This window comes from Miniopterus natalensis, chromosome 1 (assembly GCF_054644295.1).
Source record: "Miniopterus natalensis isolate mMinNat1 chromosome 1, mMinNat1.hap1, whole genome shotgun sequence".
Lineage (NCBI taxonomy): Eukaryota > Metazoa > Chordata > Mammalia > Chiroptera > Miniopteridae > Miniopterus > Miniopterus natalensis.
Window position 1 is genome coordinate 59,158,410 of NC_142081.1, and position 72,089 is coordinate 59,230,498.

Sequence of the window (72,089 nt, forward strand, 5' to 3'; positions counted from 1 at the left end):
TCTTGACTGTACTTATGATAGTGGTTAAAACTGGAAGACATTTAAAACCCTGATGTCACACCCATACTTGCTATTTTTATAGTCTTCTTATTGGGAACAAAAGGTAAAGAATTCACAAATACCATCATCTAAGCACCAGTTTTAAATTAAACATCACCCTTCAGCTTGCAAAATAATCTCTTTACAGGTAAGCAATTGGTAAGAAACATGTCAGTTGCTTCTTTCTTCCTGGAGAAGTTGGCAGGATGATTATCCTAGGAGCTTCTCTGTGTTGAATTTGAAAGGTGGGAAAAAAAGGAAAAGCAGCCTTTTCCAATCCAAATCAAGTGTAGAGGAGGGAGATCCACATTTCAAGGTTAGGGAAAGTGGTTGGATAGAAGAAGCAGGACTCCCCAATCCAGGAGACAACACAGAAATACCTAGAAATACAAAATAAATTAAAAACAGGAAGAATAAAACAGGTACTTCTGCATCAGCTAACTTTTAAAAATACTATTTAACACATAGAGAGAAAACAGTATTTTGGATTACACACCATCTAAAAGAAAATGTCCAACTATAAACCAAATTCAGTATCATCATCAGAAAAGCAGAAGCAGTAGTCAGAAAAAAATATGTAAGTATGATACAAAAAGCTAGATTTATAAAAAAAATATATAATGAGATATACAAATTAATTTCTTCTTATGCAAATAGAATATACTCCAAGTTTTTACAGCCATAAAATGATTTTATATAAAACATTTGTGTTTAAAAGCAGTACTGTACTCCAAATTTGATGTCTAAATACTCAAAACCATATGAATCATCTTACTTTGAATTATCTTCAATTACATAAGACCAACATTGAACAATAAAAAATTTGTAAAATATAAGTAAAATAATATGTACTGTACCATGATCGCCAAATGCAAGCATGTAAAAACATTAGCAGTTCATTCCTGCTAAACATAACACTCTTTAAGTTGCAAATTATCTGCAAAATTCAATCAGACAAAAAGGGACAAATATTGTATAATTCCATTTACATGAGGTGCCTAGAATAAGCAAATACACAGAGACAGAAAGTGAAATAGAGGTTACTAGGGGCTGGGGGAAGGGGAATGGGGAGTTACTGATTAATGGTACTGATGTTTGGGATAATGAATAAGTTCTAGAAATAGAATGGTGGTAATAGCTGCACAATAATGTGAATGTATTTAAATGCCACTGAATTGTACAGTTTAAAATAATTAAAAGGATAAATTTTATGTTATATTTTATAAAAAATAAATTAAAAAGTCAGCCCTGGTCTGTGTAGCTTGGTTGGATGACTGGAGTGTCATTCATATACTGAAAAGCTGGGGGTTCAATTCCGAGTCAGGGCACATACCTAGGCTGCGGGTTTGATTCCCTGGTTGGAGCATGTACAGAAGGAAACCAATCGATGTTCTCTTTCACATCAATGTTTGTTTCTCTCCCCCCACTTCCCCTTCCTCCAAGTCAGTAAGTATATACTCGAGTAAGGATTAAAATAAATAAACAAACAAATAAATAAATAAGTAAATCAGATGCATATCAATAGCTTAAATTACTTTGGATTATAAAAATGGCCAATAGCAGTTAGCTAACTAGTCTTCCTAGCCCTCCATTTAAAAATTTATTTAATTTTTATTGATTGATTTTAGAGAGAGAGGAAGGGGGAGGGAGAAGGAGGGAGGGGGGGAGAGAGAGAGAGAGAGAGAGAGAGAGGGAGAGAAACATTAATTTATGTTCCACCTATTTATGCATTCATTGGCTGACTACTGCAAGTGTCCCAACCAGGGGTCGAACCTGAAACCTTGGTGCATTGGGATGATGCTCCAACCAAATGAGCTACCCCAACTGGGCTGGCCCTCTATTTTTAGTATATCATATACAGGGTGTCCCCCCAAAAATGTATACACACTTTGAATAATTATAAAGGCAGTGTTTATTAAAATACATTTAATTTTCAAAATGTAATAAAATCTACAGACATTGTATATATATATATTTTTGGACACCCTGTATATATAATACCTCAACTCTAAAGTGAATCTGAGCGCTGGCCGGTTTGGATCAGCGGTTATAGAGCACTAGCCCTTGGATCAAAGGGTCTTGGGCTCGATTCCCAGTCAAGTGCACCATTTTTATAAAATACATAAACAAACAAACAAGCAAACAATAAAGTGAATCTGAACAGCCTCTTTTGGTTGAAGATGAGACAGTTCTGATTCAAAACCTATGAAAGATAAATGTAAATTAATTGAGAATCAAATCAGCAGGAAGAGAACTACAGAATTTGCATTAGTTGCCAAAGCAGCAGAAGTTAAGAGGAAAAAATATAGCTGATCCACAGATAAGCCTTTAGAATCCTACAGGCAACAGGGCTATTTCATTATATAAGCTTACTCAGGCTGATTCAAAGCTTGCACTGGTCACTAGAGTTAGGGAGTTTAATTCTAATGGCAAGACAACTGGCAGTAATGTTGAGTGGAAAAAAAGTTACAAGCTAGTTCTTTCTAGAATACATAAACCAAATAAGCACAAAACAAGCCTTTAAAAAGAATACCTTTTCTTAATAAGAAACCTGTCTAGATTCTTAAAAAAATTTCTACTTTACAGCCTTTGTACTGGCTGTTGCCTTGGTGAGAAGACTCTTCCCCAGGTATCTGTATAGTTAATCACCTCACCTTTACTCCAATGCTATTTTCTCAAGAAGGCCTATTTTGAGCTCCTACTTAAGATTACATTGTTCCCCCATCCTACCCACAGACACACTCCCACCATTTTCCTTTACCCTGGCTCTACTTTTCCTTTTATCCATAGCACAGAACACTATCTACTCTACTATAAAAAGTACTGTGTTTCTCATTTACTGTCATGTCTAAAATGTAAGCTTCACCAGGAAGGAACCTGTTTTGTTCACTGGAGAATCCCAACATAGGGTGTGACCCATGGTAAGCACTTAATAAAAATTTGTTGAATGAATGAGAACAGCAGGGCTCTTAAATACACTGAGCTAATATGAGTTAATATTTAAATAGACATAGGTTGCCCTGGCCGAGTAATTCAGTTGGTTAGAATGTTGTCCCTATATGCCAAGGCTGCAGGTTCAATCCACGGTGAAGACACATATAAGAATCAGCCAACGAATGCATAAATAAGTGGAACAAAAAAATCGGTTTCTCTCTCTCCCTTCCTCTCTCTCTCAAATCAATAAATAAGATTAAATAAATAGACATAGGTTCTAGAGTTAGGTGAGGAAACAACTATACACTCTGACCTACAGAACACAAATACATTCCTGTAAAGCTGGTAACTTACTAGGCATTTCTGGGTCTCTGAAGTCACTTGTTTAGTGCTGTTGATAATACAAAGTAACTTTGTATTAGAAAATTCGACTTACTGGGAGGATGGAAAGGGAAAACAGGAATTTTCAATGCAGTTCTTGGCCTAGCCAGATTTGAGTCAAATGACTGTGTGGTAGTTAGCTTCCAAAATGGTCCCCCGTTATTGCTGCCTCCAGGTATCCACACTTTTTTTTAAAAAATATATTTTTATTGATTTCAGAGAGAGGAAGGGAGAGGGAGAGAGAGACAGAAACATCAATGATGAGAGTGTGGTCGTTAATCCACTGTCTCCTGCACGCCCCCAACTGGGGATCAAGCCTGCAACCTGGGCATGTGCCCTGACAGGGAATAGAACTGCGATCTCCTGGATCACAGGTTGATGCTCAACTACTGAGCCACTCTGGCAGGGCTATCTAGTTATTTTCAAACTACTTAAACAGTATTTGGAAGCATTAGCCACTATTACTCACTTGCTAAATCCTGAGTTCAGAATTTTTTCTTTCCGAGATGAGTATAAAAGCACCTGAAAGTCAAAGAAAATGTTCTTCCTGTGATAAGGAAAAATAAAAAGAACATTATATTAAGGATACAGCCCTCACTTGTGCTATATGCATTCTTGTGCAAAATTACTCAAATGAATCAAGCTTTTCTAAAACAAAAACATCACTAACAAAAACTATTCAGATGGAACAATCAAAAAAAAGTTACTGTCTACCTGCACTGGCATTAATTTGATAAAGATGTCAAAATTCTTGGAGCGGTGGTTCTCAAACTTTTACGGAACACTGTCCCCTTTGATGATGATGCTATGGACCCTCTTCTCCCCACAAAAGACCTTTGCTTTAGTACAGATGACTACTACTCCCCTCTGTAAGGCAGGGAGAAAGAATGTTCTTCTTGTCCTCTGCCCAGTTATCTTCTTTCTTCTCCTAGATGATATGGAAAAAAAAACTACTCTTGACAAAAGCAGCAGAAAGATCTTTTATTTAAAAGTCCTTTACCTGTCATTTTCAGCTCTGCTAAAGCCAGGGCCAGCAAAAAGCATACCAGAAACATTTATTTGCATTATGACATGTCATCTGAACTGGACCCAACTAACATGCCAGTTTTAAACAGGCTTCAGCAATTCAGAAACCTAATAACAGGAACCTTTCCCTGAATTTAACTGAAAGACCAACTGAAGGGTTATAAAAATCCAAATTACAAAAAAGAGATACCCCATAATGTTAAACAAGAATCGAATACAAACGCCTGAGTGTTATACTTTGCAACCCCGCCACATTACACGAATTACGTTCTAATAATTCCCAAAACTCTAATTCTCTCTACAAAAAAACAAGTAAAAGTTGAATACTGACTTTACTTCTGTAAACCAACACCGGAGAATTCTACCGAGATGTAGAGTCAGCCGAGATTAATGCGCCATTAGGCAATTATCAGGTCATACAAGGACAAAGCTGTTTACTCAGGCCTTTAAAGTTTGAGAGGTGGGAGTGAGAACGAATGGACGTGAAGGTGGCAAAGGGACGTGCACCATACACACACTCAAGTTAAAATCCTAGGGGCAGCCTGTATAAAATCTCAAGGTCAGCGGACCACGGACACAAAATACTCAGAGCCGCAATAGGTCTGGAGGCATGCCGGAGCCTCAGGCAAACCAGTGACCACGAAACGTGACGCGGGGAGTATAAGTAAAAAAAGATATATTCTTCGAGAGATAAATCGAGGGCCGACGGCTGCCAGACATACACCCGCGTGGGCGCAACCATGCCTGGCAGCCAAAGGCATGGTACTGAGGGGCACAGTGGCCGGTAGAGGACCCAGGGGTGATGCGACACACCCGGAAGGCGGGTGCAGCCGCCTTGGGCAACTGGGGAGGAAACCCACGCCCGGCCGATGCCCGCAGGCTCCGTGCGCTCACGTACCCTCGCGGAGTTAGGCCGCGCCATTTCTTGCTTGTGCTCCCATTGCTGGCCTTGGCTTACCTCGCATGAGCCAGCAGAAGCACTAGACCGGCCGAGAGCCGGCCCACCCCGGCCCAAAGGCCGGCTCGCCGCGGAACGCCCTCAGCCCGCCATCTTTGCTCCTTCAGAAGTCAGCCAACCCTGCGGTGGCCGTTTCCACAAGCCTTGGCCTGCTGGGTACTGATTGGATAACAACTTGCGCAGGCGCGCTCTCCTTCGGTTGTAGGTTGGCTGTAATGTACGTCAATCAATAGATCTAGCTGCGTTCTTTCCATCCCTTTTTTTGTCTGATTGGTTCCCAGCGTTGAGGCAATAAAGAAAAATGCTTTTGTAATTCATGTTAGGTAGGGATGTAAAATTATTTCCACGTAGTAGCAGCGTCACTTTGTGATAAAGTAGTTTGGCTAGGCCGCATGACTTTTTTTATTTTTTTTAATATATCTTTATTGATTTCAGAGACAGGAAGGGAGAGGGGGAGAGCGAGATAGAAACGTCAATGATGAGTCATTGATCTGCTGCCTCCTGCACGCCCCCGTCTAGGGATGGAGCCTGCAACACGGAGAATCCAACCCTGATCTCCTGGATCCTGGGTCGATGCTCAGCTGCTGAGCCACCCCTGGCCAGGTTACAATGTTAATTTTTAAAAGTCAATATAATCTTGTGTTATGTTACATTTATGTTCAAATATATAATGCATGGATAGAACAGAAGGGAGCGAGGGAAATAAAATTGGTTCAAGAGATTCTCCTCAAACTGTATTTAATGTAATGATCTTATAATTTTTTTGCAGTCTTATTTTAGTTGCAGACTGGTATAACTATGGACATGGTCAGTAACATTGGGTTCCTCCAAAATTGCCTATATGGTCACTCCATCTATTTTTCATTTTTTCCCAATCCTAAAAGTAGACTCAAAACGAAGCAAAGCTGAAACATCGTGAACGTCATTTTGAATGGATTTTGAGGCAGAGGGATGACAAAAGAAGAGGGTATCATGTTAGAGTCTATATGATCGATTCCAGCTGTTACTGCTTTGAGTCCTGTGGCGTGCCACTAAACCTTAAAATGAGATACTCATACCTTACATAGACTAAGCAGTCACTTAAGCTTGGAGATGTGAAAAGTCATGTAATAGTTGGGTAAAATATGTCCCTGAGGTTGCACATGCACGAGGGGGCAGACAACTTAATAATAAACAATGATAGATATCCCATTTTTAGGCCTTTTTTACAGTTAAGGAGGCAGGGAGTCAAGAACAGAACCTGAATCTAACCTGGAGTGAGTGGCAAAAGGCTGACAAAGGTGTGCCCAGAGGCATATAGTGCCAGCCCCTAGATGAATGCAGCAGCTGAGTAGACCTGCATTTGACAGCACAGACAAACCTAACGGAGACACTGTGATTTCAAACTTGAAAAAGGTGACTCAGTTACATAAAATTCCTGTAAAACACATGGACAAAATCAACCAAGTTATATTGTTTTTAACTACAAGAATTTATTACTGATGGATCGGAGAATACAGTTTTAATGGAACAATAAGGCACAACTGTGGATTAAACAGTTAGCTATACAGCCAAAAGGAGGAAAAAGCCATAATCTTAGGAACTTTAAATATGCAAGTCAAGGAGCCTTTGAAGTACCTCTCTAACAGATCAGTGTCAGACAATTCTTCCCTGTTATACGATTCCTATAAACTACATCCCTTGATCACAAAGTCAGACTGATACTTCAAGAATTTCTCAGTCATTTATCCTTGAGTCATCCAGCCTGGACACTCCTGTTCCCCACTCTTCCCAATCCCTTTGCAGTGTTGTTGTTTTTTTAGCAATTCCCTTCCTAAAGTGTTATGTATACATCTTGGATAGCCTTCCAAAGCAAGGAAACAAGCAAGCATGCAATGAGTCAAGCAAAATCAGCCAAGGGCAGTTATAAGGATGAGCAGACATGGATGTTAAGACAGATGTTAGGATGACAATAGCTTGATTCAATAAGGTCTATACTAAGCTGACTTAGGCAGAAAAGTTGCTCTGGCTCGTGCAAAGGCCTGTAATGGCACCTTAGGTTGTACCACCAGTGCCAGATCCCTTGTTTCTAAGGGATTAGCAGTGGTCTGAGAGAGGAGCTAGGAAATAAATGTAAGCAGGCTGCTTATGATACAATACATTCAAAGCTTTAGACCTGTATTAGGAGCTGACTATGGCTTCCAGCATTAACATTTGCCAAGTGTAAAATTCATAGAGAATTTTGTGCAAAACTTCAAGACACTGAGGATAATCTTTAAATCTCTTGCACTGGGATAAGTAGGCACTTCTGTAACACTAATCTTTCTATTTGGAAATGTGAAGTGAAAAACATTCCAGGACACATAACACTGGGGCATAAACCATGCTGCAGAAGTGGGAATACATGAGGCTTTTAGGGTGCCAGCCTCCTTGCTCAAAGAGCCATGGGAAAGTCCCCAAGCATATTGTCAGAGCAGCCATTCTGGTGGTGACAGTGTCCCAAAAGTAAGCAAACCTGCTGGCATATGGCTATTTTCTGAAAAGTCAACACTGTACTAACAAGAGTAGCTATGTATGTTTGTATGTTGAGAATCAGAGGCCAGAGGTAGAGTGACTTGGGCAAGTCACCTGAAAGACTTTGCTCTACACCTCTCACCAAGGCCATCGCCTTTCAAGGACAACTCCAACCCACAGCCCTTTGATGGCAAAGCAGAGTGCAGGGAACCAAGAGGCAATCATGTTCTTCTGAGAGAAGTGTTGGTTATTGAAAAGCTCCTGGAGAGGCAACATCTCAGAGACCTATTTAAGAGTAAAGGTGTTCAAAACTGCCAGACCACCGCACTATCCTGCCAAGTCAGAAATACACTGAACAGGCATAGCTTGGGGTGCCAAGTAGAACAGAGGGGATTGAAGCTTAATAGAAAGCGGGAGACTGAAAGACTAAGTGAATGATACTTTACGTAAAAAAGTAGTAGAAAGCAAACGACATATACAAAAGGATGGGAGCACGCCAAAGCCTTGCTGGAGGGAAGGCAGCATGGCTATAGTCTACATCCAATGAAAGAGCTATGCTGGCTGCTTCTTGACATGATTCCCTCTTTGTCAGACAAGATGCACATGTGGCATTCAGCAGCATACGGGGGGGGGGGGGGCGGAGAATATTGGGAAAGGGAGATAACCGGCGAATGATACGGAACAAACATAGACCGGGTGTACCATTCTGTAATGCCCTGTTTATACACCAAAGGCAGGTTTATGCTGGCAGAACATATTGGGGGTTGTCATGCAACAGCAGTAGTACTTTGGGAGAAGGTGAATGATGGGGTGGAGGTGGGGCTGGTGGACAGGAGGACTCCCAAGTTCCAGTTCTTAAATACTAGAAAGCAAGGAACAGTTTAGTCTCAGTCCTTCAGTGAAGAAATCGGATGCTCATTTTCTGTTCTACGTCCACCTTCTCCAAAACCTGGGGGGAAAAACGCAATTACAATTATGAAGATCACAATAGGAAATACTGTCCCAGGCTCTTATCTCAATGTTTTTCTCCCTCCCTCCTGTGCAGAATTTAACTTTTCAAACCATGAGATGACTGACTGACCTTAACAAATTCTGTGAAAGATATGGCGCTGTCCCCATCTTGATCGGCCTCCTGGATGGTCCTGTCTGCAATGCTGCCCAGCTGTTCATCTGAGATATTCACTCCAACCATCATGCGTAGCACCTGCAGGACCAAGAGCCAGGATTACAGGAGACTTTGGGTCGGGGGACTCTTTATTAAGATGAAAGATAAAGCTACCTGACCCTCTTTTCCTCTGATATCCTTAAATATAACAGCCAGAAAGCTGAAACCCTTATCTTCTCATGTAGACCATTCTAGACAATGACATGAACAGAGCTCTCTGGCAAGGTCACTGAATAGCAAAACAAACCTCACCGAGGGAGGTTTGCATTTTGCTTTTGCCCATTCTTCCTTCCTGGAACACAGATATGATGCCTGGTGGTGTAGCAGCCATCCTGGGACTGTGAGGTGAAAGTCATATGTGCTATGAATGCCAGAGCAAGAATACAGAAGAAGCCTGGTTCCTGGGCATCATTTAGGTAATGTACCAACTTGGACAACCTATGCCCAGACTTCTTGTTGCATGAGGCAAACTAATTTCTTTTTTACAGTGGAGAAAACTTTATTCAATACAAAACAGCTCAACTGTGATACAGCACAGCTGTTAAAACAGCAGGGCTGTGAGGCAGCCCTGGGGCCAGGCCCATCTCCAGCTAGACAGCTCTGCTCTGCTCCTCCATGGTCTGTTTTGCGCTCTGCTGCTCTGCTCTGCTCCAGGGCGACATCTTCAGTGTTTCAGCTCAGTCAGGGAACAAACTAGTGTCTTATTGGATTTAGTAAGTTTGGTAGGGCTTCCTGGAATCCCACCCAAATGCAGTCCTCTTTGAGGTGGTGCGCTAACCTGCTGTCCCTAACATATGGCCAAGAAACAGAAAAGATCCTTGAAGGGTTAAATACTAAATCCCCCTTTTTAGAAAAATAGCATTCTATGTGCTGGGAGAACTTCAGTAAAGAGAATTTAAGTGTTTCACCAAATTTGTCTCAAATGTAACAAATCCATCCCCTCCCAATTCTGCTAACATTTTTAGGGTGTGAACACACTTTGAAAATTGCTACCTTAAGCAAAATAAACAACTCTAATCATGACTCTTAGTATGAAATGGGGGAAAGGGTGCTTTGTGATGCCTCACATCACTGTACTTAGCCACTCTGTCTTCCAAAGGTAAGAGCAGAGCTTTCCACAAGAAAGAAAGGCCTTCTAGCCCAGCTATTCACGGGCCTTCCTTTCCTGTGCTCCTTTATATCCTTCTCGTCTCATGAAAGGGTTTTTAAAAAGTAAATTAGTTTCTCTGAAAAGAAAAGAAGAGCTGAAATATTGATTTACGTCAACACTGGTCATTTTTTTTTTTGCAAATCAATTGTTGAAAATTGTATATTTTGGGCACAAATATACACCAATTGAAGGATTAATAAAAAGAGGCAATGCTAGCAAAAATAAAAAAATAGCCATTTGCCATCTTTCCTGATTGTGTGTGGCCAACTAGACAAATCAATCTATCCTCAAACCTCTCTAAGAGATCAGATCTCAGTCCAATTATTCTCTGTAGTGTTTTATTGTTAGAATTATAAAACTGAACTGTGCATGTGCGCTGTATGTGTACAGGGGTGGGGATAGGAGTGGTGGTGTCTTAAAAATCACTCATCCAGTCCATTAGGAAGGACATGAGGGCCAGGAAGTGGCTTAATACAGGTCCCAGCAACCAGGGTTCTGAGCTGTCCGCACAGGCCTCCATGCCCAGCCAGTGTGCTTTCCACCTCTCCATAGTACCACTTGTGGTTCCAGTCAGTTTATTAGCAAATGGGACTTTTATTATTACTATTTTTAATGTCTGCTGAGGTTTTTTTGTATATACCCTTTACCAATTAAGGAAAGTTTGTTTTTTTAAAAAATATATCTTTATTGACTTTAGAGAGAGGAAAGGAGAGGGAGAGAGATAGAGACATCAATGATAAAAGAGTCACTGATCTGGGAATTGAGCCCACAACCCGGGCACGTGCCCTGACCCGGGAATTGAACCCTGATCGCCTGGATCCTAGGTCGATGCTCAACAGCTGAGCCACGCCCGGCAGGGCTGACCTGAGTAACCTTGAACTTAGAGATTTCTCAAGACACTGAATGAGTTCAGATTTACTTCAGAGTGAATGAAAACCACCTTACTTTTTAGGCGTATCTTGAAATAGAGAAATTTTCCCACGGAAAGTCCTGAATGTATTAGCCTCCTAGAGTCCTCCAGGTTTATAAATTTTTTTTTTTTTAAAAGAGAGAGGCCTGACCGGGCGTGGCTCAGCGGTTGAGCATCAGCCTAAGATCTAGGAGATCATGGTTTGATTCCCAGTCAGGGCACCTGCCCAGATTGGGGGCATGCAGGAGGCAGCTAGGTGATCAATGACAACTCTCTTCATTGATGTTTCTCCCTCTCTCCCTCCCCCTTCCTCTCTCTGAAATCAATAAAGGTATATTTTAAAAAAGAGAGAGAGAAGACTTTTCTCCCCTTCTAAACTTGTATTTCAGGAAATGGGAGAGGAAGAATAGAAGGGCAATGGCTAATAGGATGAAATGCCAGTCACTGCTAGTAGAGGACAGGAGCAATGAAAGACAATGCGCAATCAGCTTGGTGTAACTAGCCCAGCAGCAGGTCCTTGACTCTTATGTCAAGCCCAAGGACAGATGAAACAGCAGTAAATACCTAAGAGTCATCAGAATTACCTGGTTGCCAATAAACTGAATGGACAATAAAAGAACATTTTAATCTAAACCATCTCACATATTTTAGTTCTGCCAGTCAGCACCTAAAAGACATTTAGATTTAGTTACTTTTTTTTGTTTTTTTGTTAATCCTCACCTGAGGATATTTTTTTCCATTGATTTTTAGAGTGGGGGGGAGGGGGAGAGAAAGAGAGGAAGAGAGAGAACATTGATGTGAGAGACACACATCAATTGGCTGCCTCCTGCACACACCTGCTGGGGCCAGGGATCAAGCCCACCGCTCAGGTATGCTCCCCTGACCATGAATCGAACTCTCAACCCCTTTAGTGTGCAGGCCGACGCTCCAACCACTGAGCCACACTGGCCAGGGCACACTGAGTTACCTTTTAAATAGTTGACACATCTGTCTTTGAGAAATCAGTGAGCTATTTCAAGTTTTCCCAGCTCATTTGCTCTGACTTATATCTAGGATAGAACTCTACACATAGTTCAGATGTTAAGTAAATGCTTCCTGAAGGAAAGTACAATTTCTGCCCACATGAATAAGCAGGCAGGGCCCAAACACAAGTTATCCGTGTTCATGGGTGCTCTCCCACATACCTGTAACAGCTCATCACGGGAGATCTTGTCATCCTTATCCAGATCATATAGTCGAAAAGCAACTGGCAGGGAAAAATAGGTAGTTAGTGGAAATTCAGTAGTGTTTTGCCCCTTCTCAAGGAACTAAACATGTAAGGCAGAAAACTGAAAGCAAACTAATAGTTTTTCTAAGAGTCAATTACCATTACTTGTTGAGCTTTTACAGACTTTGTTAACACTTAATAAATTGAGGTACATCTCATAATTGATGGCATCTTAGCTTTGATGAAATATGGGACCCTCCTGGAACAAATCAGAAAACTTAATAGAAAGTCAAATGTCCTTTTTGAAAAAAATTTTTTTGCTTATCTTCACCTAAGGATATTTTTTCCATTGCTTTTTAGAGAGAGTGGAAGGGATAGAGGGAGGTGGGGGGGGGGGGGGGAGAGAGAGAGAAACATCAATGTGAGACACATCAATTGGTTGCCTCCTGCACTTGCCCTGACCTGGGCCAGGGACCAAACCCACAACCGAGGTACATGCCCTTGACTGGAAATTGAACCAGAAACCCTTCAGTGTATGGACAGACACTCTAACCAGTGAACCACACTGGCTCAGACAAGAAATGTCCTTTTTCTTATCTTAGAATTAAAAAAACAACAACCCGTAAGTGGTTCTGTAAGTTAGGTCATCTCACACAACCCATCAAGTCTACTGTGCACCGCTAAGGGGGAGCCAACAATAGGAGCCATATAGGCATCAAATGGCTGACTACACCAAGTATTGCTCTGGGAAAATGGCGAGACTGGCAAATCTGAGCCAAATTTCAAATAATTCTCTATTACTTGGGAGTCCTGTAGGTAAAGAGCTTTAGTTTCAAATAAAAATGGCAAGAATGTGATGGTCTTCTGACTTAATATCGTGTTTCTCTATCTTTAACAATAGATAAGTCTTCTAGAAAGTAGGCTATATAAGAGAATTCAGAAGAGCAAAAATCATTCAGCCATGTTGCTGAAGGGCTACCAAGCGAATAGTGTGATAACAATGGATGATTTTATAGGCACTATGAGAAACTGTCACACTGAGTAAGTGACTGCCTTGGTTTTGAGGCTTTGAATCAATTCAAGTGCACCACTAAGAATTCTGGTTTTCAGTAGGGTGCTGTGAATATTAAAAGCCCAAAATCCAGTGCTCTAGAGTTATTAAGACACACAGATTTAGATCTTGTCCTTAGGAACTCATTATCTAGTGGAGTAGAACAACACACATTACTCACTTTAATACATTCTAAGTGCTATCATACATATGAACTTCAGGGTGACAAAGTGCGTAGCAGATATGCCTTCCTGATTCAAGTAAATCTGAACAAGTCTGACAAGGAGTGGCATTCGGGCAGGGCTAACACCAGGTACAAAGGCACGAGAACACGGATGAAAAGCTAAAAGTTTAAACATCACCCTTCCCCCCTTTAAAAAGGAGTGTGTTCTTTAAAAGTGAAAGTAAAACATTTTTTAAATCTGATTTACTCTTTGTAAGGTACATATTAGAATTCTGGAGGGATAAGAAACTGGGAGAGATTTTCTCTAATGTTTGTCTGTTCTCCTTAATTTGGTCAGTTGAGTAGTTAGCTTTACAAAATTTGAGAATTTACATACTTAGGTGGTTTACAGTCTAAGGGAAAGGAGACAAGAATAGTAAGTGTTCCTGAAGGAATGTGTTTAATATATTCCCTAAACACACACATACCCCACCCCCACACACACACCTGCAATATGCTGTCATCTTTCAAAAATACCATAAAATGTGTCATCTACTAAGCTATCTTTAGGATGATTTCGGGATGGAAACCTGTTTGCTATACAACCCGTTAATATCTATTTCTGAATTTCTTCATTGAGTAATTAGAATAAACACATCCCTTTCTGCTAAAGTATTTACAGAAGCCTAAACTAATTTAAAAAAAAATTAAATTTATCAGGGTGACATTGGTTGATAACATCATATTAAGTTTCAGGTGGACAAGTATATAATACATCATGTGTATACTGCACTGTGCGCTCACCACCCAAAGACCGGTCTCCTTCAGTTACCATTTGTTTGGCCCCCTTTATCCACTTCATCCTTCCCCCCACTGCCCTCTTTGCTGGTAACCACCATATTGTTGTCTGTGTCTATGAGTTGTTAGCTCTCTTGTTGCTTTGTTTTATATTCCTCATATGAGTGAAATCACATGGTTCTTGTCCTGTTCCATCTGACTTAATTTGCTTAGCATGATACTCTCAAGATCCATTCACGTTGTTGCAAATGGCAGTATTTCAACCTTTCTTACGGCCGAGTAGTATTCTGTTGCCACATATATATGTACCACATCTTTATCCGATCATCCATCAAAGAACACTTAGGTTGTTTCCATGTCTTGGTGACCACGAATAATGCTGCACCGAACATAGGGGTACATTTACCTTTACAAGTAAATGGTTTCAAATATTTCGGGTTGATGCCCAAAGGAGGGATTGCTGAATCATGTGGTCTATTTTTAATTTCTTTGAGAGAACTTCATACTGTTTTCCGTAGTAGTTGTACAAGTTTACTTTCAAACCAGCTGTATATGAGGGCTCCTTTTTCTCCACATCCTCTCCAACACTTATTTCTTCTTATTGATAATAGTCATTCTAACAGGTGTGAGATGGTATCTCATAATGGTTTGATTTGCATTTCCCGTATAGTTAGTGAAGATGAGCACCTTTTCATATATCTGTTGGCCATTTGTATTGAATTGTTTATTCTTGAAACCCAGCTGCCATGAACTGAATATTTGTGCCCCCCCCCCCCAAATTTATGTTGAAACCCTAACCCCCAATGCAATACTGTTAGGTGGTAGAGCCTTTGGGGGAAATTACGGTTAGATTATGTCATGAGGCTGAAGCCCTCATGATGGGAAGAGACAGATCTCTTTCTCTTCTCTCCCTCTCCGTCTCCACTTCCCTCCCTATGTGAGGATACAGTAAGAAGATGATTGTCTGTGAACCAGTAGAGGGCCTTCATCAAGAAATTGACCATGTGGCACTCTGATCTCAGACTTCCCAGACTCAGAACTGTGAGAAATGTCTGTTGTTTAACTCACCCAGTCAGTGATATCCTGTTATAGCAGCCTGAGCAGACTAAGACACTAAAAGAGGGGCCAGATCACCCAATAGGGATTTTAGAAAAAACTGCAGCTATAGTTATTTTTTAATTGAGTTGGATTCCTGTCAGTCAGCTCTGGCCCTGAACCAGCAGAAACAATTTTCCCAAGAAAATGAATGGTTAAATGCACAAATGACTGAGCCATTTTGTTAGGTTCTCTCTCTTTCCTCTCCTCCTCACCCTTTCCTGATTCTTGGTCCTATGACTTGGACTCTCTTATCTCCAAAGCTGCCTTCTGGACTCTCCAGTTCCATGGCTTCAAATGCCACCTAATTCTGACTACTCCAAAACGTGAAGCTCTAGCTCAGACCTATTGCCTGAGCTCCTCAGAGCAACAGGGTACAGTGGCTAAGACTCTGGCTCTGACGAATCCTGGCTCTAACGTTCCCTAGCTATGTGCCTCAGTTCCCTGAGGGGTGCAAAACAAGAATAACAGAATCCACCTCATAGGGTTCTGAGGACTGAATGAGTTAGCACATGAAAGGCACTTTATGTTATTTATTTATTTATTTATTTATTTATTTATTTATTTATTATTTATTTAATATCTTTATTGATTTCAGAGAGAGGAAAGGAGAGAAAGAGAAAGAGAGAGAGAAACATCAATGATGAGAGAGTCATTGATCTGCTGCAGCCCGCAACCCGGGCATGTGCCCTGACAGAGAATGGAACCCTGATCGCCTGGATCCTAGGCCGGTGCTCAACCGCTGAGCCACGCCCGGCCGGGCATGAAAAGCACTTTAAACAGTGCCTGGCACACAATGAGAGCTCAATCAATGTCATCTATGTGCCATCACCTCTCTACCCTCCTCTCACACCACTCACTTTTTTTAAAAAAAAAAAAATATATCTTGCCCGGCCGGGCGTGGCTCAGCAGTTGAGCGTCGACCTAGGATCCAGGCGATCAGGGTTCGATTCCTGGTCAGGGCACATGCCTGGGTTGCGGGCTCGATCAATGACTCTCTCATCATTGATGTTTCTCTCTCTCCCTCTCCTTTCCTCTCTCTGAAATCAATAAAGATATATTGATGAGAGAGTCATTGATTGGCTGCTTCCCACATGCTCCTAATCGGGGAATCAAGCCTGCAACCTGGGCATGTGCCCTGACCGGGAATCGAACCCTGATCGCCTGGATCCTAGGTAGACACTCAACTGCTGAGCCACGCCCGGCTGGGCATCACTTCTTTCTTGATAATGCTTCTTCCTTCTCTGAACACACCAAGTACTCATTACTACCCAAGGCCCTTTACAGCAGTTGTTCCCTTTGCCTAGAGCTCTCTTCTGATCTTTACATGGTTGGCTCATTCTTAGCTCAAATTTCAATTTCTCAAAGAATTCACTGCCCACTCATTCTAAAGTTATGACAGCCCCCTATCACTTTCTAATTTCACCTTACTCATTTCCTTCATGGAACTTGAGGTGCTTTTAATCTTGTTTATTCCATAGTCTGTGTCCCATATTTGATCATAAGCTCTATGAAAGCAGACCTTATCTGATTCACGCATCATTATATCCTGGGCGTAAAATAGTGCTTTGCACGTAGCAATTGCTCATACATTTGCTTAATGAAAGACCAAATGAATGATCTCAGTCAAACCTTTACCTTTTAATCAGTTTGTTCTTTTAAAAAAATTATAGTAAAGTATACATAAAATACACCATTTTGACCCTTTTTAAGAGTAGTTTTTTTCACATTTTGGTATAACCTTCACCACATCCATCTCTAGAACTTTTTCATCTCTTCCAAAGGAAACTCTGACCCATTAAACAATAACTTCCATCTCCCCCTGCCCACAGCCCCTGGCAATTTTCTATGAATTTGACTACTCTAGGAACCTCATATAAGAGTAGTCAAACAATATTTATCCTTTAGTGTCTGGCTTATTTTAAATATTTATTAATTAATTTGAGAGAGAGGAAGGGACAGAGAGAGATTTGTTGTTCCACTTATTTATGCATTCATTGGTTGATTCTTGTATATGCCCTGACCAGGGAACCCACAACCTTGGTATATCTGGACAGTGCTCTAACCAACTGAGCTACCTGGCCAAGACCATGCCCTTTTCCCCTTGAATAGGGAAATACTTTTTCTGAGACAGTCCTATCCATACATACGCATCTCTATTTTAAAAATTCTTTCATCTGTTGAACTGAAATATATTCATGTCCTCATTGCATAAATTCTTTTCCACATGATAGACTTCCATATATTTGAAAATAAATCTCTAACCCAGTCTTTCCTCCTTATGACTTTATGCCCAGTTCTTTCAAAATCTTTCTTATGGGGGAAAGGGAAGTTTAGTGGGTACAGAGTTTCAGCTTTGCAAAATGAAAAGCTCCGGAGATATGTTTCACAACAATGTGAGTATACTTAACAGTACTAAACTGTACACTTAAAAATGTTAAAAATGGTAAACTTTATGTGTTTTTTACCATGATAAAAGAACTCTTCCTTATGATAATGATTCACATGGTCTTCAGTGCCTTCAAACTTCTAGTTGCTTTCTATAAATATGCTCTAGTATATCTCTGGAATCCAAAGTGAAATACGGTTCCTAAGATGTGTTCTCTTTAGCACAGAGTGGGATTACTACCAGTCTCTTGATACATTTCTCAAAGCCTAATATTACATTACTTTGGGGGGGGGGGGGTAGGAGCACTACAGGCCAGACAGTCATAGTGCACAGCAGCTTCATTTTAGATTTACCCTTAGATCTTCTTTTTTTCATTTTTAAATTTTTATTTTTCAATTACAGTTGACAAACATTTTTAAATTAGTTTCAGGTGTATACTTCAGTGATTAGACATTACATAACTAAGTGATCATCCTGAAAAATCTCGCACCCATCGGACACCATACAGTTATTAGAGTATTATTGACTATATTCCCTATGCTGTGCTTTACATCCCCATGACTATTCTGTAACAACCAAGTTGTACTTCTTAATCCTTTCACCTTTTTCACCCAACCCCCCCCCCCACTCTGGCAACCATCAAAATGATCTCTGTATCTATGAGTCTTTTTCTGTTCTGCTTGTTTTTAGTTTCAACTGTTAATAAATATGTATTTATTGCCAATTTATTGTTAAAATTTCCTCCTCCTCCTCCTCTTCTTCTTCTTCAACAAGACCCTTTAACATTTCATGTAATACTACTGAATGATGGTGAAGAACTTCTTTAGCTTTTTCTTGTCTAGGAAGCTCTTTATCCATCCTTTGAGTCCAAATGATAGCTTTCCTAGGTAGAGTAACCTTGGTTGTAGGTCCTTCCTTTCATCACTTTGAATATTTCTTGCAAATCCCTTCTGGTCTGCATAGTTTCTGTTGAGAAATCAGCTGACAGTCTTATGGGAACTCCCTTGTAGGTAACTAACTGCTTTTCTCTTGCTGCTTTTAAGATTCTGCCTGTCTTTAATTACCTTTTGGATTTTAATCATGTGCCTTGCTGTGGGCCTCTTTGAGTTCTTCTTGTTTGGGACTCTCTGCACTTCCTGGACTTGTATATCTATTTCCTTCACCAGGTTAGGAGTTTCTGTTATTATTTTTTCAAATAGGTATTCAATTTCTTGCTCTCTCTTCTCCTTCCAGCACCACCATAATGTGAATGCTGGTACACTTGATGTTGTCCCAGAGACTCCTTAAACTATCCTCAATTTTTTGGATTATCTTTTCTTTTTGCTGTTTGGTTGGGTGTTTTCTGCTTCCTTTCAAATAGCTGATTTGATCCTTTGCTTTACTGTTGATCTGCTGCAAATTATTCTTCAGTTCAGTTAGTGTATCCTTCATTTCTGAGTGGTCCTTTTTTATGCTGTTGAGGTTCTCACTAAGTTCACTGAGCATCTTTATAACCAGCGTTTTGAACTCTGCGTCTAGAAGGTTGCTTGTTTCCATTTTGTTATTTTTCTGATGTTTTGTTCTGTTCTTTCATTTGGGACATGTTTCTTTGTCTACTCATTTTGGCAGCCTCCCTGTTTTGTTTCTATGTATTAGGTAGAGCTGCTCTGTCTCCCAGGCTTGGTAAAGTGGCCTAATGTAATAGTTGTTCTGTGGTCCAGTTGTACAGCTTCCCTGTTCACCCAAGCTGGGCACTCCAGGTGCGGCCCCTGTGTGAGCTGTGTACACTCTCCTCTTGTAGTTGAGCCTTGATTGCTGTTGGCACATCAATGGGAGGGATTTATATCCAGGCCAATCAGCTGCAAGGACTGGCTGTGACTACCGTGGAGAATCAGCTGTGCAGGGGCCCACCCCACAGAGCAGGGTTTACTTCAGTGGGGCTCTGGTGCCCTCTGAGTCTGCCCCTCGAGTGTGTTGTTTGTGGAGGTGGTTGGGTGGTGATGCTTCAGTGTGGTCTGGAGCTGTCCACTGGGTGCACGGGCCTTGAGACTTCCAGAGAGGTGCAGGCTAAGGTCAACCGCCGCCTGTGTTCTGTCCAGGGCAGCCCAGTGTGAGCTACAAAGCAATCTTCAGATGGCTACTACTTGTGCTGGGGCTTGGTAGTGCCAAGGTGTGACCAAACTGTGAAGTGAGGCTGGCTGCTGCTAGTGCCAGGCCTGGGGCCGCTTAGTAATAGGTATAGGGCATGCTGAGGCCAGATGCTGCTTGTTTGAGAGATTCTGGGAAAATCTGAAGCATGAGCTGCAACAGGCCATTCATATGGAAAAGCCACTGAAGACAGCCTGGGTGGGCACGAAAGTTGGGTGGAGTAGGGCCTTAAGGAATAATCAGGGAAGAGCAACAGTGAGACAGTTTGAGGGAGACTCAAGATATGATGCCCCCTTGCAGGCTCTGTGGGGAGGGCTCATCAAAAGAACAATGGTCTCTGCCAGCACTTCTGTCTGAGAGAAAGTTGTCCCTCCCCCAAACCCCCAGCTCTGGCCCTGATTCATGACAACTGAGTTCCTCCTCATGCCCTTGGTACCTTTCAAGCTGCTGCACCAGCAATGGAGCTCAGAGTGAGTCTGAGTAAATCTGTGTGAAGGCCCTTTAGGAGGAACTGCCTGGGACTCCAGCCACCCTCTGTCTCACTAAGCCACAATCCCTGCTGGTTTTTACAGCCAGAAGTTATGGGGACTTTTCTTCCTGGCACTGGAACCCTGAGCTGGGGGCCTGTTGTGAGGCTGGGACCCCCTCACTCCTCAGGGGAACCTCTGAAGCTGAGATATCCCTCCTAATTTTTACCCACCACATGTGGGTGTGGGACCAGCCTATTCCACATCTCCACCCTTCCTATCAGTCTTGATGTGGCTTCTTTAATTCTGCAGTTGTAGGACTTCCATTCAGCCAGATTTCACGTGGTTGTGAATGATGGTTGTTCTTTGGTTTAGTTATAATTTTGATGTGGTTGTGGAAGGAGATGAGTACTGCGTTTACTCTACCATCTTGACAGAAATCCTTAAATCTTGTTTTTTTCTTTTCTTTTTTATTGAATTTATCAGAGTGACACTCGTTAACAAAATTATACAGGTTTCATGTACACAATTCCATAACACATCATCTGTACAGTGTATTGTGTGTTCACCTCCAAGTCAAGTCCCTGTACATGACCATTTATCTCTCCTCTACCCTCCTCTACCTTACCACCCGCTCTACCCCTTACATCTTTATACGTGTTGTTAGACTCAAGTGCAGCACTCCAGTTTATCCCTTATAATATTTATTTTGTTACACTTAGTCCATATTTTTTCAGCCTATGAAGATCTCTTTTGTTTTTGACTCTGTGACTTCCTTTATACACAATGCCTCCAAATTTACCGTCAACCAGAAACTCAGTAATATCTGCTTATTACAATTTCAGTGAAACGTCATTGATGAAAAGAACAACAAAAAGCTGAAAAAGCCCTGCAGCATATCACTGGGAATCTTTCTCTGGTGTGATACAAAATCATAACTTTTGGGTGTTCTAACCTATTGCTCCCTTACAATTTTATCCCCTATGTAGTGCTATGTAAACATTACCACATTCAAGATACAGAGCTGTTTCAAAGCCACAGGGCTCCAATGTTACATCCTGTTATTTAATGTATAATAAAGAAGTATATCTATTAATATATCACAAAGTTGTTTTAATATTTTGTTAATTATATTTCAATAAAATTGGATTCCTTTATAATCCTATGTATTTTATTTTATGATTCAAAATCATTCTGAGGTGGGATCAATAGGATTCACCAGACTGCCATGGGAATCCATCACTTGGAAAAAGTAGAGCTCATGCTGTAGAAGGAATTCAGGTAACAGGTTTGTGTTAGATCTGGTGACCTTTAAAGTTCCTACTCATCCTGGATTAGAAAACAAGCATAGTTTTATAGAACACAGAATGTCTCTTAACTATCTTCTCCTTAACTAACTCATTGGACTCACAGATGTTTTTCCTCCCCTCTACAAATTGTTCTGACTGATGTGGTAGCACACTGTATACTTGTAACTGACGGGCTACACGAGTGTCCACTCCACCTGTAGAGTTGTTTACCAATAGTCAGGTGTGTCAACAGTCCTAAAAGTGTTTGTACTTTTTTTTTAATCCTCATCTGTGGAGAATATTTTTTCCATTAATTTTCTTAGAGAGAGTGGGAGGTGTGAGGTGGGGGAGAGAGGGAGAGAGAGAGAGAGAGAGAGGGAGGGAGAGAGAGAGAGAGAGAGAGAGAAAGAGAGAGAGAGAGAAACATCAATTGGTTGCCTCCCCCATGTTCCTGGACTGGGGGATGGAGAGCGAACCTGCAACCCAGGTATATGCCCTTGACCAGAAATCGAACCAGTGACCCTCTGTTGTGCAGGCTGACGCTCTAACCACTGAACAACGCCAGCCATGGCTACTATTTGTACTTTTAATTAAACTGCATAATTTAACAAAACATGTATGTGAAATGTTACTGTTTCTAAGAAAATTAGACTATTTCTAAAAGACTTAAAATTATTAAGTCATTGAAAAACAAAACTTGCTAAAGTAAGCATGGTAGAACAACTATAAAAGACTGAGGGGGAAAATGTAAACACCTAGAAAGATTCTGTTCTCAGAATGCTTCACAAGTATCTTTAAGCTCTCTTTCTACGTAAAATAAACTGCAACTAGAAACCTTAGACTATACATTATAGATGTGCTGTACACAAAAAGTCACACCACTCCCACCAGCAGACCTATCCTAAAACAAAACCTTGATCCTATATAAAAAAAATTGGGCTGTAAATGTATTTTTAACTACTTCAGGCAAAAATAAAATGTTAAACCAAGTATCCTTTTCTATGATGCTATGCTATAGTTGACTTTTTCAATTATTGATCAATTCCTTATCTGAGCATTGAATAAGAAAATTTCTACCACACTAATTTCAGAATCAGGAAAACGTACTAAATATGCCCTAAAACTCTTACAATGCAAGACATAAGGCTTTGTCTCAAACAGTATGTCGTCTTGAAAGAAGCAACTGAAATTCACTAATACAGTATCCAGTACGTCTGAGCACAAATCATTAGAGTCCTATTTTCTTCTATATCCAGTTTTGTTTATAGTTAAGTGTTCTGCTCTATCATTAAGGTACATGATCTTATAGTAAAGAAGAGCAGTATTTCATTATTTTGGTTCAAAAAATCTTCCCTATCCTATATAACAATACATATTTCAGTGCTTCTTTAACCCTTTTTGTGAGCAAAGGAGTAACCTCATACTCCTATAGACAGGAGATTGAGGGTATGGCCCAAGGGCCACAAATCAAAAGTTTATTTTTAAGTCTTATGCACCATTTAAAAATGTATGTAGATTTGGCATGATAATCTGTATTTGTTTCAATATTAAAAATTCTTTTCACAGACCTCTCTGTATACCACTGTGCATCCTTGAAGAGAAGCTTGGATTCAATCAATTCAATACAATTTCAATTCCAATTGTGACTGTCTTAAATGAAAAGAGAAATTAAATTTTAATTTCTTAGAGAAGTTTTGTAAGAGATTGGGCAATATCATATTTGAACCAACAAGGTCAGAGGGAAATCTAACAAACATCCAAAGAAAGAAGGCAAAAGGTATGGGGAGAAAGATTAAATTGTGCACCAACCCAGCTGTCTACTCCTACGTAAGTCACATCCAGTACCTATCAAATTCTAAGATGGGTGAGGGTTGTCGTCATTCCTTACAGGTGGGGCTGGGTCTTTTTCCCATCCAAGTACTAACCAGGCCTGACACTGCTTAGCTTCTCAGATCAGAAATTAGTTGTGTTCAGGGTGGTATGGCTGTAGATGGGGCTGGGTCTTTTTCACTGTTGTCACCCTAGCACTTAACTACAGTGCCTGGCACACAGTAGGCATTCTATGATTTATAAGAATAATATTAGTAACTAACCCATTGCCAGGCATTGTTTGAAGTACTTGACATATATTAACTCATTTAATCCTCACAAACATCCCTAGGTAAAACCCTTTAATATTCCATTTTACAAAAGAGGAAACCAAGGCCCAAAGAGTTTGAGTAATTTGCCCAAAGTTAGATGGTCAAAAAATGGCAGAGCTGGAATTCAAACCAACCAGTTTAGCTCCAGGGTCTGAGCTCTTAACCACTATGCTCTTATGTTTGTTGAATAAGTGAATGAATAAATAATTTGTAAGAAATAAAAAGCAAATGCTTTAAACCAAAAGACTTTAGCTCCTTACAGTGCAGTTTGTTGCTTCGGCTGTTGAGTGGTTCTGGTCCATTCACATCTTTACTCTTTTCATTATCTTCAATGGGTCGGAAATGAGCCAAAGTTCTCATGAATCCACGGAAGTTAACCTGGTCCTCTCTGGGAAATATAACAAACAGAACACCATGTCAATCAGGGTGATCATTTCTCATGAATTCAATATACTGGCAATAGCTTTAGCTAAAATGGCACGAAAATCCATTCAACAAGGTCTCTTTCCATATGCATAGTACTTGAGTGCTCATAAAATATCTTCATTTAAGTCTCAACCCCACCCTGTGAGGTAGGTATTATCATTCCCACTTTATAAGGGATTAACCAGGGACAAAATTCAGTTATCTACTGAATTTATTTCTCTTTTCCCAAACAGGATTTCGAGTAGCTCCAGGGCTATGCTGTGAGGCAAGCCAGGATTTAAACTCACAGCTTTGGAATTTGCAGCAAGCAGCAAGGTGGTCATTTCAATCCCAACAGCCTCCCACATCTCCCCTGCAGTAACATATACCTAGTGATATTTTAAGGTTAAGGCGTGCTATGGAAAAGGTGCTTTTAAAATAAAGTTTATTTAGTTTTAAAAGCAATAAATACATTTTTGGAAATTTGGGGGAAAAAGGTAGGAAAGAAACCACTCTTACTACTAATCGATTATAATCATCATTAATAAATTTTCTTTCAGTAATTTTTCTATGCTGTTTGGATAATTATGAACATACTGTACATATGATTTTGTATTTTGCTGTTTGCTTGTTTGTTTATTTATTTATTTATTTATTTATTTATTTATTTATGTAAATCTGCACCCGAGGATATTTTTTCCATTGATTTTTGAAAGTGGAAGGAAGTGAGTGAGAGGGAGAGGGAGAAGGAAGGGGAGGGAGGAGGAGGGAGGAAGGGAGGAAGCGAGGGAGACAGACACGAGGCCTCCCACAGGTGCTCCAACCAAGGCCAGGGATCAAACTTGCAATCCAGGCACGTGCCCTTGACTGGGAATCAAACCCACTAGCCTTCAGTGCTGGAGCCAATGCTCTAACCACTGAGCAATGCTGGTGAGGGCTATTTATTTTTTTAAATTTAAATTTTATTTTTCCATTACAGTTTACATTCAATATTATTTTGTATTCATTTCAGGTATACAGCACAGTGGTTAGACAATCATAAACTTTATGAAGTGTTCCCCTTGATATTTCCAGCACCCACCTGGAATCATACATACATGGCGGGGCAAGAGTAGGTTTACAGTTGTTTGTATAGAAAATAACACAATAATTAATAAATAATACAAGAATAAACTCCATTTCACATACAACTATAAACCTACTTTTACCCCACCCTATAGTTATTACAAAATTACTGATTGTATTCCCTATGCTGTACTTTACATCCCCATGCCTATTTTGTAACTACCATTTTGTACTTCTTAATCCCTTCACTTTTTTCACCCAGTCCCCAAATAAGACCCCTGTCAATCATCAGTCTGTTCTCTGGATGTATGAGTCTGTTTCTATAGTATCTTGCCTTTTAAAACTTTTAAGCATGTCTCCAATGAATATAAATACTTTGAAACATTTTAAACATGTGCATAATAATTGTGTCTGAATCATGATTCTATTATTCCCTCATATTTGGATAGATCCCCCTCCCCGCCCCATTTTTCATGATCACAATGTTTTGAAAGATCTTTTTGTGTATAAAGCTTTTTTGGTACTTTAGAGACAATCTTTTATTCGTGCTACAAGCTACTCAATAATCCTTTAAGAAATAATTCTAAAATTTGAATAAATGGAGAATGTTCTTTAATATTGAAAGAGAATGTCCCATGTGACATAGTTATTCATCTAGGGCAGCCCTGGAAAGAACAGCTGTCTGGTTCCTATGGCTCCCTAAGAATAAATCCTAGTCTTTGTGTCCCATTGATCAGGTGTAGTATAGTAGGTCTCTTAAGTGCCAGGTACACATTAGATCAGAGACCTTCTAAAGGTAGAGTTCAAAGCACATAAGCCCACTGTACTCAAAAGATTAATCTTTAATTCTTAGAGGTTGCTATACTACTAATGGAGTAGTATCTTGTAAAAAATGTAAGATCTGAGGAACCCAGTAATGTGAAATAAGATATGACTTACATGCCAGAACAAATAGGTTAATGAGTACATATTCTACTGCCATAATGACTCTGAGCAAAAAGTAACTAAATACCAACGTTCCACTTTCAAATATCCTTCTTCTTCTTCTTCTTTTTTTAGTATGTTTTTATTGATTTCAGAGAGAGGAAGAGAGAGAGAAACATCGATTGGATGCCTCCTACATGCCCCCTACTGGGGATCAAACCCAAAACCCTGGCATGTGCCCTGATTGGGAATCAAACCGGTGACCTCCTGGTACATGGACAACGCTCAACCAATTGAGCCACACCGGCCAGGCAAGTCTCATTCTTTGTGGGTTTTTTTAATTGTTTTTTTTTTAGAAAAGAAAGGAGAGGGGGAGAGAGAGAGAGAGAAATATCAATGTGAGAAACATTGATCAGTTGCCCTCTGCGCACACCCCGACTGGGGATCAAACCTGAAACCCAAGTATGTGCCCTGACCAGTAAGGGGTTCGATCCTTGGTCAAGGGCACATACTTTGGTTGCAGGTTCTGTCCCCGGTTGGGGCGCATGTGGGAGACAACCAATCGATGTCTCTCTCTCATTGTAGATGTTTCTCTTTCTTCCTAAAATCAATAAAACATATCCTTGAGTGAGTTAAAAAAAAAATTCCACTTGCATGAGACTAGAGAAAAAACCACCCCGTAAGTCAAATATCTATATCTGGTTAGAAAGAGCAAGAAACAGGGAATAAAGAGTGGGAACGTGGGGGAAAAAAGAAAGAACAAGAAGGAGAGGTGCAGCTTGCCAAGAGCTTAGTAGTGCAGCCCAGTGTGGGCCTAAGCTTCCTCATACATATCTATCTGCCTATTGTCCTTGGCAGCACATCCCTGGGTAGAATGGCAGGTTATACTGTAGTCACAGCAAAGGTGGCATGGCCTTAGAAAACAGCCTTCCAGCCCAGCTGGCATGGCTCAGCGGTACAGCATCAACCTATGATCCAGATCACTGTTTGATTCCAGGTAAGGGCACATGCCTGGATTGCGGGCTCAATCCCCAGTAGGGAGCATGCAGGAGGCAGCAAATCAACGACTCTCTCATCATTGATGTTTCTATCTCTCTCTCAAATCAATAAAGATATATTAAAAATAGACTAAACAAAACAACAACAAAAAACAGCTTTCCACAAGCTGCTTCTTCAAATAATCAAGGGTGACTAAGGAACTCTGAAAAAAAGTTGGCAAAATAACTCTACAGGGTTTACTTTTCATTGCAAAAGATCTGAATATAAACAGCTGTGAAAGCTCTCTCTGAAGGTTCAATGCTTTGCAAGAGATAAAAGAGGAAGTAGAAAAACTACACCTGAAACAAATAGGGCAGTTTCAGGGAGAGAAATGGATGAAAATGAATAAGGGTAGCAGATTACTCATGGTCAACATGAATCTGAAAGAGCAGGTCTCAGTCTTCACCTAAACTGGCTGCTAGTGTTCCCCCTCTGGCTGTCACTCAGATTTACTGAGTGCCCAACTTCTCAACTTGCAAATTCCTTTGCTCTCAATTCAGAGTTCTAAAATTTCCTCTCCAGGCATTTTATCTGATAGTGTCCTCACTGATATTTAGTCTCCTTATTAAGAACTGGCAACCATATAACTTCTTAAAAAGTCCTTTGGGTCATATACACAAGCCACAAGGAACCAGGAAGAGACTGTTAAAGAGATTAATTAAAACAAGATTATATGATTAACTTTATTCCAGAAAAGTTACCTAATCAAATCAATAAATATTGACTCAGTACATTGAAGGCAATGTATCAGGGAATGAAGCATATCAAAAGCCTAGTTTTAGACAAACCCAAATCTATTTGAGAAAATGTGTGTGTGGTGGGGACGACTGCATTCTTAATCAGTTTTATAAAAAAATTAAAAATTAAAAACACACACACACAGCCTGGCCGGGAGTGGCTTAGCAGTTGCGCATTGACCTGGGATCCAGGAGGTCACTGTTCGACTCCCGGTTGGGGCGCATGCCCGGGTTGCAGGCTTGATCCCCAGTTAGGGGCGCGCAAGAGGCAGCCGATCAATGACGACTCTCTCATCATTGATGTTTCTCTCTCTCTCTCCCTTCCTTTCTCTGAAATCAATAAAGATGTATTTAAAAAAAAAAAAAGAATGTTATGCTATAATAATAATAATTTTAAAATACTGATTACATGTTGAATGATACTTTGACTATATTGGGTTAAATAAAATATATATTGCTAAAGTTAATTTAACTTGTTAATTTTTACTTTTTAAATGTGGCTACTAGAAAATTTATAATTATGTCTGTGTCTTGATTATATTTTTATTAGCTTAGACTGAGAGACAGAAAGCACAAGCAAATGAGGTTGACATGTTAACAATATAACAATAGATGTGTCTGGGTAAAAGATATACAAGTGCCCTTTGTGCTATTTTCAATTTTTGCAACTTTTATGCATATATGAAATAATTTCCAAATAAAGTTTTTAAAGAGTTTAGTTTTACCTCAAAGATTAACAAGGATTAACTCTGGCCAGGTGGCTCAGCTTGTTGGAACAACATCTCATACAACAAAAAGGTTGCGGGTTTGATCCCCAGTTAGGGCACACATGGGAGGCAACTGATCAATGTTTCTCTCTCACATTGATGTTTCTCTCTCTTTCCCCCTTCCTCTTCTCTAAAATCAATAAAAACACACACAAACATTTCCTCAGGTGAGGATTAAAAAATAATTTAAAAAACTAAACAGATAAACAAGAATTAAAAACAGAAGTTTGAAGATGGGCTCATATACCTATTCGAAGTTTAAAAAGGGAGGAGGGTAGAAGAAAAGATATATTCTAGATATGACCAAGTTAGGGATGTCCAATATAATCAGAAGGATTGTGGTCTGAGATGGTCCAACCAATATTATTTCCAGATTAACCTCAGAAAGGAAGCCCGATAACTGCATGGACTCACCCTTCTGGAAAGAAGGCATTAATGATCCGGTCCCCCAGTGGGTTGATGGCAAGTTCTGGAATCCGCTGGAAATCTTCCCGGCTGCCAAGAGAATCACCTTGAATTAGAGACCATTGGCCTTTAGCATGAGCTCCTTCAGTCATGCAAGAGTACAACCTAGCAAGGATATTACCTCCTGGAATTTACTTCTGTGGCAAATTATTCCAAATAACTGCAAAGAATAGCACTTTAATAGCTGCCAAGTGTTTCTTGCACTGTTAGGAGTGGAAGAAGCCAGATTTAACTATGCCACATTCCAGTGAATTCAGCACACAGGTTACGTCAATAAACCACTGACAAGCAAATACTCAGTTGTCCCTGTAAATGATTCCTTGAACGTTACCATTTTGTACTTAGTTACTAAGTTTGGAGAATGAACAGCAAATGCAGAGTATCAAACACCAGAGAGCTTGAAAATGGGAGTAAAAAGTGAGAGGAGCCTCCATACCCTTGGTACTCTTAGGCAATGCTTAAGTCCAAGGAAAGAATAAAATGTGACAACTGATTTCCAGACTTCCTTGCTGAGTCTGTTTTTTCCCCTCCATTGTCTTCTACAGACTAGAGTTAGACAGCTATTTAACCTTCAAATACGGCAAGAGCAGTTATCTTCTCACACCTTGGAAGTTACGTTGGAGTATTATTAGTTCCCATTCACTGTATACACATTATGTGCTGCTCTGTTTATATATATTACCTTATTTCTTAATGGCAACATTTTACCTATACCCTTTTAGAGCTGAGGACATTGAGAGTCAGTGAGATGAAGTAACTTGCCCCATGCTACAAAGCTAGTAAGTAGCAGAACTGTGACTTAAATCAAAGTCTGTTAAGTCAAAGCACGTTTTTTTTGTAAAAACCATTTCTTTCCAATATTAAACTTTTTGAAAGAAAGGTGTTCTCCCAAAAATGTTCAATAAGTATTTTAAAAAGAAACTTCTTGATTGCTGTTCTGTGCCACTATAGAGCTGTCTACAACGTAACAAAATGTGCTTCACTCTTCAAAAATACCAATGTCATGAAGGACAGAGAAAGGCACAGGATTGTTTCAGATCAAAGGGGACTAACGAAACATACAACTAAACTCAATGCATGATCCTAGACTAGGAGAATTGCTATGAAGGACATTACTGAGCCAATAGGTAAAAATGAAATATGGACCATACAGAATATAAAATATTATATAATGGTACTGCATCAAAATGCTAAATTTCTTGATTTTGAGATGAGAAGGCCCTTGTTATAGGAAATAAGACACTGAAGTATGCGGCAAAATGTTACTAACTGGTATATCTGGGTATCAAGTATGTAAAGAAATATAAACTCAACAAATCTGATTCCTGCCTTCAAGATGTCTACTAACAGAAGAGATAAAACTTACTCAATGTTTCTGTTTACCTAGGAGCCTTCAACACACTGTTCCTCTTGTGGTTTAACATTTACAGTGCTTAATTCAACAAGCTCATCTCCACCACATCTGATGGTGACAAAGGTAGAAATAGGAGACTGAGCACAAAGCTCTGGAACAATAACTCTGGATTCCAATATTCCTCGACCACTTAGGATAGTAATTTTTATAGCAATGAATGAACCAGAAGAAGTCATTCATAAAGTAACTAGGTTGCTTAAGATGATAAAAGATAAATAAAATTACCGAACTCTTGATTATTTAATTCAACAAACATGTATTAAGCTCTTATAATACAAAGTCCACATTTTCACCAAAATGAGCTCCTCTTGTTTGACAGAGGTTAAGAAACAATAACGATTCCCTTTTAAATGAAGATTAAGGCTGATTTTGAATTGTATGACCACATACCTCAGTTTAATGTCTAACAAGCTTCAGTAATTTTAGCTGAGAAAAGGCACAGTTTAAACACAAGGTCTAGTATCAATTTGTGAGTGCACAACCTAGCCTGAAGTCCTTCAGTCTCAATAAGGGATCTAGTCTTGGACTTCCCATGTTAATAAGGGACCTATACCCTGTTCTTAGACACTTTTAACCTCCTCTTAGAATTCAGATTGCATATACAGTGCTGCTCTATACGACCAGTGGGAATACTGCTGAAAGTATCAAAATGAAAACAGAAGAATATAAAAATAGTTTTTAAACTATTAAATATACAGTTTATTATGATTACTGTTCTATAGTAGAATGAAGATCACCCGGGCAATTTCTCTAAACTTAGCTCCTTAAATTTGTCCACCAATACAAACTTAATTTAAAAAATACCCCAAGGAGTCTACACCACAAGTAAGATTTATTTGAAATGTAGGTTTGTGTGAACTCATAAAAAAGTATATCACTATTATATTCTACCTCATAGTATACCTAGGAAAATCTTCCTTGAAGATTTTTAAAGAAAAAACATTATTATTGGTAGTAGGCAATCTTTATAGTCAAGAAATTCCCAGTGAAGAGTGGTTTTCCAGGCATTCACAGACACTGGGATGCTTGGGAAAACCAGAGTTTGAGAGACCTTTAGTAACCAGAACTGCCAGGGCTCCTAACTGACCTTCGCTGTGCAAGTCCCTTCTCTTACTTAGAATTGGCCTCACAGTTAACTGCTTATATTTCAAGGAACCAGGGTCAAAGCTTAGATAACTTATACATAATGAAGACATTAAAATCTGTTAATAGGACATACCCATGGGAACATGTTCAATTAAGAAAAAGTTTCCCGTATTTAGTACAATAGAGATAAATCATTTATTATTTATATTTATAATACAATTATATATGTTTATTAACATTGAAATGACAATAATTTCCACTATTCCAGCATTTAATTAATATTTTAAATTAAATTGATAAAATAATTTTATTGTTGTTATGATAATAAAATTCTTTTTTTTATATGTTTTAATTAATTTTACAGAGGGAGGAAGGAAGAGTGGAAGAGAAAGAAACGTCAATGTGAGAGGGAAACATCCATGGGTTGCCTCTTGTATGCACCCCAACTGGGGATCAAACCCACAACCTGGGCATGTGCCCTGACTGGGAATCGAATCAGTGACTTTTCGGTGCTCAGGACGATGCTCAACCAACTGAGCCACAGCAGCTGGGGCAATAACAGAATTTTCTTGATATACAGTGTCAATAAGTGCTGAACTCAGTCTTTGCTAGTTGTTTTAAGTGTTCAAGGGCCAGGCTGGCTTACTGCAAGACTGCATCTGATTTTGGTTGAGGATGGTGGGCACACACGTTTACCTCCTCTCATTTTCTAAAACTCTCTAAACTGTCAGCAAAAATTTACACATGGGAATATATCTGTGACATAAACAACCAGGGTGGGAGGAGTATATTAGTAGACAAGGGATTCTGACAAAATCTGGAAGTTGGAAAATAGATGCAAATGTAGTGACAAGTAAGAGTAGAGTGCCCATGACAAGGCCGCAGCAGAGGAGAGAGCCATTTTGCCCCGCAGAGTCTCAGCATGGCACCACACGCAGAGCTGCCAGGTAAGGGAAGCAGCATTCAGGGTAATTAATTAAAGAAACTTTAAAGAATGGGCCAGCTGCCCACTGCTGCCAGGGCCCATCCCAAAAATATAAAACCATTTGTCCCTAGGATAAAAACAGAGCACCGCTATGGAAAGAAACTGAAAGATCTACCTGGGCAAAACTTCAAGTGTGGGAGGTTGGCAACCCAGGAACACACTCCTTTTATTTGGGGAAGGATGTTGCAGATATGTCCCCTTGCTCCCTGACCACATATCCTGAAGTGAGGCCTACTAACTTAATGGTCCTTAATGGTCCCAGAGTTTAGAAGGGAAAGACCTATGGGGAAACCATCCACAAACAAACCCATGCCAGTTTTCTACAATAGTCCATCCAGGACTTTTCATAAATATGAATGGACAACCAAGGCTCACCAGCTATTTTGGGAAAATTAATAGTACAAAAGAGTAGGATCAAGATGAATACTAATTCAGGGAACAAAAGGGTTATTAGAATGAAAGATTCTTATTAGAATGTTAAGATTCTAGTAAGTAATCCAATAGACATTTGATAAATTTTTGCAACGGTAAAACAGAAATAAGCTACTATAAAAGAGCAGAGGTAGAGAACAAGAAAGATTCTTAGAAATTAAAAATATGATTGTGGCCCAGCCAGCGCTGCTCAGTGGCTGAGAGTCAACCTATGTACCAGAGGTTACGGTTTGATTCCTGGTCAGGGCACATGCCCAGGTTGCTGGCACCATCCCCAGTAGGGGGAGAGCCCATCAACGACTCTCTCATCATTGATGTTTCTATCTCTCTCTCCCTGAAATCAATAAAAACATATTTTTAAAAAATAAAAATAAAAATAAATAAAAATATGATTGTGGCCCTAGCAGGTTTAGCTCAGTGGTTAGAGCACAGGCCTGCAGACTGAAGGGTCCCAGATTTGATTCCGGCCAAGGGACATACCTTGCTTGGTTGCAGGCTCTATCCCCCGCCCCAGTCAGGGCACATACAGGAGGCAACCAATCAATGTATCTCTCTCACGTAGATGTCTCTCTCTTTCTCTCTCTCTTTCTCTCTCTCTCTTTCTCTTCCATTCTCTCTGAGAAGCAATGGAAAAAATGTCCTCAGGTGAGGATTAAAAATTTTAAAAAATTAAAAAATAATGCCACATCACTAGAAAAAAAATAGTTGTGGACTATACAAGTTCATAAAAAGGACTAAAATATAAATTCGAGGATATCTTTCAGAAAGCAAAGGACAAATCCAAATAACCAGAAAACGTGAGAGAAAAGCTGCATCAGGGCAGTCCAACCAAGAAAGATTAATGAAAAGGAGAGGGATGGAAATACTCAGACAGAAGAAAACTTCCCAGAAAAGGCCATATTTTTAGATAGAGAAGGTTCTCCTAATACTAAGCAATGAGTATCAGAAAATAACCCACAAAAGGGTGTATCACTGTGAAATTTCAGAACATCAAGAGGAGATATTTGAAGCTTTGAGAGAGGGGAAAAAAAAGATTATCAAAAGAATGAGAATTAGATTGGCATCATGGTTCTCATCTGTGATACCACTGTGTACAGAGCTACTGCTTGTCCAGAATATTGAAATCATCTGTCCTCTGGATAAAGTCAAACAAGAAAATGAACCTCAAAAAAGCTTAGTGGTTAAGCAGATAAATGGCTACCATTCTGGACAAAATCTCCTAAAAGTTACAGGTAATCATTAAACGATATGTAATAACACAACCAACTAGCAATTCCCAGTAATAACTTCATCGCAGAGTTTAGCTGGTCTATACTGTCCCCTGTAGTCATCTTAACCTGTATGCTTTCATATCCAGGAACATTTTTCATCAAGGTATTATCTGAGAAAAAGTTTTATCTGACAAAGACCCAATATTAAAATTGTTCAATGCAGAGGATATTTTAAAAGTAAACTTTTATTGAAGTATAATATACATATAGAAAACAGCACAAATCATAAGCATTCAGCATGATGAGTTTTCATGGTGAAGATTGTAACCTGCACCCAATTAATATTATCAGTACCCTTTGTCTGTTACCTATTACCTATTATCAGATGCTCTTTTTGTCTCTCTACCTGTTCCCCTCCCCAAAGGGTAATCATTATTTTGACTTCTAAGACCATGGATTAGATCAGCAGAGAGGGTATTTAAATAAATAAACCATCTTTGTATTCACAAGCTGACCAAGCTCTCTCTTTTTTTTAATGTATTTTTTTAATTGATTTCAGAAAGAGGAAGGGAGAGGGGGAGAGAGATAGAAACATCAATGATGAGAGTCATTGACCAGTACCTTCTGCTCACCCCCTGCTGGGGATCAAGCCCTGAACCTGGGCACCTGCTCTGACTGGGAATCGAACCTGGATCTCCCACAGTCCCTGATTTTAATGACTGTGCAGCATGGTTTTGGTCAATCCTGGCTTCTAGTAATGGCAGATTTTGCCTTGAGCAAACATAGCCCTAGGGATTTACCAGCATTCTCTAGCTGTTCTGCCTGAGGATATGTACAAGGCTTAGCAACTATATTCCTTCCCCCTTTATGCTATACCCCACACCTGTACCAGAAGCCTTCCAAAGAAGTATTAAACTGCTTTCTGCCAGCCACCAGAAAGGCAAGTAGCTTCATTCTATACCAGTCAATCAAAGCTGAGGAACAACAGTAACAAAAGGTTGTACTGAAGCCCTGGCCAGGTGACTCAGTTGCTTAGAGCATCATCCTTACACACCAAGGTTGCGGGTTTGATCCCCGGTTACGGCACATATAAGTATCAACCAATGAATGCATAATTAAGTGGAACAACAAAATTGATGTTTTTCTCTCCCTCTCTCTCTTTAAAAATCAATAAATAAAATAAAATTTTAAAAATGTTGTACTGTATTGAGAGTTAGGTTGGGAGGTGGTGGTAAGGAGGTATTTTTTCATTTGACTCTGATAAGACAATTACAAACATGAAATAATACAGTATTACATTACTCTGAAATCATATACTTACTTTAGACCAGTGGCACTTTTGACATTTAGGGCAGAATAATTCTTTGTTGTGGGAGGATGTCCTGTGTACTGTAGGATATTTAACAGCATTCCTGGCCTCTACCCACTAGACAAGAGTAGCATTCCTTAGTCATGACAATTAAGTGTCTCCAGACATTTTGCCACCCAGGGGCAAAACAGCTCTCAGCTGAGAACCACTGCTCTGGACTAAAGTGTTGAACATCTTATCTACCATTAATATATATACAGAGATGTACCCTAGGGTTAGGGGTTGTGCTGGGAAATAGGAGAGAGGTCAAAACCACCTGACCATCTTGGATGGCTATGGGTCAACTTCCTAAAAGCTAATATTTTTGGGAAACGACTGTGGGAAAACTCAAGCAGAAAGAACAGAAATTCTCAAATGTACATTCTTAGGACCAGAACAATGGCCAACCGAAACTAAGGGGAGTTGGAGTAAAGCAGCAAGCACCTAGTGATAAATGTAATGCCAGCGTTCTGCTTCAACTCCCTTTTGGATCAATGATGCTCAAAGACAAGTGAAGAAATGGTCCCTGCTCTCTGCATGCTAGATGCCTATCATGTCTGCCCATAGGATAAATAAAGACATCACCAGAAAATAAAGCAAGGAATTGCCTACCTGAGAGTCCCATTTTCTCCTTTGTCCAGGCTGGTGAACCGGCTGTAGAGACGAGTGATCTGACTGTGGGAAACTAAAGAACACAAAATTAGTCCCAGTTGAGGAAGTTGCCCTCCACTTAAACTGAATCCCCGTGGGCTCCTTCTGAGCCCATCATTAAATGCTTTAGAGTGAGCAAAATGGGGAGATGTCTCACTCTAACACATCTTTAGTGTGTCAAAAGAGAAAATTTTAAAGCTAAAAAATGAAAGGAATTAGAAAATAAACTAAATCAAGAACAATCAAAATTGACTCTCAGGAACGAAGTCTAGGCTAAATTAAGACTATGTGTTAAATGTCAGGTAGTTAAGACTTAACAACACAAAGCCAATTTTAGTTGAAAAGGAAATTGTGAACTTTTCCTTTCAGTCCCCTCACTTAGAGGCTATGAAAATGCATGCTTTGATTAAAAACACATACTTATTAATCAGTTTGAGGTTTCAGGCTGGTACTGCTAGGTAGGGAACTTGTAGTGAATTTAAGACTGGACACAAACAGATTTTATTTATTTTTGTTAATCCTCACCTGAGAATATTTTTTCCATTGATTTTTAGAGAAAGTGGGAGGGAAGGGGGGAGGGAGAGAGAGAAATATTGATGAGAGAGACACATTGACTGGTTGCCTCCCACACACGCCCCGACTGTGGTGGGGCTCTAATGTGCCCTTGACCAGGAATTGAATCCACAATCCTTCTGTGTGCCTGCTGACGCTCTAACCACTGGGACACATCGGCTAGGGCAAACAGATTTTATTTTTAAAATCAGGTTTACTCCTGCACCAAGCACTGGTGGCTTTATCTTTTCCCTCATTACTGACCTTTTCCTCAGTAAAAAAGATCACTGCAGCCTTGGATTAGCCTCTTTTCTGTGACTGCATGAGCTCCACTGAGTTCCCAATAAAGGAATGGGTTCCAAGAAAACAAATTAGGCAATTTGTAAAATTGGCATGTTTATCATCAGCTGGCATCTACAAAGAACCTATTTTGCTCCTCCTTTTGGATGAACTCAGCCATAAGCTGACAAGTAAAATGAGGTAATAAATGCACAATAAAACTTTAGAATTTCTGGGACATAGTCTCCTGGCACACTGGAGGCAGAAGGCAGAAAAAAGTTATCAAAGGAGAAAAGACAACAGCCAAAGAGGGTGTGGCAAGTGTGGACTTTGCCCCAGGCTGTATATTCTAGGGCTTAAAGGAGTGGCTGAAATAGTTCTGATAGTTGTCCTCCTCACCCCCTGCTTGACAAACAAAAAATTCTACTCGAAGTTTTAGGAACAATAGGACAAAAGTAAACAGAGGCACAGCAGAAGCTGGAAGTGGCCCAAAGCTAGGCTGGAAGGACACAGGTGCAGCTGTGAGTGCTTCAGCAGCAGATTTCACCCCCAAGCTGGGCTCTGTCCTGTTCTCTAAGGAGAGCAGAGAGCAGAGGAGGCTCAATCATCCCCTTCCAGGGCAAAGCCAGTGGGATTCCAGGCACTGAGGAAGTATTGTGGACCTTTCTGCCAGCCAGGCAGGTGTGAACTGCACGGTGTAAAGAGTACACTTTTGTGAGGTTGACAGAATGATTCTGTTCATGGAACCAAGGCTTACCAGCGAGGGTTGAGTGAACAGGGTTGTGGAGTGAACTAACCGAGTCTATGAGAGGAGAGTAAAGTGCTTGGCAGTGTCTGACACAGGGTAGGCACTCCAAGTCAGTTATTATTATCATCCTTATACTATGAGCCTGAAGGTACTGTTTTACCGCTGCACTAATTAATCTCCACCTTTCTCCTGACTCCGCCAGCCACAGCCATTTTCTTCAGGAACCTGATGAGTTTACCCTAGCATTGGCCTCAGGCCTCAAAGACTGCTCTAAAACTCAAGTTCCTTTTAGTTTAACAAAATTAATTAGTTAAATAATGACTAACTTTCCCAAAACTTTTTGAGGAAGCAAAATGTGTTCATAATCTCAAAAGCACTGTTTTCATTTTTTCATATACCATCTAATATCAGTTACTTGTATACTTTACATAGTTCTGACAGTTTTCATTTATTAATTCATAACTTTTCTATATTGCTTTGGAGTCCTTTTTAATAACTGCATAATACTTAGTCCACTGGATGACTTTTTAGCAGAGTACTATTTATTTCAGGTTAACAAGAAAAACATTCAAATTGAAAAGTCTCTGTAACAACTGAGTTCCCCGGTCTCCCTTGCCAGAGGCAAACACTATTAATCAGTTTCTTGTGAATCCTTCTACAAATTCCATGTGCGTATATATAAGCATGCATAGTGATTTATACGATTTTTAAATTAGAAGGAATGTTGCCATCTAGTCCAACCCCTTCAACTAATAAATGAACCATCAGACATATTCCTAATATAGATCACCATCTGAAAGAACCGGGCATTTGCCCTGGCCGGTGTGCACAGTGGTTAGAGCGTCCACTGAGCACCAAAGGGTCTTGGGTTTGATTCCCCATCAATGGCACATACCTGGGTTGCAGGTTTGATCCCTTCCCCAGTCAGGCGAGTTTGGGAGGCAACTAACAGATGTGTTTCGCTCACACTGAGGTCCCTCTCTGTCTTTCTCTCTTTCTCTCCCCCCTCCCTTTCTTCCACTCTATCTAAAATCAATGGAAAAATACCCTCAGATGAGGATTAACAACAACAACAACAACAAAGAACTGGGCACTGAAATCTCTTATGAGTTTTTAAATTTTCTTAGTAAGTACCAGTATGGCATTTACACACATATTTCAGAATAAAAGATCAGTTTATGGCTGCTAGAGTTCATAATTTACCATATGTTAAAAATAAACATGCACATAAGTAGCCAAACAACCACAAAACTGCTATCTTCCAGGGCAAAGTGGGCTATATGGAAATCAGTGGAGAAATGAACCACGAAATGTCAACTTTTAATACAACTCAATACGGTCATATCTCAATCTATTTCCTAAATTTGATAACCAATGTTATAATGATATTGTTACGAAGAGCTTTTTCTAAGAGAGGAGGAGAAGGAGGAAGACAAGTGGGAGGGGGGAGAAGAAAAAGAGGGGAGGAGGAGGAAAAATAAGAAGAAAACAGAGGGGAAGGAAGGAAACAAGGAAAAAAAGTTTTAAAGCTTTAATTTAGGTGCCAAATCCACTGTGACCAAGAAATATAAAGCAACTTTCAAGGCACAGTGCTCAGAGCAACTTCAAGCAGCAGAAAGGCATTGGAACTGCCACAAATGAAGGCAGGAAGTTTCCAGTAAACTATTCTTACCAGGAGGCACTAGAGTAACAGGCAGGACAGGTGCCCCAAACTTGTACAAGTCTTGGTAACTCACAGGAAACCCCAGGAATTGGCAGTTACTCTCAGAAAAGGCTGTGCATGCACATGGACATGTCTTGAATGAAGGTGTGCAGGGCGGAGTAAAGTAGGTTTACAGTAGTACGTGAAACAATTAAGTCTTGTATTATTAGTGAATTATTGTATTATTTTCCATATGAACAACTGTAAACTTTTGCCCTACCCTGTATTTTTCTCCATTGGTGGGCAAAAAATTATTTTATATTGTTGAGAGATTACTTAGAAGACCCTGCTAATCTTCCAAACCTTTCTATCATCACTGCCTTGAGGTCAGAGAACGGCACTTCAGAGAAGCGCCAAACACTAAGGAATGGCAGAGGGAAAAATAAAAATGAAAATGGAGGAAGAAAAAAGTTATTTTACCCTTGCCTTTATCCTAAATCTTAATGCAGAAGAACAGACTGATAACCTAGGTAAAGCATACAACTGTAACCAAAGGTAACTTTAGATGAAAGATTGAAGTGTTGAAGCCTGCATACCTAACTATTCCCCCTGAACACTCTGCACCCCAACATTTCCCCGATTTCCCCGGACGAGAACTTCAAGAGCTGACCCTACTCTCTTAGGGAATCCAAACAAATAAAAGAGATTTAAAAGGCATTTAAAAACACACACCAAACTACCTTTTTATAACTGGGGAAATTTGAATATGGACTGAATGGTACAGTATAATAGAATTATTGTCAATTTTCTCAGGTGTGAAATAGTATTGTGGTTATATAGGAAAAATCCCTATTCGTTCAAAGTATTTAGGGATGAAGAGTTCAGATATCTAACTTTCAGCTGGTTCATCATTACATAAATAGCGTCGCCGGTATGGCTTAGTGGTTGAGCGGTGATCCCTGAACCAAGAGATCACCAGTAGGGGGTATGCAGGAGGCAGCTGATAGATGTTTCTCTCTCATCGATGTTTCTATTTTTCTATCCCTCCTCCTTCCCCTCTCTCTCTAAAATCAACAAACACACACACAAAAATATATATGTAAAACAAATATAGCAAAATGTTAAAAACTGTTGAATTAAGGTGGAAGGTATATAGATCATTATACTATTTTAACTTTTCTTTGAAATTTTTCATTATAATAAGTTGGGGGTGGGGGGAAGTATAGAGGTGTACAAATCACTTAATCCCAAACCAGCTACAGGTGTTAAGTTACACTATGTACATTTCCATTTTTATGAAAACCAGAAGACAGAAGGGTCTTCTGTAGTGACAGAACCTTCAGGGACTATGGCATGGCAGGTGAGGGCCAGGAAGGAGTCTTGCATTAGGAGGAAGTAGCAGCTGAGCCTGAAGTTAAACTTCCACTTAATATTCTAGCTCAGGAAATCATTCTCAAGCAACTGCCTTTGCCAGGCTTGTGTTCTTTGTTGGAACTGTCCAGAAATCCCTACTGGTTCTATCATCACTACACCCATCAAACATACACAAACCTTACCAGCCTGTAAAACTTACTTTCTAAACCTGTTCAATACCTTCTCCATACCAAATGACACATTAGAAACCAGAGACAAAAAAGAATGAATCTGTATTCTCCACCACTCAGTTGGCATAAAAATGGCTATTTTTTTCTTGTGGATGTATATATTCTGATATTTATTCAGGCATTGTATTAATATGTCTTTTTTTTTTTCTCCAATATATCTTTATTGATTTCAGAGAGAGGAAAGGAGAGGGAGACAGAAACATCAATGATGAGTCATTGGGGATTGAGTCTGCAGCCCGGGCATGTGCCCTGATCAGGAATGGAACCTCGATCTCCTGGATCCTAGGTCGATGCTCAACCGCTGAGCCACGCCCGGCCGGGCATTACTTCTTATTTACACAATTTGTCTTGTGATTTTGGAACTCAACTTTTTCCTTACTTGAATCTAATCATTTTTAATTTTTTAAAATTTTAATGTTTCAATTACAGTTGACATTCATTATTATATTTTGTATTAGTTTCAGGTGTATAGCACAGTGGTTAGACAATCAAATACTTTACAAAGTGTTCCCCCTGATATTTCAGTTATCCACCTGGCACCTCACATAGTTATTACAACATTATTTACTATGTTCCCTATGCTGTACTTTACACATCCCCATGACTATTTTCTAATAACCAATTTGTACTTCTTAATCCCTTCACCTTTTTCAACCAGCCGCCCAACCCCCTCCCTTCTGGCAATCATCAGTCTAGTCTCTATATCTATGAGTCTGTTTTTATTTGGTTTGTTCATTAATTTTGCCCTTTAGATTCCACACAGGTGAAATCATATGGTATTTGTCTTTGTCTGACTTATTTCACTTAGCATAATATCCTCTAGGTCCATCCATGCTTTAGCAAATGGTAAGATTTCACTCTTTTTTATGGCCGAGTAATATTCCATTATACAAATGTACCATAACTTTTTGTTGATGTTAATCATGGAATATTTTTTCCATTGATTTTTTCAGAGAGTGGAAAGGAAGGAGGGAGATGGGGGAAGAGACAGACAGAGATATAAGAAAGACATATTGACTGGTTGCCTCTGCAGGTGCCCTGACCAGGGCAGGGGATCAAACCTGCAACCCAGGTACATGCCCTTGACTAGGAATCCAACCCTAGACCTTTCGGTGCACAGGCCAACACTATCTAACCACTGAGCACACCAGCCAGGGCTGTGCCACAACTTTCTTACCCACTTTGTCTATAGATGGGGGCTTGGGTTGCTTCCATATTTTGGCTATTGTAAATAACGCTGCCATGAACGTAGGAGTGCGTATATTCTAAATGGCCATTTAAAAAAAAAAGGTTTTAAATAATTCACAGCCAGATTATTGCTACAGTTAGGTGAACTAAGGGTGGAGATTACAGAAACTCCCAAGACACTTGTGACCTTCCTCCTAATGAAAGCTTTTATTCAAATTAGCTTTAATTTATGGAAATGTTAAAGTGTGAAAGAAGGTAAAAGAACAAACACAATATAGCGAATGTTTTATGCCCACACAAAATGTTATTACTGTTTTTGAAACTGTTAGAAACATTGGGATTTCTACTCCTTTAAAATTTACATTTCCTTAGAATTGAGAAAACATTTGTACTTGATTCCTAATCCAATGCCCCTGTAATTAGGAAAAGTATAAAATGCTGTCATTTTATACAATTATATAGCCCTAGACATGGCTTTTATAACTAGCACATGCAAATGGTATCTTCCCAATAACATGATTGTTAATTTATGGTTCAAAATAATAAATGCTAACACTTACCTGGCACTTATTATACACCAAGCACTATTCTAAGTACTTTACATAATTTATCTCATTTAATTTTTTTTTTTTAATATATCTTTATTGATTTCAGAGAGAGGAAAGGAGAGGGAGAGAGAGTGGTAGAAACATCAATGATGAGAGAGTCACTGATCAGCTGCCTCCTGCACGCCCCTGTACTGGGGATCGAGCCTGCAACCCGGGCATGAGCCCTGACTGGGAACTGAATCCCCATCGACTGGATCCTAGGTCGATTCTCAACCACTGAGCCATACCCGGCCAGGCTCTCATTTAATTCTCATAAGACTCCTATAAAGTAGCTACTATTATTATTCCCAATTACAGATGATGAAACTGAGGCTTACAGGTAATTCTAGAATTAGTTTCCTAGAATCACTTAGGTTAAATTTCAAATACTGGCTAAACTAGTGATACATGAATTCTAATCAATTTAGACTTAGGAAAAATTGTTTAAATTTTTCAATGATTGCAGTGCAAACCTTTCATATTAAATATAAAGTCAGTTTTGCCCTGGCTGGTGTTGCTCAGTTTATTGAACGTTGTCCTATACACCAAAGGGTTGAGGGTTCGATTCCCAATCTGGGTACATGCCCAAGTTCTGGGTTTGGTCCCCTGTCAGGGTGGGTACAGGAGGCAACTGATCGATATTTCTCTCTCTCTCCCTTCCTCCCTCTGTGAAAAAAATCAATAAAAAAAATATTAAAAATATCTATATATAAAGTCAGTTTTTCTCAATTACATTTTCTTATAGGCAAAGGGAATAGTAAAATGTCTTACACTTGTGCTTAACTTGAAGTGTTTCTGACTGATGGCTCCCCAAACAAAGCAGATGAAAATAGGACAAATTCCACCTCTCTAACCCACCCTCGGGTATCTGTTTTTATTCTTCTAAATCTTTTATATCATGCTAAAATTACTGCTTTAAAATTCAACTCTGCAATAATACTGTAATAACTATGTATGATGTCAGGTGCATGCTAGACTTATTGTGGTAATCACTTCGTAAGTTATCTGTCTAGTCACTATGCTGTATATCTGAAACTAATATATTGTATGTAACTGTAATTGGAAAATTAAAAAATTATTAAAAAAATAAAATAAAAATCAACTCTGCTGATGCGCACTAACTGGATAAATTGATGGCTCAACTCCCAGGGAGGAGGAATAACTGTGCAGCAGGCTAGGGGATAATGTTCCTGGAAGCCACCAAAAATGCCCTAATTTATCCAAATGAAATCCATTCATGTATGCATCAAGCAAGGCCCAATTTCTGTCCTCCACAAGGCGAGCCCACAAGGCTTCCCTGAGTCTTCTCTGAGTTCTGCAAATGGGTGTCACACAATTTCAGTTACCTTATGTCCTGATGCTAATCCTAACTCTTGTAGGATTACCCACCAAGTTGTGGGTATCTTCTGTCACCATCTGCTTTGACTACCTAGCACAGTACTGAATACAAACATTGCAAAAATTCAGTAAGTACTTGTTTTATTAGGCTTTCTGGCTTAATACATATGTTTGCACTGGTTGTAGTTAAGACTCATTCAGGCTTGATTCACTTTTTGGCTACTAGGAAAACAGCTCTTCCAGGAGTACTTAGTTCTGTGTGTCCACAAGTTACACAGTAAAAAAAACCCAGAGTCCTATAGCATCCAGGCCCCTTTCATTGGTCAAATGTAAACAAATCAGAATGGGATTACTGCTCCCTTCATCTTGGGGCAAAAATAGCTTTTTCCCATCCTCACTATGCTTTATACTTCCTCACTAATGTGACTTTTTATTTTAAGCACAAGTGCTTTAACTCTGGTGTCACCTTAGGCCTAACATAGGGGTCATGGCCACAAAATGTAATAAAATGCTTGCTGAATCCAAACTGTCTATATTTCTACTCTTGGAGTTAGAGTGTCATAAACAGACTATAAGATCAAGTGGCCATAAAATTAAAAAATAAATAAATAAATAAATAAATAAATAAATAAATAAATAAATAAATAAAATGTAATCTAAAATTTAAAAAAAAAAAAGATCAAGTGGCCAAACAAATACTGCACATTATAAAGAGTGAACTACTTTCCATCATTCATCCAAAATCATGAAAGGACAGCACTGGTATGTGGTGAGCTCATCATCGTTAGCCTTTATGGAGAAGCATAATGGCCATATGTTACTGGACAACGAAAGCAGTAAACCACTCAGACAAAGACTAGGACTAGATAACATCCCTTCCAACTTGAAGGTTCTAGAAAGTTGAATTTGTCAGAAAGCACTGGACAGCATTTAATTTATCTCAGGTCACCACTGCCTGAGTAATTCTGTAGTTCCTGCAGCATACTCCTATATTACCTGCATATAGGCCACTGAATTACTTACTGGCCACCTTATTATCAAAGACAGGTAGCATGAAGAGACAAATCTCAGATGCTACATAACTCATGTAAAATACAAGAGTCATAATGTATTATTGAGAAGAGAAAATGTTACATATATTATCAAGGACTATACAAATGTATGTGATGGTGTTTTACAGAGCTTCTGAATTCCCAAAGCCCTGTTGCCCCTTTGTTCAGGTTAATGAAGAGACTGGACTATAAAAAATCGGTTTCTAATACAAATTCACACTGAGAGTTTTGAAGCACATCCAATTTCCATAGTGACTGCATAAAGTACACCAGCACAGTATAAATCAATATATCTGAAATCGGGATAGCAAGCATCCTCAGCATAAGTAAAAACTGGTAATCACTGTACCCATGTTTTTTTCTCCACAAGTTCAGAATAAGTCTTATACTCTCAGACCCCTGATTCTTTCAAGGTCTCCTGTCACCAGCTCACGTAGTTCAGTCTTACTACGTGATCTGGCTCTCTGCGTTTCTTTTTTCCAGTTGTGGCAAGTATTTGCTATTTCTCACAGATGTAAGTGATTTTAAGTCCTTGCCCAGAAAGGTCACAGTAAGAGGTTTTCTACAGGGTCCATCCAGAGTTCCTGAATTTGAGGTTGGTGAGAGGAAAGATAAAGGAGTTCGGGGCTTTCATAAGCAAGGAGAGGAGAAATGAGCGGCATCTGTGATCTATGCTAGTCGCGAATCCCACCTTTGAAGAGCAGTCCCCAGGAGCCAGAACCCCGCTCCGGGCAGCCGTAGCTGGAAGAACAGGTTCTCCTGCTCTCGGCTCTGAAGCTCCAAGGCTGGAGGCTGCCCGGGGCCCCGCAACCTCCGGGTACCACAGCTCTAGACCTCAGCGACAACCTCCCCCGGTCGTCCTGAAGCCAGCCGCAGGCGCCCTGGACGCGTTTCCACCCCCCTACCCGAACTCACAGCCAGTCTCCTTCTTGATTTCTTCAAGCTCTTCGTCCCGCAGTAACGTGGAGGCCCGAGACCCCATCACCGAGCCGGGAGCTCCTCCGGGAGCTGGAGCGCCTCAAGCAACAGAGGTAGCTGAGGGAAGGAGGAAAGCGGGGAAGGGCCAGGGGTCAGGGGAGGGTACCCAAGGCTTGTGCGCCAGAGAGGGCGTCCCCGAGGGTAGCCAATGAGAAGCGAGGCTGAGGCCGGCGCAGCACCGGACGCCCACGCTGCAAGCTCCAACCGCCGAATGAATCATCTCAGCGCGGAGCCGAGTCTAGCTGGAGACGGACCCCGCCCCCGGAATTGTGATGCAATCGGCCTTAAAAGGGCAATGCCACTCTGGCTCTAGTGACCGCAATTAAAGGGACAACGCCATTGGTTCACTTTACAAGCTAACCTGCGACAGGCAGTCCGTAGCTAAGCAGTTTCTCACGGAACTCTAACATAGAAATCCCACCCTACGGGTGGCAGGGACGGCGCTGAGAAGCAATAAAAATGGACAAAACGTAGCTTGGGGGAACTCTAGGGTGTGTCTTCCGGGAACTGCATGCTGGGAATTGCACTTCCTCATTTTTCGGGGCCGCCCTCTCTCCTCCCGGCCGCTGGGGGCGCTAAGGAATCTGCCTCGAGGCCGCGCGCTGATTGGCTCTTCAGGAAACAGCTGGACCTCTCGTGCCCCCGGCCAGAGTCAGCTGAGCTGAGCTGGGAACCAACTGTTGCGTACTCGTCTCCGGTCCTCCGGTAACCGCCGCCGCGGGCTTGGAACGCGCGGAGAGTTCGTCCGTAGCAGCGGTCCCTTTTCACGGTTCAAGACTGAAGCTCGAGGAACGTACCATTTGGGGAAGACTGCGACAGGATTCCCCAAACTTCCTTAGGCTAAAAACCCCTAACGGCAGAGAAGAGTGAATTCCTAGCGTATGACTCGCCTTTTATTTGAAGTTTGTTATTTTGCCTTAAAAATAAGGAATTTTGCATTGTATTTTTTTAATCCTCACCCGAGGAGTACACACACACACACACACACACACACACACACACACACACATTATTTTAGAGGAAGGGAGAGAGAGAGAAACATCGATGTGAGAAACATCCCTGGGTTGCCTCCCGCAGGCGCCTGGCGGGATCCAACCTGCGTAGGTGCCCCGACTGGACTCGCACCCGCCACCTTTTGAGGAACGACTCTCCGACGAACTGAGCCACATCGGCCAGGGCTGCGTTTTATTCTTATGGCATATTTGTGTTCTCTTGAAAATGATTAAAACCACCCCTTATGTTAATCCACCCTCTTAGGTGAACTAGTCCTTTTCCTGTGGCTTCGATGCCTTTACACCCCCCTCCTCACCCCTCAAGTGTCGTTTTGCACAGAACCGGTTTGGGATATGGTTAGAACCAAATTCCCACCCCTATCACTTAGTTCCTAAGCGCTAGGGGACTCTCTTAGCGAGCTGCCTAAGTAACTTGGCTTAACTAGTTTTAAGCTTCACCTAAGGCTTTGAAGGCGTAGCCTGAGACCGAGGTTCTAGTCTCACTCTTTTTTCATGACTGACTTGCTCTTGTTGGACCTAGTGATGGCTGCCTTCACGTGCAGAGTGTGATGTTTTGGATATGCCCCTCTAGAAGCCACAGGAGCTCCTTGGGAGTATGGGTATGGTAGAAAAACCTTGATGTCAGCCACATGATGTCTCTTTTCTAAGTGTGGATTGAAGCCCATCTCTAGATTCTGACCTTCCTAATCTTGAATCTTATCATTTGCAGCTGTCCTCAGTCAAAGCTTTCTTTGCTTTGTGTTAATGTTTTTTCCTACCTTAATATTTGTTTCCTTTCCAAGCATCCCACAAACTTATGTACCTTTTAAAAACATAAATTATTTTTTTGCCTCTATTAAGGCTGTTTTTTTTTCTTCTTCCCAATTTTATGCCCTTTTTTGTTTCTGTAAAAATTCCCCTTTTGCCTGTTGGATTGATTTGAACAAAGAAGGATGATTTTTCTCAGACACTTTGGTGACTTATGTTTTCTCTGGATGCTTAACACTTGGTCTTGCCCTAGACTACACATACCCTTCACTATGGGGCCTGGTTTTCGTTCAGGTTCCATTACCTTCTAAATGTGTGCCTTTGGGCAGGTGTTTTAAATCTTTAAGCCTCAGTGTATGCACGTGTAAATTAGGTAATGGTTGTTGTAGGCAACAAATAACATTTGTGAAAGTACTTGCTAGACCTTAAAATGTAAAAATATAGGTAATTTATCTGGCTAAAATTGCTATGTATCTTCTCCCCTTTTTCCTAGTTGAATTATGCCTTAATTATTCTGTCAATTTATAGTTCAAGTAAATTGTAAATTCGCTGGTTGACTATTCCTACTGTGGCAAAAGCTAGCAGTTTTTAAATTTAAACCATTGTAGAGGAAAATTTATCTAGGGTTCTAAAAACAAGGATATCCAAACCACAGGATTGTTCTAAAAGATACTTAAAAAACAAGATTCATCTTTTAAATTACAGTATTACACTAAAGAATATGAGTATTTACTATGAATGATAGTCATTTCTACAAGGTAAAGTTTCTTTTTTTACATTTCTGCATTATCATTGTTTATAATGAGCATGCATCATTATCACAAAAGCAGTTGAATTTTACTAAACTAGCATACAGCATGTGGCAGTTTAATCTGTCAGGCTGCAAATGACTGGTTGGTGATACTACAGCAGCCTGCTGCTTGAGCTGTGGCTAGGGTCGGATGGAAGCCCTTGCAGTGACATGGCAGGTGGAATGGTAATGCATAAATTGTGATAGTTCTAAGTCACTTATGCTTTGGTTGGTAAAAACTCTGGAAATGTTACTGATTTAGAAGAGAGTAGATCACAGACATTTCTGGGTAAACAGTTTATTGCAGCATGTATTGGAAATGTTTTGCCAATACCAATTTTTTTTCATTTGTTCTTTTAGGGGTTTTTTTGGTTGCTATTAAAAAGATAAAAAGCCTCTAAATGTTCTGTTATTTAGTTAAGGAAGGAAAGCTGGTATTACTCCTTTTTGTAGACAAAAAAGCCAAGCCTACCTTGTTTTAAGTCCTATAGTTTTCAGTTCCCCATGTATAAAGTAGAGTTAGTGCTTACAGTGATCTCTTTTTCATTATCATTCTAAAAAGAGAACAAAACTAAATTATTCTCATATTTTTATTTTTCTTGTCCCTTCCAGGCATGGGGAAAGGGAAAATAACTCGACTCCTCCCAAAACATTTAAAAAATCATAGATCTCTTTTATTTTCAAATGCTTAGATATTTGAAGAAGATTACTTGAAGACTGCTTTTAGAATCAAAAAGCATGGATCCCAGCAGTGACTACCATTTCCTCAATCAAATTTTGTGGAGAAGGGTGAAACTAACATTGGTTTGTGGCATCTTTGAGGGAGTGCTCCAGCATGTGGACCCTAACAAGATTGTTGTCTTGAAGAAAGGTCTCTTTTTATTGTATTTTATCTATCATCTATCTATCTATCTATCTATCTATCTATCTATCTATCTATCTATCTATCATCTATCTATTTATTTATTTATTTATTTTTAAACTTATCTTTATTGTTGAAAGTATTACAGATGTACCCCTTTTTTCTCCCATTGACCCCCTCTACCCCACACCTACCCCCACGCCAGGCCTTCACTACACTATTGTCTGTGTCCATGGGTTATGCACATATGCATATAAATTCTTGGTTAATCTCTCACCACCCACCCACGCCCTCCAAAGGTCTCTTTTTATTTCTCATAATCTTCTGCCTTTTAAGAGATTCGTAACTGAGTTTGGGTGATGACTCTGGGCTCCATGGGATTATTAGTAGGGATCATTCCTATTTTAGGGAAGGGGTAGGAGGAAGATTAGTGTGCTGTTTTTCCTAACAGAGCAACATGGCTGCATATGCTAGCTTGTCCCACTTCTATACTTTTATTGACATGATTGTGGAAAATTTCAATATAGAAAGTATTTTAATTGGGTAGTTCTTTTAATTTTTCTCCATATGTATCTTGAAATTAAAAATAACCACTCTATTAGATAGAATTGCATTTGGCTTCAGCAGAAAAATCCACAAAGACGGTTATTTTTCTCATGCAAAAAGAAGTCCAGAGGTAGGTTGCTTAGGAACAGTGCAGTGGCTCAAAAATACCTGGAGGGACCAGATATCTTGTGCTCCTGCTCTGCCACCTCAGTGATTATCTATTATTCTTGTGGTCATAAAATAACCTCTACATCTCCCAGCTTTATTTCTGGTTTATTATAAAGCATGAACTCAGAAACCGCCAAATGGAAAAGATGGATGGGGCAAAGAGGTGGGAAGGGGCTTAGAATTTCCATGCTTTCTCTGGTTGTCCCACCCTCCTAGCTTCTCCATGTGTTCACCTAAAGCTACAATATGTAGTATTAAATTCAGCTAGAATATTGACTTACTAGGATAGTTGTTTTCCTGGCATAAATTTCAAGTTCACAATTAACACATACATAAATGGCATTTGAGAAATTAGGGTTATTGTTAAGCCATATTATGATTTTTGTGGGCTAGGATTAATTCATTTAGTAACCATTTACTGCTAGTTTCATATCCCAGGCACTGTGCCAGGGATATAGATAAGAATAACGTGGTCCCTGTTTTCAAAAAACAGTCTAGTAGTAGACATAAGAAAGATATACAGTAATGCAGTGTTATAATTAAAATGTAAATAATTATAATTAAAATTTTCATAATTATAAAATAAAGTGTTTATTATATTTCATAATTATTTTCTTAGGAATAGTTCCAGAAGTGAAATTACTAGGTGAAAGTTATGGATATTTTAAATGTTTTTGATGTGTATTTCCAAATAGTTTTGCAAAAGGGTTGTGCCTTATTTTGCTTCTAGTAATGAATGAATAAACTACAGTAAATAATCTAGTGTTGGGTTTTTAAAAAAATGCTCGTGTATCGTTCCTTGATTTTTGATAGTTTTGTAGGCAAAAAAGTGATATTTCATTTTGGCATGTTTTAAAATATTTCTAGAGAGGTGGAACATATTTCTTTACACTTGTTACCTGATTTTATGTACTATTTGGACAAAGCAGAGTGTGACATCACTGTGACAGCAGTGTGAAGGAAGGATTGAAGTAGGGAGACTAGATGCAAGGAGAATAGACAGGAACTATTCAGACAATTAAGGAACACAATGAAAGAAATGATGGGCCTTGGCAAGGAATGGAGAAGAGAAAACAGATTCTATAAATGCTTAGGAGATGGGATGAGTAACCAAGTAATCATTAGGTAAAGAGCAATGGAAAATGACTCCTACATTTATGACTCAGTTAGGTGTATAGTACTGTTATTAATTGATAGTAATGGTAAGAGGAGCAGGTTTATTGGTTACTGGGAGAAGATAATTATTTCAGTTTGAAAATTTTATAGTAACTCTGCCATTAGTCAGTTGAAAATGTGAGTGGAACTCAGAGAAATATTTCATACTGGAGAAATAACAGATGTCAGGACAGCTAGGAAGTCTATGTGATCATTCAAGAAGAAGGAAAAAATATGAATAACATATTCCTGGGGACTATCAATGTTTAATGGGCATGCAGAGATGGTAGAGGAGACTAAGGAGACTGGAAGCAAATCAGGGTGACAGTGTAACACTGGTTATGAGATGCATATTAAAATCACTGAGGCCTGGGTTTGGGTCCTAACTATGTCTTTTACTAGCAGTGTGACCTTAAGCAAATTATTCAACCTTTCTGAGCCTTAGATTCCTCCGTAATGGAGATAATGAAATGCCCATCTTATGTTACTGGATAATTAAATGTAGGCAAATAATTAGCATGGTGCCTGGCGTGGTAGTTCCAGGTAACTAGTAGGAAAAGAACTAAAAACAGAGAGTATCCTATAAGCCAAGAAGAAAAGAGAGAACAGTATCAAAGGATCCATGGGAGCCAAGTATGTTAAGACTAAACTTTTTTTGGATTTGAGAAATAGGCAGCTGGTGATCTTTGACCTCAGTAAGAATATTGTCAAATAGTGAGGGTGAAACTCAGTTGTTTTGGATTGCTGAGAAATGTGGGAATATGCAGCTGCTATAAGCAGTTCCATCTAAAAAAAATAACAGCATATTGTAGACATGACATCTGAACAACTAATTCCCTTATCTGCTCAAAGAAGAGCCCTGTGTTTGGGCCAGGAATTGGATTGTTCCTGACAATTCATATTTTTGAGCATATAGCATGACATGAAACAGAGTGTGGACTGTAGAAATTGAGTCAACTGCCTGAAAATTTTTCTGGAGTTAGGTGAAGTAAAAATCAATGGGAATATAGTAAGTAGATATAATCCTTAGCCCCAAAGGCCTTTGCATATTCTTGGGAGAAGTGTAAATGTTTGCTTATTATTGATTTTTAGAGAGAGAGAGAGAGAAGAAGGGGAAGATAGAAAGAAACATAAATTTATTGTTCCACTTATTTATGTATTCATTGTTTGATTCTTGTATGTGCCCTCACCGGAGGCGGAACCCACAACCTTGGTGTATCAGGATGATGCTCTAAGCAACTGAGCTACCCAGTCAGAGCTTCTTGGGAGAAGTTTAAGTTCAGTGTACTACTAGTGCCCTTTTAGTTTCTCTAGGGTTCCCTCTGTTCTTTATACTAGTTGTTTCAAGGCTATAGCTTTGTAATTTGTTATTGACTCCATTCTTTGGGGAAAATAATTGGGGAATTTTTATAAAACTCAGATTGAGCACTTTTGAGAGACATCATATTTTCTAATAGTTTTAAGGAATATTATTTCTTATTAACCAATTGAATTGTTTTCTATAACAGTGAAGAATGTGGAGACTGGTCGAAGTGTCCCAGGAGTGAAGATGTTTTTTGGGCATGAGATTGTGAATGGTGAGAACTTCATTTTCCTGAATGCTGTTATTGGGATTTGCAGTAGTAGTAAACTCACTGCACTGCCTCATTCCAATATTTGAAAAAAAAAATGTTATCTTGCCTTTAATATTGCACTTATGAACTCTTAAAGTTAGTATTTGAGAATTGACCCTTACGTTACTGTTTCAATGGATATTATGAGCAGAATAGTCTTAGAGAATTTTAGTCATCTTAGTTTTACAATGTGAGGATTGCTGGTGCCCATTACTAGAGACTCAGCCAGCAGGCAGAGTTAGGAATCTGAACAGAAAGGAATTGTCTTGATCAGCAAGCGAGTTTAACACTGCAGATTCACAGTACATCAGTCCCTTATTCTGAAATGTTTCAGAATCCAGAATTGTTCTGGACTTTTGGAAAGCCTAACACAGGATATATAACGTTCATATTACATAACACCTCAAGTGGATCTAGGCAGGACTCTGTAATAAAACACATTTCTATAGAGAAATGGGTGGATAATCATACTAAGTGGAATAAAAAAGGACTATAAATAGTATGTCAGTTTAGGTTTTGCTGCCAAAAGAATTACTGTTTTGTTTTTTTTTTTGGTTTTTAGAGCTTTTTGGGTTTGGGGATCACAGGAAGCAGCCCTGTTCTTTATTTCTGCCAACAAAAGCCATTTTGTTGAGTAGGTTCAGTTGTTTTCCTGAAAGAGTTTAGAAGCTCATCTCAGTGTGCTTCAGACAAGCCACATGGGCTAAGAAAAGGGCGAGGAGCAAGAACTATGTTTGCTTTCAAGAACTCAAAAGCAGAAAGCCCTCTAAGGAGGAGTAAAGATCAGTGCAGGGCAGAGAGATCTGGGACTGCTTAGAGCTCTACATTTCTCACCATTGGGGCAAATATGAGGAAAGGAAAGGACTCCTATGAATGAGAAATTACTGCTGCTTAAAAGATTACTTTGTTTTGTGAGAGAAGTAGAATTTAGGGAGAGATGAAAATCTCACCAAATTAATGACTGCCAATCCAGACCCACTTCTAGCCATCTATCTAACTGTTCTTTGTCACTAAGTATGCTACTGTAAAACTCTGTCCCTTCAACACCTTTTTATAATGTCAGTGATGGTGGTGGCAGTAGTGGGTTTCTTAATTGTGTTTTAAGTATTAGCCTTTGCAGAGGAACAGAGCTCTGATCTGGCACAAAGCTAGGCTGTGGATGTGTTTAAAAAGGGAAGTGAAGGAATTGCTACTATCATCTTCCTAACTCAGGAGAATATTAACCACTGACCAGCTTTGTGATCTGTACACTTAGATTTCATCTTCTCCTAAATTCTCTTCTCAGGACTTAGCCTTTGTTCATAATTTTTAGGCTCAAAAGATGGCCTTCTCCTTTGCACTGTGGCTCAATCAGACATGGAGGGGTCTCCCTGAAAAGCACCTTGAATAAGAATTATCATGATGAAGGATAATAATTGATTAATCAGTGTTTTTAGTGAATTTCACTTTCTCTGCCCCAAACTCAACACTTCTAGATAGTTTAGGGGAAAGACATTTGAGAGTGGCCCCGAGAGCCTTTCCTGAAAAGTAACTAAGTGTATGCAATTGAATCTAAGATACCATTAATTATAAGATACACTATTACTTTTCCCACCCTAAGAAAGAAAAGAAAAAAGGCTTCCAATTGTCATGTGTACTTACTGTAAATCATAACCAATTTCAGAGCTGTTTAAGATGTGTATCTTAGAATCAATGATACATATTTCCCTACATTCCCTGTACTGCTAGGTTAAAAATAAATGGTTCAGAATCTCATGGAATGTTTTCTCTCATGTATCTTTTGTGATTTCTAATCTAGTTTTTATTACCTTTCATGTCACTGAACTATTAATGTACCAGCCTGTGAGAGTTTGAAAGGGACAGATCTGTAAATGATTTCATAGAAAACCTCCAAACAGTACATAGTGTGATAGAAGGTGCATTAGGATTGGAATGAATATAAAAGAAAAGCTATCTCTAGAACCAATCTATATGTCCACAGAAGTGCCCTGGAACAAAAAAGGCAAACATAACATGTAGAGAAGTTCCTAATCCTGCCAAGGAAGCTACATAGGGACATATTTATTAGGAGTCTTCACAACCTAAGTGTCCATCAGACATTTGGATAAAGAAGAGGTGGTATATATATATACAATGGAATATTACTTGTCCATAAAAAAGAATGAAATCTTACCATTTACGACAACATGGATGGACCTAGAGGGTATTTTGCTAAGTGAAATAAGTCAGACAGAGAAAGACTAATATAATTTCACTTATATATGGAATCTAAAAAACAAAATAAATGAACAAACAAAAAAGAAATTCATAGATACAGAGAACCAACTGATGGGTGCCAGATGGGAGGGGATTGGGAGCTGGGTGAAAAAAAGATGAAAGGATTAAGAAGTACAAATTGGTAGTTACAAAATAGTCATGGGGATGTAAAGCACAGCATAGGGAATATAGTTAATAATATCATAATAACAGTATGGTGCCAGGTAGCTACTAGACTTATCGGGGTGATCACTTAATAAGTTATATAAATGTCTAACCACTGTGCTGTACATCTGAAACTAATATAATATTGAATGCCAACTGTACTTGAAAAATAAAAATAAATAAAAGGAGTCTTCAGTACTTTGGATAGTCTTTTCTACTCTATTGTTAGCATATAAAGGCCTCTAGGAACTAACATTTCATTCCCAGTTACTATTTGTGGAACACAGTCAAACTGTGGGCAGGGGCAGATGAGGGTGTTAATTGATTTCAAATTGGAAACTGTTGGAAGCCCCTTGTTTCTTTTACAGTGGAACTACTGGACGAAGTGGAACAAGGTGCAGTGGGAGGAAAAGCATCCTCTGTTAGGTATGATGGAATAATTTTCTTAATTATGATGTTACCCAAACGTATACATTAGGAAAGAAAGCCTTAACTCTAATTCAGTAGCTGGGTAATAGAAATGAGAAAAAATAGATGGATATTTTCTTCCATCTTTATTATTTTTTTAAATCTTTTTTTCAGTCCTTACCCAAGAAGTGAGGATATTTTTTCCATTGATTTTTTTTTTTTAAGAGTGAAAGGGAGGGTGGATGGGGAGAGAAAGAGAGAAACATCGATGTAATAGGTTGCCTCCCACACTTGCCCAGCAAGGGGCCGGGAGTGGACCTGCAACCCAGGTACGTGCCCTTGACCAGGAATAGAACCTGCAACCCTCTGGTGCACAGGCCAACACTCTAACCACTGAGCCATGCCAGCCAGGGCTTCTTCCATCTTTAAATGGTATATTCAAATCAGTGTAAGCAGTGGATGAATGGGCCCTCTCTGAAATGGAGGCCTTGAGTTCTTATCATTGATGTATGGCAAGGTCTGTGTATGGCATTAGCAACAAAGAACAATTCACCTGAATGTTGTTTTTTGTAAGCGTAGTCTAAATACAGAAAGAACAAGGTTGGATAAAGTGAAAGATGAAGACCTAAATGTATGTGAGTCTCCTCCTCCTGCTCCTGAGGCACCAACCACCTCTCTCCTGAATGACCTCAAGTACAGCCCGTCGGGTAAGCACTAGGCTCTCTTTATTGTGGTTCAGAACTCTTCAGAGTTGGTATAACCCTGAGTCAGGGCTCCATATGGAATGCTCAGCTAGGCCATTGCTTCTTGGTCCTGAATTAAGATAAAATATCATGATTCATTTGTTTATTTAATATTTGAGTGTACACTCTATCCAGTCATTATGTATACTGAGGGGTGGTATCTGTTACCTCACTGAGCTGTGGTGTAGGAAATAGACACTAAATAATTAAGATAAATGAGTATAATATATAGTATGCTAGTGCCAGCTGCTTTGGAGAGAAAAACAAAAGATAGAAGTCTCTGGAGAGGGTGGTTTAACAGTTTAGGTTGTCCAGGACAGGCCTTACCATATGGTGACATTTTCGTAATGGCCTGGAGAAGGTGAGGGATAGAGCTGAATAGATATCTGTGGAAATATTTTTTAGGTAGAAAAAAGAACAAATACAAAAGCCCTGAGATAGGAACATGTCAGAATCTTTACATAACAGCCACAGATCGGTGTAGGTGGAGCAAGGAGAGTAGTAGGACGTGAAGTGGGGCCAGTGAATCGTGGAGGAAGTTGTACATCACTGAAGGGGCTCTGACTGCGAAGTGAGAAGAGAAACCACTGGAGGATTTTTTGGATTTATCATTTCCCTAATGAGTAAGGATGTAGAGGATCTTTTCATGTGCTTATTTGCCATTGAATATCTTTGGTAAAATGTCTGTTCATATCTTTTGCTCATCTTATTAAAATATGTTCTTATTCAGTGTTTGGAGTTCTTTATATATTCTGGATACAAGTCTTTCTCAGACAAATGCTTTGCAAATGTTTTCTCTAACTCTGTGGTCTGGCTTTTCATTCTCTTAAAGTATCTCTTGAAAAGCAGACTTTTAAAATTTTGATGAACTACAATTTATCCATATTTGCTTTTATGGATTATGCTTTTGATGTTATGTCTAAGAAATTTTATCCTAACTCAAAGTTACAAAGATTTTCTCCATGTTTTCTTCTAGATGTTTCATAGTTTTAGGTTTACATTTAGGTCTATGACTCATTTTCAGTTAATTTTTGTATAAGATGTGAGTGTGGATCAAAGTTCTTTTTTTGCATATGAATAACCAGTTGTTCAGCACCATTTGTTGAAAAGACTATATATTCTCTATTCAATTACATTTGCACCTTTGTCCAAAATCCATTGTCCATAAGTGGGTAGGTTTATTTCTTCACACTGTTTTATTTCATTGATGTATTTTTCTATCTTTACACCAAAAATAGTTTTGTTTGTTGTTGATTTATGCTTGAAATCAGGTGGTATTAGTTCTCAAACTTTGCTCTTTTTCAAAACTGTTTAGGCTATTTTATGTTCTTTGCATTTCCCTGTGAACTTTAGAATCAGCTTGCTAATTTCCACCAAAAAACCCTGCTGGAATTTTTATTGGGATTGCATTGAATTGACAGATTGGGGAATATTGGTATCTTAACAATACTGAGTTCATTGGTACCTTGGTTTTCGAATGTAATCGTTCTGGAAGACTGTTAGAGTTTTGAAACGTTCGAAAACTGAGGGATCAACAGTCAACAGCTAAGCCTCTGGATCTTGCTCTCAGCGGAAGCTGTGTGGCATGTTCGACTTCCGAGGTGTGTTCGGTGTGTTCGAAAATCGAAGCATTTATGTCTGGGTTTATGACGTTCATAAACCAAAATGTTCGTCAACGGAGACGTTTGAAAACCGAGGCACCACTATATTCCAATCCATAAACTTAGTATATCTTTCCATTTATTTAGATCTTTAATTTCTCAGCAATGTTTTGTAGTTCTCAGCATGTCTTACATATCTTTTGCCATATTTATCCCTAAGTATTTCATATTTTTATACTATCGTATACTATTTTAAAGCTTTTATTTCCCACTGGAGAGTTTTGAGCAGAAAAGTTACATGATCTGACTTCTGTTTTAACAAGATCTATCTAAATACTGTATAGAGAGATACTGAAAGGAGGACAAGGGTGAAAGCATGAATACCCATTAGGAGGCTGTTGAAATAAATTTTAGACAAGTGGGTGTGATGAAGCTTGCATCCTAGTGGTGGCAGTATGGTTGGTAAGAAGTAGAATTCTGGATGTATGTTGAGGTGGAGCAAACACCATGTACTGATAGATCAGATGTGGATGTGAGAGAGAGGAATCAAGGATGCCTTCAGGGGTTTGGGCCTGAGCACCCTGAAGTATGGAGTTGCTATTAAACTGAGATGGAAAAGACTATGAGTAGAAAAGGTTTGGGGGAGATAATTAGGAGTTTAGTTTCTGTCAACCTAAGTTTGAATGTAAGTCTAGTGATGAGGGGAAAGGTCTGAGATGTAGATACATATTCAAGAGTTAGCTATACATGATATTTAAAGCCTTGAGACTAGATGAGATAGGCCACCAAGAGAGTGAGTATGGATGGAAAAAAGAAAGAGGTACATGGACTGTGTCATGGGCCACCCCAAAGTTTCAAATGTTGGGAGATGATGAACTATATATTATACTATACCTATAATCTTTTAAGTTACATAATTAAAAAATAATTAATTTTCAGGACCCAGAGAATTCCAAACGTGTGGACATTGGCCCATCTCCAAGACTAATTTATTATAAACTATTATTTTTTGTTATGAACATGCTTTTAAAAAGTGTATGTCTTGAAGTATTTAAGATAAACCTATGATGAGGGAAAGATTACTGGATTATCACAAGAAATGACTAAATTGTCCAGTTCATAAGATTATCATTTGTTGGGCTTTTGTTTATTCTCAGTTGACAAAGAAGGTGCTAATAGTGTTCACTGTGTGATGGGCCAATGCAGATGATGACATTAGACACTTGAGTTGCAATAGAGTAGGAGTTTATTAATTTAGCTAAAATTAGTGGGAGGGCTATTCTGTTTCTAAGGAAGAAATATCTAATACCATCATTCCCTTGTAGAGGAAGAAGAGGTGACATACACAGTCATTGATCAGTTCCAGCAGAAGTTTGGTGCTGCAGTAAGTATTGCCTTCAATCATTCCCAGTATTGTCTACATATGGGGATCATGTCTATGTCTCAGAATTTTTCTCTTATAAGATCATTGATGTTTGCTCTAATAATTCAACAAAAATATTTGAGTGCCTGCTATATACCAGGCATTGTTCTGAGGTTGGGGTAAAACTCATCAATTTCCAGCCCTCAAGAACCTTACATTTTAGTGCAAGTGTTGTAGGCGGCAGAATGGCACTGGGTGTTAGGCCTGTGGTTCAGCAACACTGGACCTGGGTTCAGCAACCTTGGAACTTGGGTTCTGGCTAGGAAAGAATTCAGAGCCAAGACCCAAACTCTAAGAGAACATTTATTTGGTAAAATTACAGAGATGGAAGAAGTAGTTCCTAGAAGAAATGGGCTTAGGAAACAAGTTATAGAGAGTCAAAGAAAGGGCCTTTGGGAGTTGGGAGTGAGAAAGCTAGTGCTAATGTGCCTTGGGGGGTGGGGGTGGGGATGGAGAGAAGGAAAAGGGAAAAGGAAAGGCAAAGACAGGCGCAGGCTGCTCCTGGGTAGGTGAGCTCTGGGCCCTCCATCCTGATCGTTTTTGCCTTAGGGGAGGTCGGGGAAAGATCTCATTATAATATTTAGCAGTTTTCCAGGTGTGTCCTTTCAGAGTTGTGGTCTCCACTGATTGATTGGTTGACACCAAGGTGGGGGCCATCATTCAATGCAACTTCTTCTGAGGTCAGCCATGGCTAGTTGTGCTGCTTTTCTGGGCCTGGAGCTGAAATACAACTGAGGCCTAGATGTTTTCTCTAGGGAAGAAAGGTCAGGGAGTCCAGCCGCATGACCCTTGTTAGAGGAGGAAAGGCCACCCTTGGGGCAAGGTCCCACCCTACAGTTGTCCTTTTGAGGCACTCGGGGCTTTGCACCTGGTGACCTTCTGTACCTGGCCCAGTGTCCTTGCTCTGCTCACACAAGGAAATAAATAATTGTATATAACCTGGTGATAAGTTTTATGAAGAAAAATAAAGCATGATGTGGTGAATAGAGTGACAGGGAGTTCCTGTTTTTAGACAGAGGAAACCTCTGTGAAGAGGTGACTTTGAAACACAGACCTGAAAGAAGGGAGCCAGAACTTAAAGAAGGGAGCCAGAAGGTCAAGAACTTAAAGTTTAATTAGCAAGTACAAAGGCTCTGAGATTGAGGCACATTTGGCTTGTAGGGTGTTCAGTGTGGCAAATCACAATGAAGAAGAGTGAGAGGAAATGAGAGGAAACAGGAAGTAGATCAGGTTGGGCTTTTTTCGACATTATGAGTTTGACTTGAGTAAGATGGACAGCCATTGGCACTTTTCTTTATTTTTTATTATTTTACATTTTCTTTATTTTATTTTATTATTATTATTTTTTAAATTCTCACCTGAGAATATTTTTTCCATTGCTTTTCAGAGAGAGGGGAGGGAGGGAAGGAGGGAGGGAGGGAGGGAGGGAGGGAAGGAAGGAAGGAAGGAAGGAAGGAAGGAAGGAAGGAAGGAAGGAAGGAAGGAAGGAAGGAAGGAAGGAGAAAGAAAGAAAGAAGAAAGAAAGAAAGAAAGAAAGAAAGAAAGAAAGAAAGAAAGAAAGAGAAAGAAAAAGAAAGAAAGAAAGAAAGAAAGAAAGAAAGAAAGAAAGAAAGAAAGAAAGAAAGAAAGAAAGAAAGGAAGAAAGATAGATAGATAGATAGATAGATAGATAGATAGATAGATAGATAGATAGATAGATAGATAGATAGATATGAGAGAGACATCAATTGGCTGCCTCCTGCATGGGAACTAACCAGGGCAGGGGATCAAGCCTGCGACTGAGGTAGTGCCATTGGTCAGAATTGAACCCAGAACCCTCCAGTCCATGGCCCAATGCTCTAACCACTGAGACAAACCAGCCAGGGAGGGCTCTTTATTGATTTGAGAGAGAGAGGGGGAGGGAGAGAGAGAGACACACACATCTATTTGTTGTTTCACCAATTTATGCATTCATTGGTTGCTTCTTGTGTGTGCCCTGACCCGGGATTGAACCCACAACCTTGGTGTATTGGATGACACTCTAACTGACTGAGCTACCTGGCCAGGGCACCATTGATACTTTCAGAGGAGAGTCAGAAATTCTTTTTTACTCATATTTTAAAAAGACAATTCTAGATGTTCTGTTTAGGTAATTTCATTATAATCATTTATTAATTTGAAACATGGCAGTAACTAATTATTCAGCCTAGGGTATGATTCACAGATGGACTTTCTGGGTTACACTTTCTGTTTAGATGCAAGCTTATGCTCATGTCTGCATGGGTACATTTTTTTTTTTTAAATATGTCTATTGATTTCAGAGAGAAGAAGGGAGAGGAAGAGAGAGAGAGATAGAAACATCAATGATGAGAGAATCATTTTTTAAGGGAGTATTAGCTTTTTAAAAAAAATATATATATTTTTTAATCCTCACTCAAGGATATGTTTGTTTATTTTATTGATTTTAGAGAGAGAGGAAGGGAGAGTGAGAAAGAGAGAGAGAAAGATCTGTGTGAGAGAGAAACATTGCTCAATTGCTTCCCAGTTACACCCTGACCTAGGAAGGGATTGTACCTGCAACCTGGGTATGTGCCCTGCCTGGAAATTGAACCCACAGCCTTTTGGCGTATGGAATGACGCTCCAGCCAACTGAGCACACTGGCCAGGACAGGAGTGTCAGCTTTCCTTTTTTTTAAACAGCTTTACTGAGATCTAATCCACGTGCTGTAAAATTCACCAATTTAAAATGTACAATTCTCTGGCTTTTAGCATATTCGCAGTTGTACATCCATCACCAGAATGAATTTTAGAACGTTTTCAGTACCCCCAAAAGAAACCTCATACTCCTTAGCTGTCACCTCTAACCCCTCCCTAGCCCCTGACAACCACTAATCCATTTCATGCCTCTGTGGATTTGCCTGTTTAGAACATTTTATTTGAATAGTATCACACATTATATTGTCGTTGTGACTGGCTTCTTTTGCTTAGCATAACATTTTCAAGGTTCATCTGTGTAATAGCTTGTATCAGTATTTCACTTATTTTTATTGCCAAATATTCCTTTGTATGGATATACCGCATTTCATTTATCCTTTCGCCATTTGATGGACATTTGGGTGGTTTCTACTTTTTGGCTATCGTAAATAATACTGCTTTGAACATTCACGTACAGGTTTTTGTGTGGTCATGTGTTTTCATTTCTCTTGGATAGACACCTGGAAGTGAAATTGCTGGGTCATATAGTAACTTTATGTTTAATTTTTTGAGGATTGGTCGTACTGTTTTCCAAAGCTGCTGTGCCATTTTACATTCCCACCAGCAGGATATGAAGGTTCCAATTTCTCCACATTCTTACCTGAATTGTGGAGTTGCTATTAAATTGAGACGGAAAGATTATGGGTGGAAAAGGTTTGGAGGAGATAATTAGGAGTTTAGTCTCTGTCAGCCTAAGTCTAGAGATGAAGAGAAAGGTCTGAGTTGGAGATACAAATTCGAGTTAGCTTCTTATATTTAAAGCCTCAAGAATATGTTATCTGTCATTTTCATTATAGCCATTCTAGTGGTATGAAATAATATCTTATTGTGGTTTTGATTTGTGTTTCCCTGATAGTTAATAATGTTTTTAATGGGGTGTTTTTGGCTACTGTATATCTTCTTCAGAGAAATGTCTATTCTTTTGCCCACTTTTAAATTAAGTTATAAGAATTCTTTACAATCAATAGATTCTTTGAAGGGTCCATGACAACAAAAATGGAATAAGAACTTTTGCTTTGGAAATTTGAAGAGGTAGGAAATCCTTATCAATAGGGAAATCAGCTTTTGTTCTCAGTTCTGCAGCCTTCTTGTTGTTGACTGAGGATGGAACTAAACTGCAGCCCCCTCTTTTCATCAGTGATAAAAGATACTCAGAATGCGGAACACTTTATGCTGTCTAAAGGAAGGTATTGTGCTTAGCATAGTTACCATGCCGTTATATTCTTGAGTAATTTACCTACCTATAAAATGGGGAGAATCTTGTATTATATAGATATTTTCATAGATTTTGGATTAAGGATTTTAGAATTACATAGTGTTTTGAAACAGGGTAAGATTGTAGATAATTAAAGGACCAGCATATGTTCCTGGGATGCCACTATTTCAATTTTGAGTAATTCAGTGAATCCAAGATTTGAAGGGACCTGTAGAGTCCTTGTCTCGCTGATTCTGAACAGTAGATACTGAAACTCAGCCACTATGTGAGTTCCCTTCAGGTATAGTACATTTCTCTGTGCTAGGGTGCTGTTCTTTGATGTGGAATCTGGCCATAAAGACTAGAAATCATTCTCTGTAGCATTAGTGGTAACAAAAGGATCTTATTAGCATTTGGAATATGAGTGGTTTATTTTCCAGTTGTGGAATAATTTTGTGAAAACTAAAAAGAGGATCAGAAGTGTTCAGTGATGGTGTGTGTGGGTGTGTGTGTGTGAAGCAGACTCCTATTTTGGATTATTCAGATTTTGTGAGTTTAAAAAATATGATCCACTTTGTTCATTGCTAGCCATTTTACTTGTGTCATTCATGATGTCATAATTGCAAAATAATTCCTTGGAGAATTCATTTTCTTCTTTATTCTTACCAGATGCTCCACATTAAGAAGCAGAGTGTCTTGAGTGTGGCTGCAGAAGGAGCTAACGTGTGTCGTCATGGAAAACTCTGTTGGCTTCAGGTAAAACCTAGTTTAAAAAAACTTATTTTGAAATAATTGTAGACTCGTAAATTTATTTTAACTGTCTTTTAAAAAAATATATATCTTTATTGATTTCAGAAAGGAAGGGAGAGGGAGAGAGATAGATAGAAACATCAATGATGAGACAGTCGTCATTGATCAGTTGCTTCCTGCACACCCCTGACTGGGGATCAAGCCCACAACCTGGGCATGTGCCCTGACCGGGAATCAAAACGTGATCTCTTGGATCCTAGGTCAATGCTCAACCACTGAGCCATACCCGGCCAGGCTGTCTTCTTTTTTAAAAAAAGTATGTTTTTATTGACTTCAAAGAGAGGAAGGGAGAAGGAGAGATAGAAACATCAATGTTGAGAGAGAGTCATTGATCAGTTTCCTCCTGCATGCCCCCTACTGGGGATCTAGCCCTCAACCTTGGCATGTGCCCTGACCTGGAATCAAACCAGTCACCTCCTGGTTCATAGGTGAACTCTCAACCATTGAGCCACATGGGCTGGGCTAATATCTTCTTTATGTCACCGTACTATAACTTGTTTGGAATGTCTTTTACTCTTTTAACTACTCAGTTTATTCTTTTCAAAAGAAAAGAGCTTCTGTCTCTTGAAAGATTCACTTTTATAATCATTATTGCTTTCTCATAGATTCTGCTTGAGGTCTTCTTTCCCAGCTCTATTCTCTTGCCTCAAATATATGAAGAGTTTCTCATCTTTCCTTTTGTTTGGTAGCTTTCCACAGCAGGTTTCTACCACATAATTTTTATTTTCCTGGACTTGAGAGCTGTCAGGTGAAGGGTCCCCATTATGTCAAAAGAACTTTGTAGTGAGTTTTGCGTAGCCACCTTTGGATCAAGCTCAGCAGCATCAGCATTTAAGGGGCTGAATATCCAAATAATGCCTTCTATCCTTTGAATCAAGACCTACCTCCACCTACTGAGAGGATATTTTTTATTAGGATTGGCAGTCTGCCCTCTTGAACATCTCCTTCTGGAATGTTTACCTTCTCAAAAGGAAAGAAATGGAGATATCAAGCCCATTTTTGCTCAAGGATTAAATTGCCTCTCTTGTTTCATGCACTTTTTAGGCAAACCTTAGCTTTTAGATGACTAGGTTTGAGTTAGCAGCACAGATGCAAATTTCTTAAAACAAACCTCCACAAGCAACAAAAACAAAAATGAACAAATGGGACTACATCAAACTAAAAACGTTCTACACAGCAAAAGAAAAGATCAACGAAATAAAAAGGCAACTTATGGAATGGGAGAAAATATTTGCAAGCCATATATCTGGTAAGGAGTTAATATCCACAATATATAAGGAATTCATACAACTCAATAGGAAAAAAACAAATTATTCAGTTTAAAAATGGGCAAAAGGACCTGAATAGACATTTTTCCAAAGAAGATATACAAAATGCCAACCAATACATGAAAAGGTTCTCAACATCACTAATTATCAGGGAAATTCAAATCAAAACCACAGTGAGATATGACCTCACACCTGTTAAATTGGCTGTCATAAAAAAGACAAAAAATAAGTACTGGAGGGGATGTGGAGCAAGGGGAACTCTTGTGCACTGTTGGTGGGAATTTAAATTGGTGGGTCCACTATGGAAAACAGTATGGCAGATCCTCAGAAAATTAAAAATAGAACTACCCTATAATCCAGCAATTTTACTTCTGGGTAAATATATATATGAGGGAAATGAAAACAGGATCTCAAAGAGATACCTGCATTCCCATTTTTATGTTGCAGCATTATTTACAATAGCCAAGATGTGGAAACAACCTAAGTATTTATAGTTGGATGAATGGTTAAAGAAAATGTGGTATATGTATACAGTGGAATATTATTCAGCCATAAAAAGAAGGAAATCTTGCAATTTGTGACAAATGGATGAACTTAGCATTATGCTAAGTGAAATAAATCAGACAGAGAAATAGAAATACTGTATATATATATATATATATACTGAATCTAAAAAAAACCGAACAGCAAGAGAGAGTAGATTGGTGGTTGCCAGGAATTAGGGGAATGGGGGCAATTAGTAAAGGTGTTAAAAAGGTACAAACTTCCAGCCCTAAGATCATTAAGTACTGGGAATCTAATGTACATCATGATGATTATAGATGACAGTACTGGATTGTATACTTGGAAGATGCTAAGAGAATAGATCTTGAAAGTTCTCAACACACACACACACACACATACACACACACACAATAACTATGTGAGCTGATAGGTGTGTTAACTACCCTTATTTTGGTAATCATTTCACAGTATACTTATATCAAATCATCACATTTTATATCATAAACTTACACAAAGTTATATGTTAATTTTTTTTATATCCTTAGATAGAGGACATATCAGATGTTAAACTGATAAGAACAGATACTGCACTTGATCTTAACCAAAAGGTGGAGAAGCAATATATATGTTAATTTTATCTCAATAAATCTGGGGGTGTTAGTGGGAAGAAACCAAACCAAAACCTCTCTCTACCAAAATAAAAGGGTAGACTTCCTGGTAATAGGGTCTGGGCAGCTATAGGTTATTTCTTAATTTGCCCCCTTTGGTTGTCTAGGTACTAGAGGGGACATCCAATTGGTTAAATTGTCCTTTGAAGGCAAATTAAGCACATTTTCTCCAACCAAGTCCTTTGCCCTTTGTTTTTATTTATGTATATTTTTTCCATCACCATTTATCCCCTCTATGTCCTCTTTGTGTGTTTAACTTTAAAATCAAAGTATCACATTCTCTTAAAAGCAAAAATAAATAAATAAAATAAAATAATGGTAAAAGGCTTATGAGAAAAGAAAAATTCCCATTCCACCTGCCACTTCAGAGATACAGCCTGTTTTTTTAAAGAATCTAATAACAGGGTTATTAAAACAAAGTATATTTATATAGCACTGTACAGTTTACAAAGCACTTTGACAAACACTATTTACATTTTTTATTTCATCCTCCTTCTGAGTGTCTTTGATGCAAATATTAGTCTGTTTGATGTTGTCCTGCAAGCCTATTAAGCTGTCTTCACTTTTTTCCATTCTTTTTCTTTTTGCTGCTCTGATTGGTTGAGTTCCACTGCCTGTCTTCAAGTTGACAGATCCTTTCTTCTGCTTCATCTTGTCTGTGGAAGGGAGGGGGGGAAGAGAGACACAAACAGAGACATTGATTTGTTGATCCACTTATTTATGTATTCATTGGTTGATTTTCATGTGTGCCCTGATGGGGACTGAACCCACAACCTTGGTGCATTGGGACAACTGACATGCTAATAGTAATCATCAGCTACAATGCGAGGGTATACACAGCCCATACAAGGGGCACATCTGGAGCACCCAATTTGGTTGACTGGTGAGGCTACACCACTGGGCACTACAGGATACCTACTATATAAAGCCACTCTATCAAGACTGGGAGACATAGAAGATCTACCTAATACATAGAAACAAGACACAGGCAGCCAAAATGGGGAGACAAAGAAATATGTCCCACATGAAAGAACAGGAGAAATCTCCAGAAATAGAACTAAATGAAATGGAGGCAAGCAAACTACCAGATAGTTCTAAGGGTGCTCAAAAAACTTAGAACTTCAACAGCATATAAAAGGGCATAGAAACTATAAAAACACACACAACAGAATGAAGAATACAGTAACTGAAATGAAGAATACACTAGAAGGAATCAACAGCAGATTAGATAAAGTAGAGGATCAAATCAGGGATTTGAAAGACAAAGTAGCAGAAAACACCCAAAAAGAACAGAAAAATAAAATAAAAATGAGGGTAGTTTAAGGGACCTCTGGAATAAAACATCAAGCATGACAACATCCATATCATGGGGTACTAGATTGGAGAAGAGAGCAAGGGATTGAAAACCTATTTAAAGAAATAATGACTGAGCCCAGCCGGGCGTGGCTCAGTGGTTAAGCGTCGACCTAGGATCCAGGCGATCAGGGTTCGATTCCCGGTCAGGGCACATGCCCAGGTTGCGGGCTGCAGCCGATCAATGACTCTCTCATCATTGATGTTTCTATCTCTCTCTCTCCCTCTCCCTTCCTCTCTCTGAAATCAATAAAGATATATTAAAAAAAAAGAAGAAGAAATAATGACTGAAAACTTCCTTATTCTGGTAAAGGAAAAAGGTACATAAGTCCAGGAAGAGAGTCCCAAAGAAGATGAACCCAAAGAGGCCCACACCAAGACACATCATAATTAAGATGCCAAAGATTAAAGACAAAGAATCTTAAAAGCAGCAAGAGAAAGACAGTTACATACAAGGGATCTCCCATAAGACTGTTAGCTAATTTATCTACAGAAACTTTGCAAGCCAGAAGAGTTTGACACATAGTATTCAAAGTGATAAAAAGCAAGGATTTACTCTATTAAGTAGATTTTTTAATCCTAACAATACATAATGTAACTCTTTTCTGAAACTTCTGAAATAAAATTATATGTAAAGGAAAAAAAAAAAGCAAGGACTTACAACCAAGATTAGTCTACCAAGCAAGGCTATCATTTAGAATCAAAGGGCAGATAAAGAGCTTCCCAGACAAGAAATAGCTATAAGCATTGCTGTTTTTAAAATATATCTTTATTGATTTCAGAGAGAGGAAGGGAGAGGGAGAGAGAGAGATAGAAACATCAATGATGAGAGAGTCGTCACTGATCGGCTGCCTCCTGCATGCCCCCAACTGGGGATCGAGCCCACAACCTGGGCATGTGCCCTGACTGGGAATTGAACCACAATCTCCTGGACTTTAGGTCGACACCCAACCGCTGAGCCACACCTGGCTGGGTAGCTATAAGCATTTATCATTACCAAACCAGTATTACAAGAAATGTTAATGCTCTTTTTAACAAGAAACAGATAAAAAATACGAACAATAAAATGGCAATAAATATCTATCAATGATTACTTTAAATGCAAATGGATTAAATGCTCTAATCAAATACATAGGGTAGTCGAATACTGTCTACAAGAGACTCACTTCAGAATGAAAGACACATAGAAACTGATAGTAAAGGGATGGAAAAAGGTATTTCATGAAAATGAAAAAAAATTTAAAAGCTGGGATAGCAATACTTATACCAGACAAAACAGATTTTTAAGCAAAGCCTATAACAAGAGACAAAGAAAGACCCAATAATTCCACTTCTGGGTACTTATTGAACAAACCCAAAACACTGAAAAGACATACTCTTCCATATGTTCAATGTAGCATTATTGACAGTAGCCAAGATATGGAAGCAACTTCAAGTGGCCATTAGTAGGTGAATGGATAAAGAAGAAGTGGTTCATACATACAATGGAATGTGACTCATTCATTAAAAAAAAGAAATCTTGCTTTCTGCAACAACATAGATGACCCTAGAAGGTATTGTGTGGAGTGAAATAAGTCAAACAGAGTAAGACAAATGCCTATGATTTCACTTATATGTTGAATCTAAAAAACAAAATAAATGAACAAGCAGAATGGAAACAGATTCATAGAAAAAGAGAACATTTTGATATTTGCCAGATGAGAGGAGGGTTGAGGGAATGGGTGAAGAAGGTGAAGGGATTAAGGGGTACAAATTAGGCCCTGGCTGGGTAGATATGCCAAGGTTGCAGGTTGGATCCCTGTTCCGGGCACATACAGGAAGAAACCAATGAATGCATAAATAAGTGGAACAACATATCGATGTTTCTCTCTCTCTCTCTCTCTCCTCCTTTCTTTATCCCCCTTCTTCTCTCTCTAAAAATAATAAATAAAAAAAGAAAGTATAAAATAGTTACAGAATAGTCATGGGGATATAAAGTATAGTATAGGGAATATTGTCAAGTAACTATGTATGGTGTTAGGTGGGCACTTGTTTTATCAGTGTGATCACTTCATAAGTTATATAAGTATCTAATCACTTGGTTGTGATATATGTCAACTGTAATAGAAAAATATAAAATTATTTAAAATTAAAAAAAAAATAAGATGAAGGTAGCAAATATTTGTCGAGAGTCATGAAATTTTTGTTGTATCCTTTGGCCCACTTCTCAGGGCCACTTCTGGGAATCTATCCTAAATAATTCAAGTATGAAGAAAAATATGTGAGAATATATTCATCCTGGCATCATTTACAATGGTGAAAAATCAGAAACCACTTAAATAGTTAATAATAGAAGTTACAGTACATTTTTTAAGTCCTTTAAGGATGCCAAAAATTGATGACAAGCACAATATAGAAAAATATTTGAAAGTTCATGAATGGAAAAAGCAGGATATAGATTTGAATGTATATTATTGGAGCCATGTACATTTTTGCATATAAAAATGGGAATATTGTATGGCATGCATTGATTCGCTGAAGAAATGTATAGCAGCATCCATATGCCTGACTCTGTTCTAGTTGCGTATATAGTGGTGAATTTGACATCATATCTTCTCTCATAGAGCACAAAGTCTAGCAGAGAATTATTTCCCAAAATTTTAGTGTTTATTCAGTTTTTATATTCAAAGATGTAGGGAAAAAAGGAGAAGGGATTGATTAGCCTAGGAGTCATGTTCAAGCAAGCATCATGAATGATCTGAGAATGGGAACAGGGGTCCTGGCAATCGTAGCTATCCAACAGTTAGCTCCTGAAATGACAAAGATGGCATCAGACTGTCACGTGGCTGCCTCTCTAGATCTATTTGAATCTTTTTTTTGCCTTGCACTGACTCAGTGGATTAGTCAGCTGTACTGCTTTTGTGACTTTTATGATCAGAAACAATCTAGAATTCTTATGATTGGACAAAATTGATCTGTAAAACAGTGTTTCACATCCTGCCATTTGTGCCAGTGTATTTGCTACCTGTTTCATACTGCTAGGGGACAGGAATCTTCTCTTGTAATTTCATGTAATACCTAACACATTCATGCCTATTATGGAACTCAAAAAATAAAATGTCATTTTGTGTTAACAAAATATTGTTCATTCCCCTTAAACCTGAAATCCCTGGGGTATTAGAATGCCATAGGTGAGACTGGTAAAATGTTAAAATTGGGATAGTAAAAAGTGAAAGGCTAAATCACCAGCCTTGTCTGTTTCTTTTCTTTTCAAAAATCACAGGCATCATGTTTTTCTGTGGGGTTTTTATTTTATTTAAGATCAATGTAAACACATTTTCTCTAAGAATATTTAATGCCTATTGTTTACTTTAAAAGCAAGGATGTTAAATATTTTATCACATGTCTTTCTTGATCCTCAGATCCCCTTCCCTAGTTCTTCCTTATTCTATAACAAGTGTCTGGATGGTTTATTGTAGGTGGCCACAAATAGCCGTGTCTACTTGTTTGATATTTTCCTTCTGGGAAATCGTGCTTTCAACAATGGACTTCAGATGGTATTAGAAGACAAGAAGATTTTGAAGGTGAGTGTGTACACTGATTCCTCTGCTAGTAAAATTAGCAGCCAGGTTCTAATTACTCTGTCTTTGTCTTCTGATGCCTTAGGTTATCCATGATTGTCGTTCGCTTTCTGATTGCCTCTCTCATCAGTATGGAATTTTACTGAATAATGTCTTTGATACACAGGTACATGCAGGGAAACACTGAATTTAATCTACTGTACATAGCTCCTGTAGAAAATAGGCCTTG

The 72,089-nt window shown here is 39.1% G+C and overlaps 2 protein-coding genes, 1 long non-coding RNA gene and 1 pseudogene across 7 annotated transcripts in view; 1 reads left to right on the top strand and 3 right to left on the bottom strand.

The window, feature by feature from the left end:
- Nucleotides 1-327: 327 nt before the first annotated feature.
- On the bottom strand, nt 328-5,462 carry LOC107542991 (uncharacterized). Of its 4 annotated transcripts, none has more exons than XR_015715308.1 (4): nt 5,339-5,462; nt 4,069-4,282; nt 3,824-3,901; nt 328-419 (listed from the first exon to the last, which is right to left on the bottom strand). It is a non-coding gene; the product is annotated as an uncharacterized LOC107542991 (long non-coding RNA). The 4 variants fall into 4 exon arrangements; XR_015715309.1 differs by lacking the exon at nt 5,339-5,462 and adding an exon at nt 5,279-5,293; XR_001603766.2 differs by lacking the exon at nt 4,069-4,282 and having other exon boundaries at nt 5,339-5,445.
- A 1,323-nt stretch (nt 5,463-6,785) lies between these two features.
- CHP1 (calcineurin like EF-hand protein 1) lies at nt 6,786-46,355 on the bottom strand. The gene is made up of 7 exons (XM_016220435.2): nt 46,217-46,355; nt 36,273-36,345; nt 29,134-29,214; nt 24,044-24,171; nt 12,241-12,302; nt 8,913-9,035; nt 6,786-8,780 (listed from the first exon to the last, which is right to left on the bottom strand). Exons 1-7 carry the CDS (start codon nt 46,281-46,283, stop codon nt 8,727-8,729), a joined length of 588 nt encoding a protein of 195 aa, XP_016075921.1. The 5' UTR covers nt 46,284-46,355; the 3' UTR covers nt 6,786-8,726.
- Nucleotides 46,356-49,567: 3,212 nt separating this feature from the next.
- The window catches only part of EXD1 (exonuclease 3'-5' domain containing 1), a 31,210-nt gene continuing 8,688 nt past the window's right edge, over nt 49,568-72,089 (top strand). Inside the window, exons 1-8 of one of the 2 annotated variants that reach the window (XM_016220390.2) lie at nt 49,568-49,700; nt 53,069-53,137; nt 55,963-56,020; nt 56,582-56,709; nt 59,672-59,730; nt 64,367-64,453; nt 71,759-71,863; nt 71,946-72,026. In XM_016220390.2, coding sequence (XP_016075876.2) covers nt 49,568-49,700; nt 53,069-53,137; nt 55,963-56,020; nt 56,582-56,709; nt 59,672-59,730; nt 64,367-64,453; nt 71,759-71,863; nt 71,946-72,026 — 720 coding nt within the window. The remainder of the gene's footprint in view (nt 49,701-53,068; nt 53,138-55,962; nt 56,021-56,581; nt 56,710-59,671; nt 59,731-64,366; nt 64,454-71,758; nt 71,864-71,945; nt 72,027-72,089) is intronic. The other variant, XM_087822204.1, reaches the window with a different exon arrangement.
- On the bottom strand, nt 66,791-66,900 carry LOC148094153 (U2 spliceosomal RNA; annotated as a pseudogene).

Bases quoted from the DNA above. Each gene is read 5' to 3' on its own strand.
- CHP1 (XM_016220435.2), bottom strand. From the start codon at position 46,283: ATGGGGTCTCGGGCCTCCACGTTACTGCGGGACGAAGAGCTTGAAGAA. The intron at 12,303-24,043 runs GTAAGGAGCTAA...TTTCCCTGCCAG, and splicing joins CCGAAGCAACAAACTGCACT to TTGCTTTTCGACTATATGAT. The intron at 8,781-8,912 runs GTCAGTCAGTCA...TTTTCCCCCCAG, and splicing joins CTTTCACAGAATTTGTTAAG to GTTTTGGAGAAGGTGGACGT.